Genomic DNA, 72,089 nt, shown 5'->3' on the forward strand with positions numbered 1-72,089 from the left:
GTTAGTATTTGTTTTATACATTTAGGTGTTCCTATATTGGGTGCATATATGTTAATGAGTCTAATATCCTCATCTTGTATTGCTCCTTTGATCATTATATGGTGTCCTTCTTTATCTTTCTTTATGGACTTTGTTTTAAAGTCTATTTTGTCTCATATAAATATTGCTACTCCTGCTTTCTTGTCATTTCTATTTGCATGAAATATCATTTTCCATCCTCTCACTTTCAACTTACATGTGTCCTTCATCCTAAGGTGGATCTCTTTTAGGAAGCATATTGTAAGCTCTTGTTTTATTTTTCAGTCTGCCACTCTATGTCTTTTGACTGGAGTATTTAGTTCATTGACCTTTATGGTAATTTTTGATAGATGTGTGTTTATTGCCATTCTGAACTTTGTTTTCCAGTTGATTTGGTATTTCTTCTTTGTTCCTTGCTTTTTCTTTTTGTGGTTTGATAATTTTCTTTTTTATTAGCTAGCTTTCTTTTTGTTTTTTGTGAGTATAATATGCTTTTGATTTGTGATTTCCTTGTTTTTCTAGTATGTTAATGCATTACTATATCTGTTTGCTTCTAACTGGTAGTCCTATAGGCTCAAACATATCCTAAAATGGACAACAGCAACAACAAAATCTATATTTTCTTGCTGCTCTATCCCACACTTTATGATTTTGATGTCCTCTTTTATATCTTCATGATTTTTCTGTTGCAACTTATTGTAATTATCACATTTCTAACTATGGTTTTCTCCTTTCTATGACTTCCTATTTTTTCTATTTAGAGTGGACATTTCAAAATTTCTCTTAGGACAGTTTTAGTATTACTGAATAATTTTTGCTTATCTGTGAATTTCCCTATCTCTTCTTTTATTCTAAAAGAAGCCTATTCTAAATATTCAAGACTAAATATATCTTGCCACTCTCTTATGGCCATCAAGGTTTGTGTAGAGAAATCAGCTGAAAGCCTTATGGAGGTTCCCTTGTAATTAACTCTTTGCTTTTCTCTGGGTGTCTTCAGAATAATTTCTTTATCTTTAACTTTGTTCATCTTCATTATAATATGTCTTATTGTAGTTTTATTTCATTCTTATTTGGGACCCTCTGTGCTTCCTGTACATGGCTATCTGTTTCCTTATTTAGGTTTGGGATATTTTCTTCCCATGATTTCTTCAAATCCCTTCCAATCCCCTTTTATCTTCCTTTTCCTTCTGGGGCACTTATTATGGTGTAGATTGGCAGTGCTTTATATCATTCCATAGTTCCCTTATATTGTTTTAATTGGTTTTCACTTTCTTTTCTGATTGCTCTTCTTATTGGGTGATTTCTGTTATCCTGTCTTCTAAGTCACTTTTTCATTACCCTGCATTACTTGTTTATTTTTGACTGCCTTTAGCTCAGTTCTTATCTCAGCCATTGAATTTTCTGTTTTTAATTAGCTTCTCTTTGTAGTTTCTATTTCATTTTTATAGAATTCATAGACTCTCTTATTTCCTTTAGTGCTTTTATCATTTCCTTTCTAAAGTCATGATCTAGTAGACTGTCTAGGTCTGTTTAATTTATTGTTCTTTCAGGGGACTTCTCTTGTTTATTTTAAGTGGGAGTGATTCTTCTGCTTCTTCATTTTACTTATATTTCTCTGTCTCTGTGGATTTAGGAGTATCAGTTATCTACTGTGGTCTCAAAGGGCTTTTTCTTTAAGTGGGATCATTCCTCTGTAGATTGTGTATGTCTAATAATTTTGTTGAGAAGGCTGTTCTTAATATGGATGGTTACCACATCTTTCTTCCATGTGTGTTGGTTGTTATCACTTTGATTGTGGGTGTGTTTGGTATTACAGTGATCAAAGCCTGACCTGGATGTTGAGCAAGGCCACCTTTCTGTTCTGTGGTTGTCACTGCCCTGACGGGCTGGATCTCCTCTCCTGTTGTTGAAATTGAGGCTTCCAGACCTGTATCTGAGCTATGGTGTGTGATAAGCATTGTTGGAACACTTCAGCTAGAAGAGTCACTGAGTATTCCTCCGATGGAGTAGTCCACTGGGAAGTGCCCTCTGTGTTGTTGTCTGTCAATTGTTATGTGGGCTTACAAAGTACTCTTTGTTGATGGTGCCTTTGTCCTTGCCTCATCCATGGGAGTGTCAGTAACCCACTCAGGTGACCCCCAATTTCTGTGCCCACAGAGCAACCACTGTCAGGCACTATGAACTGCTACAGGGTCAGTGAAAATCTCAGCTCTGTGTCCATGTATGGTATTCAGGCCCACTGCAAATGCTAGATCCACCCTCACTGTGCCAGAACTCCACTTGTTACCTGTTACTCTTAGAAGCATGAGTCCAAAAAGGCACTGCAGGGCAAATTGGTCTCCACTGCCTGGGGCTGTAAACAAATCTCAGTCCCACTTATGTAGTTGCTGGACAACTAAGTGTGAATTCAAGTTTTAGCACCTCCTCCACCAAAGAGCCATGCACCAGTGATTGTGGTGGCTATAACTGAGACCCACCTCTCTTCTAGTGAGAACATGCCAACAATGGTGCTGAGCAGGCCCTCTGGGCTTAGCAGAGAGTGTCTATGCCCTGGCTGTTTTGCACCCCTACCCCACCAATGCACAGCAGCAGTGTTTTTTTTTTTTAATGGGGTCCCAGGCTGTTCTGTTCTGCACACACTCCCAGCTATAGCTTCCACCACACTCCAGCCCCCTGAGGCTGTCTCTGCACAGTCAACCCCAGCCCTCTCCCAGGGCTTGTCACTGAACTCCAGCAGCCAGTCCCAGCCTACCCATGCTGGCTTGCATTTAGAGCTGGGGATCATAGGGACCCTTTCTGCTGGTTTCTCTCAGTTTCATCTGCCAAGCAGCTGCTATTTTCACCTCTGAGCCTCAAAAGCTCTTTCTGTCCCTGCTGACCTCCCTGCTGAAGAGGGACTGTCCCAGGGTGAGGGAGCTTTTCTTCCTTTGCCACTCCTTCCCAGTCCAATCTCTTTTTTGGTATTTATTTCTCCTAATTTTTTTGTGGGGAATCTTCTTGTATTTCAAAGTAAGAGATATTCTGCCAAAGTTCAGTAGGTGTTCTGTGAAAGTGGATGGGTCTGTAGATGTAATTTTTGGCATATGCATGGTAGGGATGAGCTATATGTCCTTCTAATCCACCATCTTGACACTCCTCTATCCATACCTACTTGATTGTGATTATTATATGGTAGACTTTAGAACAACTAGCTCTGTGTTATGCTAAGATTTATGCAACATAGCTGAATCACTGCCATTAATACTATCATCTTTGGGCCTTCAAAATACATTTTAAAATCTAAAATTATAAAGACAGACCAACAAAGGCCAAAGCCAAATCTAAAAAAGGAAAGAAGATTGCCAATATAGAGCTCACTAAAAACTTCACTAATGCTTGCTGAATCTTAAGCATTCATATATTCAGTCAACATTTAATGGCCACATACTGTGTTCCAGATACCTGAACAAGCTCTAGAGTATAGCAGCTAACAAAACAAGTATGATCTCTGCTTTCATAGAATTCAGAATTTAGAAAACAAAAGAAGAAAGACATTGAACAAATTATTAGATGTTCAGTAATGGTGAGGAAAAAGACAGAGATCTATGTAATGCTATGACAGGGGAACAAAATTAGAGTGAAAATTAGAGAAGACTTTGAGAAAATGATACTTAAACTGAAGAACCATGAGTGAGATTTATAACCACCCAGTAAAACAGTATTATCCACACAAAAACTTCTACCAAAAGGAAAATATCTCATGTTCAAGCTTCTCTCTTTCTGTCTCCCATTTACTAAACCCATCTGACTGTCCCATGCTCCCCAATAGACAAAGCTACATGAACTTATATTTTTAAAAAAAATGACTAATCATTCTTCACTGGAGTATTTGCAAACAGAAGATAAATTAATCCAGTCCATTTTAAATATCTGCCTTATTTCAGATCATGAGTATTGATATTGATTAACTGCCTGCCATTCACCTTTCACTTATGTCATTTTCCCATAAAGATGAGAATTAGTCATGGTAGATTCTGTGATGAGCTTTCATGGTCATGTGATTGATTTTTGTCTGTGTATATTTTGAATCATTTTTGGCACAAATATAGCTGATGGAATACTTCTAAAAACTCGCTGTAATACCTGAAGTTTTAAGCTTGAAATTTCAGTGATAGAATACTCTCAGCTATTTGATTTTTTTAGTTCTTATACTAGCAGAGGTTCTATAGTGAGTATATGTCCAAATTTGATGGATTCAGAGGTAGCATTAGTAAAACACGCATAATGATGCAATATAGCTCAATTTAAGAGACATTATTGAGCTGCCACTAGTATACACAGCACCATTCCAGGTGTAATGAGAGACAGAAAGATAAAAATAACATGGTTTTTACCTGAAAGGATTTTCTTGATTAAGATTTTTGGTCCTCTGTAAATTTTTAGTAAACTGGTGGATTTAAAACCTCAGGTGACTTTCAATGAGTAGGCATTTCTGTACTAATCTTGCAAAGCATTTCATGATCTGTTGATTACTGTACTGTCATTATTTCTTTGCTTTTATTTATTTTGGATTTAATTTGGTCTTTGTCTATACCTTCAGCAGTTGTTAGCCAGGAATGCTGTAGAAATGTGAATTAAAGTAAGTAAATTGAATGTACTGTTTAATATTTTTGTATCCCTATTAATTTTTTATCTCTGTCCTATGAACATCATAAAGGAGTATTTTTTTTTATTGAAGTACAGTCGGTTACAATGTGTCAATTTCTTGTGTACTGCACAATGTCCCAGTCATGTATATACATATGTATATTCATTTTCATATTTTTTTCATTAAAGGTTATTTCAAGATATTGAACATAAGTCCTTGTGCTATACAGAAGAGACTTTTTAAAGCTATTTTTATATATAATGACTAACATTTGTAAATCTCAAACTCTCAAATTTATCCCTTTCCACCCCCTTTCCCTGATAATCATAAGATTGTTTATTATGTCTGTAAGTCTGTTTCTGTTTTGTAGATGAATTCATAGTGTCCTTTTTTTTCTTTTTTTTCCCCAGCTTCCACACATGAGGGGTATCATATTGTATTTTTCTTTCTCTTTCTGGCTTAATTCACTTAGAATGACAATTTCTAAGTCCATCCATGTTGCTGCAAATGGCATTATTTTATTCATTTTTATGGCTTAGTCATATTTCATTGTATAAATATACCACAACTTTTTTATCTAGTCATCTGATGATTGACATTTAGGTTTATTCCATGTCTTGACTATCATATATAGTGCTTCTATGAACATTGTGGTGCATGCAACTTTTTGAATTAGAGTTCCCTCCAAATGTATACCCAGAAGTGGGACTGCTGGTAAACTATTTTTAGTTTTCTGAGGAATCTCCATACTGTTTTCCATAATGGCTTCACCAAACTACATTTCCACCAACAATGTAGGAGGGTTCCCTTTTCTCCACACCCTTTCCAGCTTTTAGAGGAATAATGAAGTGTCCAATTAGATTTGTGGACTTGTCAGTTTCTTCTTTTTAGTTAAGTCAGTTTTGGCTTAATGTAATTTGAAGCATTGTTATGGGATGCACACGTATTTTAGACTTATGTGTTCCTGATGAATTGACTGCTTTATTATTATAAAATGACTCTCTTTATTCCTGGTAATATTCATCTTTCTGACACTTATTTTGTCTGATATTAAACTAGTCATGACAGCTTTAGGATTAATAATTCTATAATATATTTTCCCATCCTGTTTTCTCAGCTATGTATTTATTTGTTTTCTGTCTTTTTTTTTTTTTGTAGAAAGCATATTATTCATTTTTTTTTCTTTTTAATCCAATCTGATAATCTGTTTTTTAATTGGAATGGTTGTATCATTTACATTTAGTGTAATTATTGATATGATTGATTTAAATTTATCATATTGGTCTTTGCTTCCTAGTGATACGGCTTTTTATTCCTTTTTTGTCTTTTATGACATTTTTAGATTAATTGTGAAGTTTTATGACTCTTTATTGTACGTATGCTTGGCATATTAGTTATGTCTATTTGTTACTGAGTTTTCTATGTTTGTAATATCCATTTTTAATTATCACCATCTATTTTCAGTTATACCAATTTATTTATAGTATAAAAAACATATTCTACTTCCATATCCCTCTTTCCATCTTTTGTACTTCTGTTTTGTTTTAGTATATGTTATAAACCCCATAATATATTGTTACAATTTTACTTTAAATGATCAAATGCCTTTGACCAAAATTTAAAAAATGAGACAATTAAAAAAATTATCCACACATTTATCATGTCTAATACTTTTTATTTCTTGGCTTAGATCTAAAATCATTTTCTTTCTCTCATACTTTGTTATCTAAAAAAAATTGTTTTTACTTTAATTTTTGAAAGATAATATCACTAGTATAGAATAGTGTGTTGACAAATTTTTTTTTTTACCACTCAGCATTTTAATGTTATCACTCTTTTATCTTCTAGCTTTTAGTTTCTGATGAAAAGTCTATGGTAATTATCTTTGTAACTGTGCAGCTATTATAACTTTTTATCTGGGTAATTCAAGGCTTTTTTAATTTTTTTTAACAGGTTTTCAGAAATTTCATCATAATGTGTTTGGTGCAGTCTTCTTTTTTTTAATACTGCTTCAGGTTCTTTAAGCCCTTTGTATCTATGGTTTCCAATTTTCCCAAATTTGGAGAAAAAAAAATCTCAACCATTATTTTTCAAATATTTTTCTTCCACTTTCTTTCCTTGGAATTCCAATTATTCATATGTTACATTGTTTGATATGCTCCCACAGATCACTAAGAATTTTTTCTCTGTCTTTCAACCTATATAATTTGGTTGATATTTCTTGTAGTTCACCGACATTTTATTTTTGTTATTCTTACACTTTATTCTTTAATAATGTTTAATCAGCTAGTAAACAAATGCAGTGAAAGTATTATTTCAGAAATTTAATTTTTAGAATTTTCTTCTTTTTTTAAAACAATAAATCCTGGTCATATTGAAAATATTTCAGTAACTCACTTAATGTCTTTGTTTGTTGATTATGTCATCTCTCTCATTTCTGTTTATGCTGACTCACTTTTGTGGGGCCAACTGATGTCATTACAACTCCAATGACCCCCATTCCTGGGGTCTCATATGTCTGCCTGTAATCCCTCAACAGATTAAGTAGATTCTTTGCTGGGTGTGTTTCCCTGCACAAGCTAATAGCCCTAGGTAATGCCTAATCTCACAATTGCTGAAGCTGTCTTGTTTCAGAGTCCACCTTATTAGAGTCATACACTTTACCACCCTTAGTGGACCCTAAACTTCTTACTTCACCTACAGCCAATCAGAGACTTGTATACAAGCCATTCAGTCACCTTGTGACACTACCTTATAAAATACCCCAACAACTGGCCCTCAGTGCTCACACAGGCAGCTCTCATTGCTGTGGCCTGCTGTTGTCTATGGCAGCATGCCCTAATAAACTCATTTTCTATTCTCATATTTTATTTCTGGCAAATTCTTTTACCAACCCACATGCCACCAGCTCACCCACCAGCCCACATTGTCCCACAACATTTGGTGGTACATATATGGCTAGGACTCTGAGAGAGCCCTTTGTGCTTCTATCTCTCTCTCTCTCTCCCTCTCCCTCTCTCTCTCTCTCTTTCTCCTCCTCACTATGAGAGTCTCCTCCTGGCTTAATTGGATGCTTCTAAGAAACCAGTTGGTCAGGGCTGACTCCTCTCTTCCCCTGGCTTGATCAGATGTTCTATTCTGGAAACTAGATCATCAAGGCATGCTTCCTTCTTTCCTATTCTATTGTCCTTTCCTCTCTCATATCTTTCTGCTTCTTCCTAACATTTGGGAGTTCCCTGAAGTCTTACCAAAGATTGAGGAACCTTGGCTGGGCTGCTCTCAGTGGACTCTGAAACTCGGTCTGACAGGCCGAAATGACTCCAAGCCCTTAGTGGTGAAGGCTCATGGGAAAGTCACCTTATCTTTTTCTGAATGTTCTTCTCCTCTATCTCTCCTTTCCTCTATCTCTGGCCCTTGAGGGTCTCTTTGGTTCTTGGGTCCAACCACATGGTGCACCTCTATGCCTTCTCTCCACTTTTTGCAGATCATGCTTCCAGATTGGCTGTGCCTCTGGCCTTCGATTATCACACCAGGTAGAAATCACTGGTGGGTGAGTCCCCCCATTTTTTCTTTGCTTTTTGGCCCCCTTTATCACCTTTTCAGCCCTTGTACTGGTTTTGGCCCTTGTCCTTGTCAGCTTCTCTTTCTTGGGAGATGCCCAGAGTAAGAGGACATCAGAAGTTTAGTCTTTCTCTTTCTAGGGGGACACCCCAGAATAGAGCCTGTTAGCCTCTCTGTCTCTGGGGTAGAACATTCTGGGACAGAGTCTGTGTTGGTTTTCTTCTCTCTTTTGTTCTTCTATTTCCTGGGACTCACCTAAGGGTTACATTTTAAAATATTGGGATAAGTTTGATCCCCAGAACTTAAAGAGACAATGACTTGTCTTTTCTATAACACTGTCTGGCCCCAACACCAATTTCCAAGGAGACTTGGCCCTTTCATGGGACTCTCAGCTCTAATATAATCTTCCAACTTGATTCTTCTGTCACAAATTGGCAAATGGTCCAAAGTCTCATATATCCAAGCCTTTGTGGCTCTCTCTCAAAACTTAGATCTGGTTCTGTAACAGAGTGTTTGATTAGAACTTGTACTGGTCAGTTGGTGACAGCCATGCATGTATGTGTTTTATACTTTGTGTTCTGTCTTATGAAATGGAATATTCTGGTTCTGTTCCACCATGGAGCCCTCTTGGGCAAATTCTATGTGACTGGATAGATTTTAGTTACTAGCCTGTGACTGAGAAAAAGATGGTATTATAATTGTATTTTTTAGACTCCAGAGAAACTTGGTTTAGGGAAGCTGTTTGAAAATTCTAAAACTGGTTCTTTTTGCATATGTGGTTTGGAAAAACTAGCTTAATATCTTTTCAAAATTCTGACCCTGAGAGAACAAAAACATTCCTAGAAGAAAAGAGATAAGAAACAAGACAAAAGTCAAGTGTGATATATCGCCACTGCCACTGCTCATTCTGTGCCAGGATCAGAAGTATGGCTCCAGAAATAATCCAAAGCCCACCAATCCTTTCTTCATTCCCCAAACCTGTCCTATTTATGTTAAGTATCTTAAAAAGAAAAAAACTGCTGTAGGGATGCTGGGGCCCCATAACTCTAGACTGATTGACACTATAGGCAAGGACAGCACACTGCCTGCAGTTCAGCAGGAAGTAGATATGGAAGATGAGACCTTCACCATTGTTCCAAAGGTTTGTCACTGCCAATCTGTCAGGGGGAATGTGGGGCCAACTGATGTTCTTTAATGTTTGCTTGTGATCCCTCAACAGATAAAGCAGATTTTTTCCTGGATGTGTTTCCCCTAACAAACTAATGACCCTAGGTAGTGCCTAATCTCACAATAGCTCAGGCTGGCTTGCTTCAGCCCATGTTATCAGAGTCATAGATCCCACCACCCTTCATGGACTCTAAACTTCTTACCTCACCTACAACCAGAGACCTGTGCACAAGCCAATTATGCATCTTGTGACCCTGTTACTGGGAAAAGGGAAATAAGGATTACCTCAATTCTTAGTCACCCAAAAAAATAGTTTTTGAACAGAGACAGAAAGCATGATGTAAGCAAGATTTTTATTAGTGAATTAAACAAAGTAAAAGATAGTACACTCCCAAGAATTGGGAGTTGGCCAATCCAAGAGAGGAAAAATGGCACCATTCCCTCATTTTTCCTGTTTGTTCATCATGGTTTCATGATTGATTGATTAATCAATTGATTGACAACTCAGGTTCCCTGTACTCTGGTTGACTGACAGCTCAGGTTCCTTGTGTTCTAGATTTTGTTCCTTTCCCCTTCTTCTCCCCCTTCCCAGTGCTCATTTCTATCTAAACTACCTAACAACCCTACTTTATAAAATACCCCAACAACCGGCCCTCAGTGCTCACACAGGCACCTTTCTTCTGTGTGGCCTGCTGCTGTCTATGGCAGCAAACCCTAAAAAAACCTTTTCCATTCTCATACTTTATCTCTGGTAAAATATTTTACCAACCTTTGTGTCACTGGCTCACCAACCAGCCCACATTGTCCATAACAATTTTCCTCCTGGTTATGGATCACAGTTTCCTGCTTTTTCACATATTAATTCTTTAATGGATCTCTAACATTTTAAATTTTATATTGCTGAGTGCTACACATTACTGTATTTTTGTTGATTATTGTAGTTTGTTTTGACAAGCAAATAAGTTACTTATGAATCAATTCAATGCTTTAAAATCTTGACTTTTAGCTTTATATGGTGTTTTGCTGTGAATATCTATAAACCATCCTCAATGGATGTGCTTGTGTCTTTTTTTCTTAACATCTTTATTATAGTATGACTCCTGTACAGTAAAGTACACATATTTCAGATGTATAATTTGATAAATTTTGATAGATGTATACACCAATGAAACCACCACCACAATCAAGATAGCTAACATTTCTATCACTTCTCAAGTGGTGGAAATTTCAAATTCCCAGTTTATCCCTTCTCACCCCCTTTAACCCCTGGTAACCATAAATTTGTTCTCTACGTCTGTGGGCCTGTTTCTCTTCTATAGATTAAGTTCATTTGTGTCCTTTTTTTAGATTCTGGATATAAGCTCTATTATATTTTTTTTTTCTCTTTCTGGAATACTTCATTTAGAATGACAATCTCTAGGTCCACCCATGTTGTTGCAGATGGCATTATTTCATTATGTTTAAGGATGAGTAGTATCCATATATATATCCATATATACATCTCATGTTCTTTATCCGTTTATCTATCAGTGGACATTTAGGTTGTTTCCATGTCTTGGCTATTGTAAATAGTGCTGCTGTGAACATTGAAGTGCATGCATCTTTTCAAACTATAGTTTCCTCTGGATATATGTCCAGAGGTGGAAATGCTGGATCATATGGTAAGTCTATTTTTAGTTTTTTAAGGAACTTCCATACTGTCCTTCACAGAGGCTGAACCAATTTACATTCTCATCAACAATGTTGGAGGGTTCCTTTTTCTCCACATCCTCTCCAGCATTTATTATTTGCAAATGTTTTAATGATGACCATTCTGACTGGTGTGATACCTCATTGCAGTTTTCTTCTTCTTGGATTGGTCCCTTGAACATTAGGTAGTGTCCTTCTTTGTCTCTGGTAACAATCTTTATTTTAAGATCTATTTTTCTGATATAAGTATTCATACTCCAGCTTTCTTTTGGTTTCTTTTTGCATGAAATATTTTTTCCATCCTCTCACTTTCAGCCTGCATGTGTCTCTAGCTCTGAAGTGTGTCTCTTGCGGACAACATATATATGGATCTTGCTTTTGTATCCATTCAGCCAGTCTATGTCTTTTGGTTGGAGCATTTAACCCATTTACATGTAAGGTAATTATCGATATGTATATTCTTATTGCCACTTTGTTAATTGTTTTGGGATTGTTTTGTAGGCCTTTTTTTCTCTTTCTTCTTTTAGTTCTCTTTTCTTGTATGATGACTAGAAATGTCCTTTAACATTTGCTGTAAAGCTGGTTTGGTTGTGCCAATTTCTCTTAGTTTTGTTTACCTGTGAAACTTTTGATTTCTCCTTCAAATCTGAACAAGAACCTTGCTAGATAGAGTATTCTTAGTTGTAAATTTTTTCCTTTCATTACTTTAAATATATCATGTCATTCCCTTCTGGCCTGTAGAGTTTCTGCTGAAAAATCAGCTGATAATCTTATGGGAGTTCCCTTGTATGTTATTTGTTGCTTTTCTTTTACTGATTTTAATGTTTTCTCCTTATCCTTAATTTTTTGTCAATTTGGTTACTATATGCCTTGGTGTGTTCCTCTTTGGGTTAATCCTGTGTGGAACTCTCTGCACTTCCTGGACTTGGGTGATTGTTTTCTTTACCAAGTTGGGGAAGTTTTCAGTTATTATCTCTCCAAATACTTTCTCAGGTTCTTTCTCTCATCTCTTTCTGGGACCCCTATAATGAGAATATTGGTGAGCTTTATGTAATCTCAGAGTTCTCTTAAACTAGTGTCATTCTTTTCATTCTTTTTTTTTTCTTTTTTCTGTTCTGTGGTAGTGATTACCATTAATCTGTCTTCTAGCTCACTGATCTGTTCTTCCATCTCCTAGTTTATTCTTGATTCCTTCTAGTCTGTTATTCTTTTCAGTAATTGCATTCTTAACTTCATTTGGGCATTCTTTATATTTTCTAATTCTTTGCTAATAACTTCCTTCTGTGTATCTATACTCTTCCTGAATTCCCTGAATATCTTTGCCATCATTACTCTAAGCTCTTTCTCAGATAAATTGCCTATCTCCTCATTATTTATTTCTTTTTCTAGAATTTTATCTTGTACCTTGGCCTGGAAGATATTCCCCTACTGCCTCATATTCTCTAACTTTCTATTTGTATTTTTAGGTAGGTTAGTTATATGTTTTCTGACCTTGGAGAAGTGGCCTTCCATGGGAGATGTCCTATGCATCCCAGCAATTCACTTCTCTCTTGTCACCCAAGATCCAGTGACTGGTCAGTTACAGGGTAGAGTCTGGCCTGCTTTTGAATTTATTCCATAAGCTTTGAGATTGCTATTTTCTTATTTCTGATATCTGCTTCCTGGTGGATAAGGCCGGACTAGAGGCTTATGCAGGTTTCCTGGCAGAAGGAGTCAGTGCCTGCCTGCTGCTGGGTGGGCCTTGGTGCTGGCCCTCTGTTTGGTAAGGCCATGCCTATGGGCACACCCAGAGGTGGCTGTGGGCTCAGAAAGTCTGCTGGTGGATGGATCTGTTTTCCTATCCAGTATGTTATTTCACCTGAGGCATCCAAGCACTTAAGCCTACAGGCTGTTCTGTGGGGCTGTGTCTTGGTGCTAAGGATCCAAGCAAGATGTAAGCCTCCAGGAAAGCTCATGTAGATGAACACTCCCTGAATGTCTGATACCCGCTTTTATGTCCCCAGGGTGAGCCAAATCCACCCCCTACCTCCCCCAGACCTTCCAAAACCTGCAGGAAGAAACCCCACAATGGGGAGCCTGACATTGGACTCAGAACTCACTCCTATGGAAGGTCCTATGTAACTTAATTATTCTTCAGTTTGTGGGTCACCCACCTGGAGGGTATGGGACCCAATTATATCATGAGCATACCCCTCCTTCCATCCTGCTGTGGTTTCCTCTTCATATTTCCAGTTAAAGAGGATCTCTTTTGCCAGGTTCCAGGTTTTTATTTTCCAATGGCTATTTAGTAGTCGTGGTTTTGTTGTAGTCATTAAGGGAAGCAAGCTTGTGGTCCCCCTACTCCACCATCTTGATCCAGTCTCTCAGAAAATAATTATTAAATAAATAAATATGCATAAAATATTCTTGGATAGAAAGATTTCTGATATATAGTTGTCAGTGCCCACTCCATATATATTAATTTATAAATGTAGTGATTATAAACAAAAATCACAAAACAATATTATTTAAGCTGAAAAAAGCATTTCTTATTTTTCTGAAAAGATAATTACAGGAAAATAGAAATCAGAAAGAAATTTTATTGATAAATATTAAAGTGTACACTAAAATAAAATATTTGAAACTTATTGCCACAAGAAATTGATGAAAACAGAAAACAGAATAGATAATTCAGAAACATATATACATACATATATCTGTATGTTTTAATGTATTAATTGTGATATTATTACCTAATATAATTAATAACTATTACCTGTATTTATAAATTAATTATGTAGTGGATTAACAAAGCAGTAAGTGGTTATTTTGTCAGCTAACAATTTAGGAACAAAGTAATAAATTACTTCCCTATATAATGCCAATCAACTATTTCAGATAAAGAGCTAAAGAAAAATATAAACATTTACAGTTCTGGATTAAAACTTAGGTGGCTACTTATATAAACTTGTTGGAGAGGCCTTAACACCTCCAGAAGAAATCATAAAGAAAAGGCTGTTGGGTCAAACTACAAAAGTATTTAAACTTCTGTACTTAAATAAAATCATGTCATACACAAACTAAAATGACAAAATAAAAACTGGGAGAAATTACTTTTAACATATTAGACAGAAAATAAATGATAATTTTACTAAATTGTTTCTGCATATCAACAAAGAAATATGAACTCCACTAGAAAAACAAAGAACAAAATTAGACAATTACAAAAGAAGAAAAGCAAATGCTTAACAGACATAATAAATATCCAGTCTCTGTAGTAGAAGAAAGACATAGAAATTTTGTCAATCTGTCAAATATTAAAAGTACTAACCCTCAGTGTTTGAAATAAATATTTCATATGTATCTTTATATTTTGCTATTGGAGATGTTAATTGTGCAAGCTTCTGTATAAATATGGTGATATATATCTAGAACCCTAGGAAAGTTCATATCTTACCACAGAGTAATTGTGAAAATTTATTATAAGACAGTGGCTTTAGAATTCTTTCCAAAGTCAGGGTGGTGGAAACAGTAGGAACAAGATGCAGGCAATAAGGAGGTACATTCTGTGTAGCGAATTTACAGCAATAATAAAATTGACTAAAAGCCAGTTCACTTTTATTATCACCATGCACAGGCAATTTGAAACAATATCAGTGATTTAAATACTCTTCCCCACCAGGTTGGACTGCTTCTATTGCCCAACCTTGGTTCTCTACTGTTCTGAGAAATAAGAAAAGTGTGTAAAAATGTTTGATGAATAATACTCATCATCCTATTTATTTTAATATTAAAAGAACTATCCTAAATGCCTAATGTTATAGGATTAGTAAAATAAACCATGGAGCATTCATATTTCACAACCACAGTGCTATTCTGTGTTTGTTCACCCATGATATGTTGTTAAAATCAAATAAAATACAGAACAAAAATTATACTTACAATCTGGTTTTAAATGTATTTACATTATGTTCAATAAAAAAATTACCAAACAATAGTTTTAGTCACAATCTGATTTTAAATGTATTTTTATGATAGCATAGGAGAGAAATGTCAGGAAAGATAAAACAGGATCTATAACACCTGTTCCTCCCAACACAGACAGACAGACAGATGCGCACACACACACACATACACACACTCACTTTTTTACTAGAATAGTTGTTCTCAAACTTGGCTGCACATTAGAATATCCTGAGGAGTTTTTAAAATCATAATACCTGGGATACAAACATACCAAACCAGAACCCCAGGTTCAGGGGGAGGGATCAGGCATCATTATTTTTTAAAATTCCCAGATGGGCCCAATATTCAGCCAAATTTAGAACCAATCAGCTACAGCCTTGCTACTCACATGTGGTCCATGAACTTGCATACAGCAGTGGCAAGCATCAGGAGCTCATTAGAAAGGCAGAATCCTGGGCCCCACTCCAGATCACAGTAGTCATTTAACAAGATTGTCCAATTATTTCATTAAAGTTCAAGCAGCTCTGATAGAGACATGTTTCCATGTCGCCAAGATAAAATTTCATTGGACTGAAGTGTTCTTAGGTTCAAAATAAGTCTGAAAAACATTAGATTGATAAAGTTCACTCTATCTACAAATCCTGTGACTTACATTAATTTTACCTTCCTTCATATGGAGGTGCAGGTCATTTTCACTAACCCATATTCAATAAGAAAATAAAGTAATTAGGGATTTGTTGAAAAGAAGTTTAGAAAGCAGTTCCTGCTCTTGGGAAGAACAAATTGCATTAGGATTTTTTTTTCTTTTTTGTCTAAGAGAAAAAGAAATTTCCAGACTTTGAGTTTAATATTAACTTTCTTGATTGTTTTCCTTTGCAGAGACATTTTAGTCAAGTAAATTCATAAGCTGAACTTTAATAAATTTGCCAAGTCTCTAGAGGAATTAGATAATATATCTCTTGTCCAAATCAAAAGAACATCTGAGTCACTCATGTCATTCCAATCTCAGTTGTTGTTTAAGTAACAAATTGCAAATGAGCAAAGTTAATAAAAGAAAGAAAGAAAAAAAAAAAAACGGAGCTTGGGGAGGGGTATTAAAATGAGACAAACTTTTAAATTGAAAAAGTAATAGCCATACAAAGTATTTTGTGTATGGAATAAATTTACATAATGGAAATCTAAGGCAACCTGAATCAATGCAAATAACCCAATGCAATAACAACTTTATTAAGACAACAGATATATACATACAGAAAATAAAGACATTTCCCTCAGCCTTGAAATGGTATTCTCCTAAAGGAAACCAGCATTGTAAATTCTCAGTTACAGAAGGAAATTGGCTGATACACTGATGTCTCTTGTGTTAACATATTAGTGCAAACTCAGTTTCTTAGCAGTTTCTGCTATAAAAATCCATGCTGTTCTACATAGTAGATGAAAGTTGAAATTGAATTATCTTCCAGAAAATTCGATTAGTACTTCAATGCTTTTAAAGAATTTTTTCTCTCCTTAATCACTGAATTCTTATCAAAACTGTAATGGACTGATATCTCCATTTTAGAGATAAACTAAAAGTTAAAGGAGTACTATAGCTTATCCAAGAACACATGTCCACAAGTGGTAGAACATACACTCAAACCTAGATCTTTCATGCTAAGTTTCTCCCAAATCACAGTCCCTTCTCAAGTAATTTAATTCTATTTCTTTCAATATTTATTTTGTTCATTATGTTTTTTGAGATACACACACATACCCTTATATACCTATACACACATACACACCACACTTTTAGGAAATTCTGGCTGAAATCTAGGTCACAAGTAACTTGTTAAAAAAAATAGTCATGCAAGTTGACATTTTCAGATTCTGATGCCAGCTGCACATTTCCCAGCAACTAAATATGAAAGAATATAATTTTCTTTGATTTCGCCCATTATTCTGAGAGTCAGCATTAATTCTACCTCTTTTGCATTATTCCCAGTCACACTTGCCCAAATTAGCAAAGAAATGGTTAAGAAAAAAAATATTATTGATCATTACACAAGGTAAAGTTAATTCTTAACTAAATTCTACCCTTTTTCAGAAATGTCATGCCGCATCCCTTTACTTGTGCCTGAACACTCCCTATTGAATACTCTCTTTTATTTTCAATACTACATTTTTAGTTTAAAAGCTATCAAGTGTATTTTCATGGTGCAAACACAATACATGGTAAATTGATATATAAATATCTAGAAGATAGGTTAGGGTTCATTTATTTAAATGAAATAGATAATCACAAAAGTTCTCATTTCTTTTTTCTTTAGCTTATTTGGATTTCCTCTAATTCATGATAGTTCACTTGATTATTTCCTTTTATGTACCTGTAGTATTCCCCTGCATTCCCTTGCATTTTTTTCAAGGTGAAAGAAAAATTTTAGGAATTCTAATCAATCTTGACATGAATATTATATTTAATGAAACCTTCACAGAAATAAGAAAACTCAAAGAGAAAATGGAAATAGATCTAAAATGAATTAATAATACCAAATACAAAATAAACAATCAACACTCAGTTCCAAATAATTCCTGTTCTAAAGAATTCATAATGTTTTCTCCAATCCCATTTTACTTTTCAGTCAGCAGTATAATTTCCAATACAAATAGAGATACCTATGGGATATTTTGGTTATCAGTAGAATACAAAATGTCTTCCCTATTCCTTCATGGTAATTTTAGGCATTGTACAATATAGAACTGAAAGTTAAGAAAACAAATCTTAATTAAAATATCTAGCCCTTTGAATACTCAGATTGTTTTCTTAACTATACATTTTCACTGCTGGTTTGGATATATTTAATTCAATTTCAGACTAAACTGTATTTTCAATCCAGCTTGTACTAAGTGATGTATGTTAGTAAAGATTAAATAAATAATTCTCATGTATATTATTAAAGTTAGAAAATCAAATATTAACCAACTAATTTTTAAATTAAAAAAAACAACAAAGTATTAAATTTAATGAAATGTGCTTATTATAATAGGAATAAATTTTTTGTGGTAGTAGTCTCCAAATGTGGCCCCTCAGTAAGCCATGACTTCCAGTATTTACCTCCTTATATAGATAGCCTTGTCCTCTTGAGCATGGACTGACACAACAATCTGCTTTCGACCTGTCAAAGGCAGTATGTGTGTGTCTCTGTGTTATTTCCAAGGTTGGATCATAAGAAGTTTAGTAGCCTACATGTACATCTCTTAACATGCTTGTTCTAGGGGAAGCCAGCCACTAAGTAAGAAGCCTTACTACCTTGAAGCCACCATGCTGTGAGGAACCAAAAATAACTTACATAGGGAGAGAAACAGAGATGCTTGACTAGCTCCCAGTTATTTAAACCATCCAAGACCAAGCACCAGACATATGAGTGAAATCTGAGTGAAGAAGTGTTCTTGGATATTTCAGTCCCAGGACATCATGTGAGGAAGAACCCAGGAATCAGGCTGACAGCCAGAACTGAGGCTTCAGATATCTGACTGTAATTGACTCATGTAACCATCTCTAACCAGATGAGCACTCCAACAACGAGGAGCAGACACAAGTCATTCTTACTGTATTTTGACATGTCCTGACTCTCAGAATTTTAAGCATAGCTGTTAACATACATGATCCCAAAAGACGACCTCTGTGTTTTGGCCCTAAGTTGTTCTGTTCTTCACTGCAAACTGAGACCTGTTAGCTCAAAATCTCTCCAGTGCCAAACTCAAAATTTTACAAATCCAATTATTTAAAAATAGCTCAAAACCTGCTTTGCATACCCCCAAGAAACCTCACCCATCTGTCAGCCATAGATAAGATAAGCCTGTGGTTAAAAGACTCAAAGATGCAACTGTTCTTCAGAGTTTTCTGACTCAAAGACTGCACTGTGTTGCTTCATCCCCTAGATACTCTTGACACATAACACTCCTCAGTAGCCTCTGGACAGACTGCTGTGAGGGATTTCTCCCACTTGCAAACCTCTCAAAGCACAGTCCAATAAAGCATGTATAGACTACTCTCACCTCTGATACTCTGATCAGTTTCCAAATCCCTTAAACACCTACAAGCATAAAATTATTTTTTGTCTTATCCAACTAAATTTTGGACTCTCTGTTATGCAGCAGCAAAAAAATAATAGAAGCATTTTAACCATTTCCCTAAGGCATCCAAAACCATTTGTAAAACAATTAACTACCCTAAGAAATTTCACCAATGTTGTAAGGTTATTCAAGTTAATGCATAAAAACTATGATCCAAGGCTGAGATGGTAATGTTCCTAAAGTAATATTACTTTTCATGGTCCATTACATCTTTTGGAGAATACTATGAGATGATAAAATATTTTAGTAAAAACAAGGAGCAATTTTCCCAACATTTAACTGTCATTAATGAATAATTTAAATCACAACCATAAGCAATCTTGTCCATGAAAGGAAAAAAAAGAAACAGTTTTGAACTAATCAACTGTTCTTAAATTGTTTATATTAGACATTCTTGCTTATTTGTTTTTATTTAGTTTTTGTCATTAACAGTCATTAACAGATAAGTTGTAGCCAAAAGTTTATAGAAAATACTGAATCAAAAATGAAACTTGGAAAAATCAACAATTTATATCTGTAAATTCTTATAAGTAAGAAGTAACTTCTGTATAACTAAGAAAATTAACCTCAAAAAATTAGAAAGAGACTGCCATTATTGTTTTGTTTTTTTGTTTGTTTTTTGTTTTTTTTTGTTTTGTTTTGTTTTTTCGCAGTGTAGCACTCTGGTCTGCTTGCTGAATGTCAGAGTTCTGTGTCAGCATCATCTGAGAACACTAGCATGGAAGTGTTCTATCACACATTTTTGCCTTGCAAAACAGAGTAAAGGAGAAATAAATAGTAAGCCTTCCATTACTTAATGTATTTGGCTAAATTATGTCTGGAATTAAAGAAAATTTGCAAGCTGGTCTCTGAACCCTTGCCTGGGGACCGAGCACATCTTCCCTGTCACTGGATTAGGAGCAGCCCACAAATTCATAGTGATTGATGTATGCTTCTGACTCCGCGCTACTCAGCCATGTGAAAAAATGTTCCAAAGAGCAGAGAAATTGAACTAAGGAAAACTTGGTTTTATTCCCAATTTTACCACTTGTAGGGTGATTTTGTTCAAATTATATAATAAAACTGAGTCTTTACTTACTCATTTATAAAATCATATAAGTCTCAAATGGTCATTTTGAGAATGAGATGTTATAGGGCATCTGTTTTATATTAAGTGATATATTACTTTCATGGATTATTATAAAAGTCAGAACAGTATTACTTGAAGTTAAGGAGGAACAAGAATTTCCTATTTTACTTACCAAGAAAGTTTGTCACGTGACCTAACACTTTCGGGAAAGTGTTATATTCAGCTTATGCCACTTTTATACCACTTATGGCATAATACAGCAAGATGCATTGGTTGGCAAAGAAACTGTAAACAAAGTAGACTGTAATGTCCATTTAAAAAAAAAAAAAAGCTTTGGAAACAAAGAAAACATAATATCAACATAACATGAATCACTATGCCCAACCAAAAACACCCAATCCCATTCCACTTTCCAATAATAATAATTAATTATGGTTTAGTTATATGACAAGGATACATCATGGTATGAGAAGTAAAGGAATGAATTGAGAGGAACAGAAAGAAGATACCAAAATGCCAGAAGCAAGTGGAAATTGAACAGATTATAGGAAAAGAAGCAACTTGTAAATCTATTTCATAAATTATAAAGCATCATAACATTTTAGTAATTATTACATATTATTGGTCAATTAAATTTTAAATTATGACCCCATATTCATCTCAGCAATTTATAAAAGTTCTTCTTTACTCCATATTTATACTAATTCCTTCCCACTCAAATTCCTTTAAAGATTAGTTAATACTTACTTTGCCAATTTTCTCAATCTCCATTCACTCAACCCACTCAAGTGTGCAACCCCGTGATCCTACTGTGACAATTCTTCATCAGGTCACTGTGACTTCTACATGAATTAAATCAATGGATGTCTTTAGTCCTGATCTTACTTGAGTTTCACCAGTACTAAACCCACTTGACCACTCTAGCTTTGTTTAAAACGTGCTCCTCGCTTACTTCTATAGTATCACATGTTCCTGGGATGTCCCTTACTTTTCTATCTGTTCCTTCTTTTTTCTTTGCTGACTCAGTTTTCTCAACACATTCCTTAAATGTCAAATCCTGTTCTGGGCACTTTCTTCAGTCCTTTCCTCTTGTCACTCTATACTTTTCTTGTGCAGTTCCACTCATCCCACGGTCTTCAGTTACTCAGTCACATCTTTGTGACTTTTATACATAAAACCCTATTCCAGGCCTCTTAGGTCCACGTTGATATATCCAGTTCACATTGTCTTCACTTGCATGTTCCAGAGATACCCTAAACAGCCAGTTCAAAGCTAAACTTCTGAACTAGTCCCCCATTGTCCCTATTGAAGAGCGCTCTGATTCCTCGAATTCTTCAAGCCAGAACCCCAGGGATCAGCCATCCTTAGCTCTCTCCCCACTCCACAGCAAATCCATCACTAAGTTTTGTTGATTTTACCTTATGAGTTTAAATCTGTCTTTTCCTCATTTCTCTCTGTCTATTTCTCTCTAGCTTTACCTAGTCCAAGTTACTACAGTCTCTCATGTGGGCACAATGCTGTAGCTTTCTGACTGAGGCTTCTTAAAATTTACTCTTCAAACTGCAGCAAAAGCATTTTTGAAGAAATCTGTTCAGGTTTTTTGGGGGGTGAATCTCTTGAAAAAATGTTCATCATGTTTAAGCCACTTACAGGGTCCTGGATGAGCTACTCCCTGAGGCCATCTCTGGCCTCTCACATTCCTCTCCTTGCAGCCTTCTCTCCAGCCATGCGGCACTGCTTCCACTGCACAGATACACCATGAACCCTCCTGCCATAGCCTTTATGCCTAGTGCACTCTTCCCCATTCCCTGCCATTGCCTAAATTATCTTCACTTTATCTTTGGCTCACAGCCCAAAGTCACTTCATCAGAAAGCTTTCCTGACCTACTCCTCCCAGTTTTCTCCGAGTCAGGTCCCCTATATACTCTCATTATACCATGAACTTTTCATACACAGCATCTACTGCCGTGTGAAAACATAGTCATTTGTGTGATTATAAACCCTGGGAGTTATGGATGATGCTGGTCTCTGATCACCCCTGCAAGCCCAAGGCCAAATATAGGGGCCATCTCAGAGTAGGGTGCAGCATTATCTGTTGGATAATTAAGTGCATGAACTGAACCACCCAGGTGAATACCTTCTCATCTTTTCAAGGCTCTATGATGTCTTCCTCAAATGAAATATTCCCTCATCTGTGTACATAACTATGTCCATGTTCATATCATATTTATCACATTGATGGTTGTATATGTATCTTTTTTATATGAAGTCTGTGAGTTCTGCAGCAGCATGAGGTTAGAAATCATGTCTTGTTCACTGTTGCATCATGAGATGTCACACAGCACTAGGCACAGCACAGTCTCTCAGAAGTGAGAGGAACTGAAATAGAGGTAAGATAAACTCTGCTGGTTTTAAGATTTCAGTTGGCCTTGCCTCAGGAATAAACCCATTTGTACACAGGAGGTGAAGCCAGGCATTACTGAGGAAAATTGCTGAATTTGTTCTATATATTACAGATAATATCCTGAATCTGCTTCCAGGTCTTGCCACCCTGCTAAGTTGCAAAAAAATTCAAAGCTTTCTTCCTTTTCTTCTCCTCCTCCCTCTCTCTCCTTTTCCTTCTTTTTCCCCTTCTCCTCCTCTTCCTGTTTCTTTTTCTTCATCTTCTCCCTCCTCTTTCATTTATCACTATAATCCACATATTCAAACTTCAGTGCCGTTTCAAAACAAACAAAATGCTTCATGGTGATTTCATATTTTTTTTTGAAAGGATAAATGTTAAACCCAAAATAGCATTTTTTAAGAGAGTTAGCTTTGTTTATTAAAGTACTGTCAGTAACAATGTGTCAATTTCTGGTGTACAGCACAATATCCCAGTCATGCATATATATACTTTTTTTTATATTTTTCATTGAAGGTTATTACAAGATATTGAACACAGTTCCCTATGCTACACAGCAGAAACTTTTTAAAATCTATTTTTATATATAATGGTAAGTATTAGTAAATTTCAAACTCCCAAGTTTATCCCTTCCCACTCCCTTTCCCTAGTAACCATAAGATTATTTACTATATCTGTGAGTCTGTTTCTGTTTTGTAGATGAGTTCATAGTTCCTTTTTTTCTTTTCTTTTCTTTTTTTTCCAGATTCCACATGTGAGGGATATCATACAGTATTTTTCTCCTTCTGGCTTTCTTCACTTAGAATGACGACCTCTAGGTCCATTCATGTTGCTGCAAATGACATTATTTTATTCTTTTTTATGGCTGAGTAGTATTCCATTGTGTAAATATACTACAATTTCTTTATCCAGTCATCTGTCAATAGACATTTAGGTTGCTTCCATGTCTTGGTTATTGTATATAGTGCTGCTATGAACATTGGGATGCATGTGTCTTTTTGAATTAGAGCTCCCCTCAGATAGATACCCAGAAGTGGAAATGCTGGATCATACAGTAAGCCTAGTTTTAGTTTTTGGGGAAATCTCCATACTATTTTCCACAATGGCTGCACCAAACTGCATTCCCATCAACAGTACAGGAGGGTTCCCTTTTCTTCACACCCTCTCCAGCATTTAGCATTCATGGACTTTTGAATGATGCTCCTTCTGACTGGCGTGAGGTGATATCTCATTATAGTTTTGATTTGCATTTTTCTGATAATTAGTGATATTAAGCATTTTTACGTGCCTATTGGCTATTTGTATGTCTTCATCAGAAAATTGCTTTTTTAGGTCTTCTGCCTGTTTTTGTATTGAGTTGTTTGTTTTCTGTTATTAAGTCAGATGAGCTATTTATATATTCTAGAAATTAAGCCCTTGTCAGTCGCATCATTTGCAAATATTTTCTCCCATTCTGTAGTGTGTTGTTTTGCTTTGCTTAAGGTTTCCTTTGCTGTGCAAAAGCTTATAAGTTTAATTAGGGCCCATTTGTTTATTTTTGCTTTTATTTCTATTACCTGGGCAGACTGCCCTAGGAGAACATTGCTAAAATTTATGACAGAGAAGGTTTTGCCTCTGTTTTCTTCTAGGAGGTTTATAGTGCCTTGTCTTATATTTAAGTCTTTAAGCAAATTTGAGTATATTTTTGTGTATGTAGTGGGGGGGGTGTTCTAACTTCATTGATTTACATGCTGCTGTCCAGTTTTCCCAACACCACTTGCTGAAGAGATTTTTTTTCTCCATTGTATATTCTTGCTTTCTTTGTTGATGATTAATTGACCATAGGTCTGTGGGTTAATTTCTGGGCTTTCTATTCTGTTCATTGTTCCACATGTCCATTTTTATGTCAATACCATGTTATTTTGATTACTGTAGCTCCGTAGTATTGTTTGAGATCTGGGAGGGTTATTCCTCCAGCTTCATTCTTTTTCTTCAGTATTGCTTTGGCAATTCTGGGTCTTTTGTGATTCCATATAAATTTAAGATTATTTGTTCTAATTCTGTGAAAAAAGTCCTGGATAATTTGATAGGGTAGGGATCACATTAAATCTGTAGATTGCCTTGGGCAGTATGGTCATTTTAACTATATTGATTCTTCCAATCCAAGAGCATGGGATATCTTTCTATTTCTTTAAGTTATCTTTAAGTTTCTTAATCAATATTTTGTTGCTCTCCATGTATAAGTCTTTCACCTCCTTGGTCAGATTTATTCCTAAGTAGTTTATTATTCTGGATGCGATTTTAGAGGTGATTATTTCTTTACTTTATTTTCCTGATAATTCACTGTTGATGTAAAGAAAAGAAACTAACTGATTCTTGTATGTTAATCTTGTATCCTGCTACCTTGTTGAATTATTTTATCAGCTCTAGGAGTTTTTGTGTGGAGCTGTTAGCGTTTTCTATATGCAGTATCACGTTATCCACAAATAGTGACAATTTTACGTCTACTCTTCCAATTTGGATCACTTTCATTTCTTTTTCTTGCCTGATTGCTGTGAATAGGACTTCTAGGACTATGCTGAACAGAAGCGGTAAGAGTGGGCATCCTTGTCTTGTTCCAGATTTTAGGGGAAAGATTTTCAGTTGTTCAGTATTCAGTATTTTGCTGGCTGTCAGTTTGCCATAAATAGCTTCTATTATGTCAAGATATGTTCCTTCTATATACACTTTGGTTAGAGTTTTTTTCGTAACTGAGTGTTGAATTTTATCACAAGCTTTTTCTGCATCTACTGAGATGATCACGTAGTTTTTGCCCTTTCTTTTGTGAATCTGGTGTATCACATTGATTGATTTGCTTTCATTGAACCATCTTTGTGTCCCTGGGATGAATCCAACTTGATCATGGTGTATGATCTCTTTTATATGCTGTTGGATTCTGTTTGCTAACATTTTGTTGAGGATTTTTGTATCTATGTTCATCAATGATATTGGCCTATAATTTTCCTTTTTGGTAGTGTCTTTGTCTGGTTTTGGTATCAGGGTGATGGTGGCTTGATAGAATGAGTTTGGGGGTACTCTCTACTTTTTAATCTTTTGCAAGATTTAGAGAAGGACTGGTATGAGTTCTTCCTTGTATGTTTGGTAGAATTCCCCAGTGAAGCCATCTGGACCTGGACTTTTGTTTGCAGGGAGGTTTTTTTTTTACTGTTAATTCTATCTCATTCATAGTGATTGTTCTGTTCAAGTGATCTATTTCTTCTTGATTCACTCTTGGTGGACTGTATGTTTCCAGAAACTTGTCCATTTCTTCTAGGTTGTCCATTTTGTTTTCATATAGTTGTTCATAATATTCTATTATGATATTTTGTGTTTCTGTGCTATTGGTTGTACTTTCTCCATTTTCCTTCCTTATTTTATTTGTGTTCTCTCTCTTTTCTTCTTGGTGAGCCTGGCCAGAGGTTTGTCAATTTTGTTTACTCTTTCAAAAAAACTAGCTCTTGGTTTGATTGTTTTATTCTATTATTTTTTATCTCTACTTTTTAAAGTTCCTCCCTGATCTTTATTATTTCCTTCCTTCTGCTCACTTTTGGTTTTCTTTGCTCTTCTTTTTCTAATTCTTTAAGGTGATAGGTTAGGTTGTTTATTTGAGATTGTTCTTTTTTTGAGGAAGGCCTGTATCACTATGAACTTCCCTCTGATGACTTCTTTTGCTGCATTCCATAGATATTGTTTGGTTGTGTTTTCATTGTCCTTTTTCTCAAGGTATTTTTTAATTTCTTCTTTGATTTCATCCTTGACACACTGGTTTCTTAGTAGTAGCATGTTGCTTAGTCTCCATGCTGTCGTTTTGTTCTCATTCATTTTTCTGTGGTTAATTTCTCATTTCATGGCATTGTGGTCAGAAAACATGCTTGAAATAATTTCTATTCCTTTAAATTTGTTGAGACTTCTTTTGTGCCCAAGTATGTGGTCTGTCCTAGAAAATGTTCCATAAGCATTGAAAAGAATGTGTATTTTGGGGAGGGGGTGCTATGTAATGTCCTAAAGATATCAACCACATCCAACTGTTTTATTGTGTCATTTAATTTCTCCATTGCCTTACTGATTTTCTGTCTGGAAGCTCTGTCCAGTGATGTTAACAGGATGTTAAAGTCTTTCACTATTATTGTATTCCCATCAATTTCTCTCTTTATGTCTGTTAGTATTTCCTGTATGTATTTAGATGCTCCTGTATTAGGTGCATATATGTTAAGGAATGTAATATCTTCATCTTATTTTGCTTCTTTAATCATTTTATAGTGTCCTTTATCTTTTTTATGCCCTTTGTTTTAAAGTCTATTTTGTCTGAAATCAGTATTGCTCCTCCTGCTTCCTTGTTGTTTCCATTTGCTTTGAATATCTTTTTCCATTCTCTCACTTTTAATCTATGTGTTTCCTTCTCCTTGAAGTATGTCTCTTGTATTCAGCATATTGTAGGTTCTTGTTTTATTATCCAATTTGCTGCTCTATGTCTTTTGATTGGAGTATTTAGTCCATTGACATTTATGGTAATTATTCATAGATGCGTTTATTGCCATTTTGAACTTAGTTTTGCAGTCGATTTGGTATTTCCTCTTTGTTCCTTTCTTTTCCTTTTTCTTTTTGTGGTTTGATAATTTTTTTTGTATTATCTTGGTTTATTTTTTGGTTTTTATGACTCTATTGTATGCTTTTGGTTTATGGTTACCCTGTTTTTCAAGTATATTACACCATTACTGTATCTGTTTGCTTTAAACTGACAGTCATATAAGTTCAAACACCTCCTAGAAAGAATAGAAAAAAGAAAAAATATATATATTCTTGCTCTCCTCTCCCACCTTTAATGATTTTGATGTCCTCTTTTACCTCTTCATGTTTATTCTGTTGCAACTCATTGTAGTTATTGCCATTCCAATTATGGTTTTCTCCTTTCTGTAGCATCCTGCTTCTTTTCTATTTAGAGTATACCTTTCAATATTTCTTTTAGCATAGGTTTAGTATTGCTGAAACCTTACTTTTTGCTTGTCTGTGAAATATTTTCTCTTTCCTTCTGTTCTAAAAGATAGCCTTATGGGATAAAGTATCCTAAGTTACAGCTTTTTCTCATTCAGAACTTTGAATATGCCTTTCCTTTCCTTTCTGGACTGCAATATTTGTGTAGAGAAATCAACTGAATGCCTTATGGAGGTTATCTTGTGACTACCTCTTTGTTTTTCTCTTGCTGCCTTTAGAATCCTTTATATTTAATCTTGGCCATCTTACTTATGATATGTCTTGTGGTAGGTCTATTTGGGTTTTTCTTGTTGAAGACGCTCTGTGCTTCCTGTACTTGGATATCTGAGTCCTTTAGGTTTGGGGAATTTTTAATCATGATTACTTCAAATACCTTTTCAATCCCCTTTGCTTTTTCTTCTCCTTCTGGGGCCCCTATTATGCTTAGGTTGGCATGTTTTATATTATCCCATTGGTCCTTTATATTGCTTCCGTTGTTTTTTATTTGCTTTTCTTTCTGCTGTTCTGATTGTGTGATTTCTGTTAACTTTTCTTCTAAGTCACTTATTCATTTCTCTGCATTGTCTAGCCTGCTTTTGACTGCCTTTAGCTTGGCTCTTATCTAAGCCATTGAGTTTTCTGTTTTTGATTGGCTCCTCTTTATTGTTTCAATTTCCTTTTTATAGTGTTTTCTTTCTCTATTGGTAGTCTCTTTTACTTCCTTCATTGCTTTGATCACTCCCTTTTTGAAGTTATGATCTAGTAGGCTATTGAGGTCTATTTCATTGATCACTTTCAGGGGATTTCTCTTTTCTTTTAATTGGGAGTAGTTCCTCTGCTTCTTCATTTTATGTATATCCCTCTGGCACTATGGATTATGGAGTATCAGTTATCTACTGTTGTCTTGAAAGGACTTTTTTTTATTTTAAAGAGGATGTGATCCTGTGTAGACTGTACACCCCTGATAATTTTGTCACAAGGTCTGTTTTTAGTATGGGTAGTTGCCATGACTTTATTCCATGTATGTTGGCTGTTATCCCTTTGATTGGAAGTGTGGCCAGTGTTGTGGTGACCAGAGCATGCCCCTGTTGTTTAGTGGGGTCTCCTTTTTGTTTTGTGGTTGTTACAGCCCTGACAGAGGCCGGGTCTGTTACCCTTTTGTTGTAAAGGAGGTTTCCAGACCCATTTCTGAGCTGCAGTGCATAGTAGGCAGGGTTGGAGCACTTTAATTACTCTTTGTTGAATATGCCCTTGTCCTCACTTTAGTCGCAGGAATGTCAGTGCACTTCTCTGGTACCCCCCAGGTTCTCTGTCCTCAGAGCTACCAGTGCAGTTCCACTGACTTCTGGGCCACACACTTGTATCATGGTTCACTATCGGGTCAGTGTTGTCCCCAGCACCAAATGCTGCTCCTGCACTTGCTCTATTGCATAAACTCCATTTGCTCATCTTAGAGTCTGCATCAATAGGACCACCAGCCCTCAGTGACTGTGAGTTCATGCTACAAAGGCAGTGCCATCCCCAGGGCCAAATGTTGCCCCTGCCCTCGCCCCTGCTACACCACCTCCATTCACTCATTACAGAGGCCGGCAGGTGGCACCACTGGATCAGTGCTGCTCCCAGCACAGCATCTGTGCATAGTAGGTAGGCTGGCAGAAAAGAGCCACACTACCTCTCACTCCTGCTGCGCACCTTAACTCCACTCCTTGCTTGCTTCTTAGAGGTATGGGTCCACAAAGGCACCCACAAAGCAAAATGTTCCCCTCTGCCTGGGGCTGTAAACAAATCTCAGTCCGCCTGTGAAGTTGCGAAGCCCCTGGGTAGGGATTTAGGTTTCAACCCCACCTCCTCCTGGGAGCTGCACACCAGCGAATATGGTGGCTATGGTTGAGTTTTGCCTCTCTTCTCCTGAGAATGTGCCATCAATGGTGCTGAGGGTCTGTGGAGACAAAGGCTACAGCCCAGTCACATTGTGCCCCTTCCCCAACATGCACCAGTAGTCTTTCTTTCTTTCTTTCTTTTTTCATGGAGGACCCAGGCTATTCTGTTATGTGTACACTCCCAGCCACAGTGCCTGAAGCTGCCTCTGTGCAGTTGGCCCCAGTCCTCCTCCTGGCTTGGGCAGTCTGTTCTGTCCCACCCCTGCTGGCTCACATCTAGGGCTGAGGATCGCAGGGACCCTTTGTGCCCATATCACTTAGTTCTGTTGGCCAAGCCTGTTGTGCACAGATCAGAGCCTTGGAGGCACCCCTCTATCCCCACTGAGCTCTCCATTAGAGAGGCGAGTTCCAGCATAGGACCACTATTCCTCCTTTGCTTTTTCCTTCCCATGGGACAGGTCCTGTGTTAATTTCCTTCTGCTTCTTTTTTTCCCTCCTACCAGAGTTGTGACACATTTTGTCTTCTGAAGAATGTGATGTTCTGTCAAAGTTCAGCAGGTGTTCTGAGTGAATGGGTGGGTCCATGGATGTCTCTCTTTGTGTATTCATGGGAGAGGGTGAGCTAAGAGTGTTCTACTCCACCATCTTAGCTCCTCCTTGGGTTGTTTTTTTTTTAACAATTAAAATAAAACACTAGTTTACAAAGCAGGTGATCAAGTTTTAAAGCTTATTACCCAGAGATAAGATGACAGAGACAGGAAGTAAGAATAGATTTTACTCATAAAAGTTTCATTATACTTATGAGTTATTTTTACTAAGACAAACTGGATATAGTTTAACCTTTAAAATTCACATTAAAAAGAAAAATTGTGTCCTCTCATGACCTGTCTGTTGAGACCTTTGTTAACACATCTTCTCGAAGTGGGTCATTGCTTCTCATCCAGGTTGTCAATTCCTAGTTTATTTGCTTTTATGTGCTCTGTCACATATAACTGGTGGATACATACTGAATTTTGCTTCTAATAACTAGCAATCTCTCACACAGTTTAGAATATATATATATATAATTAATTTATTCATTGAAAGGTTAACATTATCTAAGTTATAAGTGTTGTATTCCCTATGTAGGGAAATTTGGGGCACTACACATGACATAGATAATGAGTCTGCGCTGAAAACGATAAGAATAGGAAGCTTTGAAGTTTTAAGATAATAATCTCTTAGTAAGGAAAGTCTGACTGTCTTTACCTGTATTTAATAACTAAGCAAGTCATTAAAGCAAGAACACAGTAGAAGGAGTGCCATGTATATGATTTAATGAGTAATATTTTAAAATAAACATTACACTGGTTTCTCATTTGTATGTGTCATACAATATGCTTATTCGGTGAAATTAAGCTTATGGTAAAGAATATTTCCAAAAGATCTTGTCTTCATTGGCTGGTGTTAACAGATTTCACACACTTAACTGAAGATTAAGATATAAATAGAAGATATAAATATATTGTTATCAATTATTTCCTGGAATTCTGCATTTGTTAAAAAAAGATATAGAAAATTACATTTATAATTTTTAATTCAACCCTATTGAGATTCAATATGCATATAATAAAACATCTTTATTTTTTCAATGTACAGCTCAATGAGTTTTAGCAAGTTTGCACAACATGAAACAACTGCTTTAATGCAGATACAGCATATATGAATGCACAATTTGTATATCCTTTCATGTAGATAAACATTTGAGTTATTTTCAGTTTGGGGCTGTTATAATTAAAGCTATGAAAAATGTTCATGTACAAGCTTTCTGTGGACCTTTTGTTCTATTTCTTTTTGATAAATACATAAGAGGAATTACTGAATCACATGGAAGGTATATATGAAACTTTATAAAAAAAAAGAGGAATTACTGAAACACATAGTAGGTATATATGAAACTTTATAAGAATCTGCCAATCTAAAAAACATATTTTAATTAATAACTTCATAAGTATCAAGAGTGCATGAATAAATATTAAGTAATTATCTGTTAAATGGCAAGCACAACTTTGTGCACTGGGTGTATATAATTTAATAAGACACAGTCCCTGCCTAAGGACATTCAGAGAATATGGGGAATAGCTCTCCTTTATGCATGTACAAAAAGATATCACTCCATAAACAATCTATTTTTCTATAATCGGATATAAGCCTTAGGTCTGGCTCTGCTATCAACTAGTTATTTAACTTGAGATTCTTAATTTCTCTGAGCTTATTATCCATGGAAAGACAAGATTTAAATAATCAGTATCATTTTTAAACCCTAAAATAAATCTACGATTTATAATGAAAGTAAAACAGCAACAACTTTCCAAATTTAACTCCATTTGATAATTTTAAGTTTCAAATTTTGAAATAGTTGATAGTTTTGCTAGAGATTGAGTAATAGGGTAATTTCTAATAAACGTGAGCAATATGAATTATTTCTTAAAATATAATAGTTCATTGACCCAGCATTAGAACATCAATAGTATGAGAAATCATATTGTAAGAAGCCTGAAAATCTACTGCCCATTAAATCTCAACTAACCTGAAATTTAGAAATAAATACAAATTGTAACCAAACAGAACAGAACACTAAATTGAAAAAGAAAAGCTTCTACTGGACCCCAACATCATAATTTCCAGTTGTCACATTTTAATGTTCTAGATACCAAATAAGCTGAAAACTGTTTTATCCAGCATCTGTTAGTTATATCTCCTCAAATAGTTCAAAAAGTGATTTCTATGGAAAATCAAAAGAGAACAAGTAGTCAACCTTATGTAAGAAATAGAAATATGACAGTCATTGTCCACCATTAAGAAAAATTTTCACTTTATACTTCCAGATTTACAGGGAAGAAATTTTTATTTCCTTTTATGACAATTTAAATATCTTGAATGAAGAAAACAGTTTGGTCTTATTTTGTTTTGCTTTGTTGTGCTGATAACATTTTCATCTGTCATCAGTCACTGCCACCATGTTCACACTAAGACTAATTCCTAAAGGGCACTCAGTAATTGCCCCCCTCTCTCATCCCAAACAACAAAGACACCAATTCTTTAAGAAAGCTGACAATTCAGTCAAGATCAAAAAGCACTGGATGGAAAAGATTCCTTAGAAGGGAAAAATGAAGAATGGAAACTATCTTCTCCTAGAATGTGAATAAGCATGCAAGTCAACACATTAGTCAGAAGACTATGAAATAATGAATAGTAAAATGACGACTGTCTGCCTTGGAGGTCTTAGAGTGGTAGTTAGGATCATGAAATCAGAGCAATACCCAGAGTCAGAACCAAATGAATTAAGGGTCTGCCATGACCAGAGGCAAGTCAATTATCATTATTTTATGCCTTATCCCTAGCAGAATAATTGTGCTTATTTTTTGTACACAGTTTTATAATAGTTAACTGAAAAGTCATGAAGAAATATTCATCTCTATGTAACACAGAATTTACAAAATAATAAAACATAGAGGTATTTTGTATATTATAATGTTCTGTGTAAATGTAGAGTAATCATCACTGTCATAATTTTAAATATAGATGTTATTTAAGGTTTCTAGACAGGATCAGTGAATATTTCTTAGAGTAATGGAAGTTTCTCAAGAATTCTTGAACTTCAAATTAGCCTAAAAGTGAGGCTAATTTTCCATCAGGGCTGGGCCTCATAAAATGATCCCAAACTTTATTACTTTGTGAACAAAGAAGAGCAAAGATCATTGTTCATCACCCAGTTCTACAAGGGTTAAGTCATAACCCACTGAGATTGCCCACTAACAGTGCACTCTGAGAGGAATTCAGGACGTAAAACAGGATGAGGTCTTCTGTACTTTGGATAAACAGGCTGCTAGATTGTTACATGCATATCTCAGGGAGAATTTCAATGATCCCAGATTCTTGCATCTTCCCATGCATAGGAAAGCACTAAAATCTTTAACTTGACATACCTGTTCTTTGTAATTAGTGGTAATCTTTTACCAAGCTGTATGCTTGACTGCATGTACTTCCTAGCCAAAAATCACATATAAACTTGCTTCTCCCCTAACTCTGTGGAGCAGTTTTCTCAGAGCTTACTGAGTGGCTGTGTTACAGGCTACAGTCCTCAGTAAGATCCTGAATAAAACTTAAACTCACAATTCTCATGTTGTGTATATTTCTTTAAGTGGAAAACCTACAAACCAACCATAAAAAACATAAGAGATGATCATCACATGCAAATCATGAAAACAAATATACTCTTGGATATAGCCCTGGATCCATTATGCTACATCTATTTTCCCTGTGATCAACAAAGTGTTGGTCTCTATCAGGAAAACCTTCATCCACCCAAGATGTTAAATGAACCTTGTTTTCATACACTAATTGGTCAAGAATCATAACAGAATGCCTAGGAAATTGAAGAGGAAGCTGAGTTTCCTTCTGGCTCTCAGTTCTGTGTTGAAGTACTGAAGAATTTGGGTGAGTTTTTATTTTTTTCCTTGATGTTCAATTTTACTTTAGCTTATTTAAGTTCATCCTCTGTCATCAATCTCATAGTTCTCTGGTGTGGAAACCAAGAGAAAGGGGAGGTAATACTAGAATAAATGTGCAATGACTATTGGTCTTAAGGCTACCAAAAACATTTAGCATTGTCCAATTTGAAAACAAAAACCATGAATCTGTGTGCCATCTGGTCTCTCCTTACATTTAAGGCTAACATTAAGCCCATGGCTCACTGGAGTTAGCTGAGGCCAAGTAGAGACACATAATCTTTCCTTTATTCACTAGACTCTCTTAGATAATAAATACCCAATGATGCTAGAAGCCTTCTCTTTCACATATGATTTTTTTCTCTTTTACTTCAATTTTCTTGACTTTTTCTTTTTAGTGAAAAATAAATCATATATAATTCTTTAATAGTAATCTATGCTAGGTAGTTATTGAATTAAGTAAATTGCTTGACCCTTTCTATGTTTGCTTAGAAAACTTTGAACATCAAGTTGAACCTTGCAGTAAAGGAGAGTGTAGCAGGGACATCACTAGCATTGAAATGTCAAAATTATGAACGATAAAAAGAATAAATGAGGCTAAAAATGTATTCCTGTAGTCTCTTCAAACAGCATGGAGCCAAATGGTTTCATGGTTTCAAAAAGATTTCTTATTTATTTAGCAGAGATGCCAATGAATAATGGTTAGTTAAGGTTTGGAAGATTTTTTTTTAAAGGGAAGTAACATTTTACTTTTTATCTTTTTCTGCAAGAACACTGCATCAATTAGCTGATTTGGGATATTTCGGAAGTAAATTTTGTCTTCTTTGTGATAATGGATCATTTCCTTGAAGTACTATACAGACATCACAGATCCTAGTGAAATTTAAACAGTAACACTACATAAAAGTAGAGATCTTTAAAAACATGATTTATCTCTTTGCATTTAAATGTATATATAAATGGAAATGAAAATACATAGAATATACATGTAATTTTAGATGAAACATCCTATTTAAATATATAGTTGAACAATATTCTTTAGAAAAATTTTACAAATAGAAACGTGGTCCTTTACTTACACAACTACTTTCTTTTGGAGGAGGGCATGATCTATTTTTACTCTCTCCAGAGCTTTCTAGCAGCCACTACCAAACCTGCATCTACTTCATTTGATAAGGATTTTGTTAAAAGGTGCATTATTAAGAAACAGTGAGTCACAAGTGGATGACTTTACCTTTAAGGGACAGAAAATTTATTCAAAATGACTGCAAGAACATTGGACTCTGGTTTCTTTTATTACAGTGCTGAGTCTCTTACAGCAAGAAATAGCTTGACCTCAGGATAAGCTGCCTAAAAAAAAAGTGGAGGAAAAATACAGTAGTGGATACTAGATATCAAGGAGAAATATGAAAGAGCTATTTGGAACTATGCTCTATAAATATTCTGTATATTTCTAAAATATAATTTTTCTTAATACACTAGAGGAAAAATTTAGGAAATTAAAGTGCCACAATTTATAGAATTAAGGTTATTTCCCTATTTTTATATAGGTTGCAAATCTACAGTATAATTTCAGTTCAACATGCCAATTTTATGCCTGAGTTTCTAAAAATTTCCTAAAATAAGTGCAAAAGAAGTAAACAAGTAAATGGTTGTGATGAGTTTGGTAATTACTGGCACCTTTGCTACTCAAGTATTCAAATAAAATAGAATTCTAAGTTTTAGAAAGCAGAGCTTCATCTGGTTTTAGATTAAAAATTTAGAAATGCATGGACCAAAAATTGCAGGAATCTTTCCAACTTACCATTGTTTCCTAGAATAAAATAACCCCCAAAGAACTGTTAAGAGACAACAGTGTGCTCGACTGATAGAGTCAAAGCAAAAGGCTGGGCTTCCACTTAAATCACACCCACAGTCAGACTCAAATCCAAGTGCTGAGACTAGCAGGCAATGTATTGAAATTATCTACATTCTACTACAAATCTGTTTTCAACCTTATGCCTCTTTTGTAACATCCTATATAAATAAGTTTGAATATTTTAAAGACCCAAGAGAGATATAGAAAGACAGAATCTTGTGAAGGGATAAGGAGAAAATCATGAAATGAGACATTTTTCTGGAGGAAACGAGACAACATGACACTTTCTGGAGGAGCCTAATCCATCACACCATAGTTCAGTGTCCAAAAGATCATATTCATCCCTGTATCCCTTTATCTTCTTCTTTTTTCTATTGCCTTTCTCATCTTCTTTCCTTGTCTTCTCTGTCTCAACATTACTGTTATTGGCAGCAAAGGGGGTCTTCAGAGTGCTGAAGTTTTAGAAGTAAATTGTAATCCGGGAAATTAAAATTTCTGTTGAACTAGCAGCAACAACATCATCATATCATATCATAATACCTGTATCTTCATCATAATACTTTACAAGAAGCAATAATTTAATATTTTGGAGTACTTACAGACTCCTATCTGTACAGGGTCTGAGTATCAGAGTAGTATTGTACTGAATGACATAAATAATGAATAAATATCAGAAGCCACCCCTTTGGATATTTCATATGATATATGGGAAGAGGTTCAACTGAGAGAAAATTGGGAAAGCTATTACTATTATTGGCTTTATAAAATACTTTGAATTTTGCCATCTTGATTTAGACTTGGTACAACGCATTGCCTGCTTTACTCTCACAGAAATTGTGATACTTCTCCCATTTGTTGCTTCTTCATCTCAGTAAATGGCATCATTATCCATCAAATAAGAAAAAGGTCACAATTGATTTCTGACTTTACATTGACCCTCATAGCTAATCCGTTAACAAAGTCTTGTCACCTCTACTTTAAAATATATCTCAGATTTATTTTCTTTTCTTCATTTCCATCAACCTTAAACCAGGCTCTCAGTGCCTCAGAAGGAGTTCAACATTAGCAGGTCTTACACACTCTACTCTTGTCCACAATGAAATCATTCTCATCACAGCAGGAAAATTTACTTTTAAGAAATAATTCAGAACTCATCAGTCCTCTGGCTGAAATCCTCCAAAGTCCTTCTAATGCAACCTGAATAAAAACATTTTCTGAACTATGACTTTCAATGCCCTGAATGATATCAGTTCTACTTATTTCTCCTATCTCTTCTGATACCTCAATCTGAGACCACTTGTTTAATTACTTATTTTTGTCCTCTTGCTTGAATGTATATTTTAAGTTCCTAGTAATTGATGCATGTTATGTGATATATATATAGTTCATCATATATTATATACATGTAAGTGATAAATGAGCAAAAGAATGCATGCATGTCAGTTCTTTGCCTTCTCTACAGACCCTTATAACACTAAAAGACCAGCCACAGAGACTTCAAGGGAAGTGCTCTAAAACCACACTTCAGTGACAATCACTTGTTAAGCTGAGACTCAGACCCACAACTCTCCAGGCAACATTGGACTGAGCTCTACACTAATTCCACTCTTGTACTTAAGAATCTTGTTGTCATAATTGGCCTGCAATATGATAGAGACTAAATACCATTCTCTTATTTTAACAGATGAGGCAACAAATCTAAAAGCTATATTAGCATAAAGTTACGCACTTTAGAAATATGGAGATAATGTATTGTTGAAGGTATATTTATTCATTCATTCTACAGACATTTGTTGAGTGTCTTACTAGGGTGTTCCAGTTGTGGGGCCTAAGATATTCCTCAGGGGTGAGGAATTCCTTTAAAAATGCAAAAATTGCTTACTGTTTTCAAGTTTTACTAAAGTGTATGACCATAAGATCATATGTCTAGGGCTTCTCCCTAGAGCCTGTGCAAATGAGGAACCTGATGTTTATGTGTAACGTGCTTGATGATAAATGGTGCTCTGAGAACCACAGAACATTGTCCTGGCCTCCAGAATCAGTCATGAAGGATGCTGTCCCAGCTCCAGAGGAGATGGTCAAAGATGCAGAATTATAATAAATATAACAATTGCTGAAATCAAGTTGAGCCCAGGGTGTTTGGGAAGCACTAGGAAAGTGGAAGACAACTTGAGGAAGGCATTGTGGAAGAAGTAACATTGTGACTGAGTGTTGAAATTTGGGTAAGACTTATCCTGGTCCAGAAAATGGCCCTGGGAGGGGAGGAGAGAGGATGATGTTGATGAAAATGAGGTATGGTGGTAATCTGACAGGGACAATAGTCTTTGCAAAAGCACTGAAATGTAGAAGAGGTTATTAGAGTCATGAACTGTAAGTACTTGGGTCTGCATGGTATATAAAGAGAAAGCACCACGCAGTGATGAAATGGTGGCAGAAGGCAGACACTAGTTCAAAAGAACCTCTGGTGTCACAATAAGGAGACTGTTTTCTCCTGAAAGCCGTTGAAGATGTTTAAATAGGGAAATGGTGTATGAAATACATGTCTTAATGAGATTATTATTTTGGAAATGTAGAAAATGAAGTAAGGCAAGATTGGAAACAGGGGGAATAGATAGAATGTTATTGTTGTAACCAATGATGAGAAAAAGGATAAAGGCCTAGAAATAAGGTTTTGGACGAATACATGCTTCCAGATCATGTTTCTCATTCAAAAAGGAACCATTTAAAGAAAGCAAAATGTAACGGGGATTTTATTCTAATTCACAGCAGGAACACTGGGAAATTGAGTATCCTGGGTAGTTGGCCCTGATCTGCTCCTACTGTGCCAGACTTGACAGATAATTAAACCTCAATTTTCTAGTCTGAGAAATGGTAGACCCGACCTGGGTTATCTTTTCAACCTTTGGAAGTTGTCTTGCAATTCTAAAATTCTATAGACGATGCAGTTTCCCCCATTTCTATTATAGAGCTGTTATTTATTGCTCTTTTCTGCAAGTTAGGAAAAGAAAATGAGCTCATTAACTTGGAATTAATCCTCCAATTGTGCTGTCTTATATCGAGAATGCCAGGCATTGGGATGGACTTTTTACAAATAGTAATTAAAACTCAGTTATCTTTATTGGAAAAGGTTCTTCAAAAGAAGAGTATAATTTAAATATAAATTCTAAATTAAAGAGTTAGTTGTATTTTCTCCTAAGCCATAACAACAGAAAATGTCTCTCTCTCTCTCTTTCAACATATCATATATTATTTATCTTAAAATAGCATAAATTAATAGTTATGTACAACTAAGCTCCTCAACATCCCATGCTTATAGTCATAAACTAAGTTTAGGCTGTTTTAAAGAATTCTGTTAATTAATTTGCACTGCAGTTTTGCTGAGGTGCTCCTATTCAGCACTGAATCAGAAACCTGGTATCAAGCAAGGGTTTATGCATCATTTACTAAGCGGACACAGGTAAGTAAGCCTTTCAAGCCCTCAAACCCACATATACTCAAATATAATGCATGTTATTTTGCATATAAGTTGGAAACATGAAATTGCTTATATTTGAACACATTTGACTCCAAAGCAGAAATTTCCTATAATTCATCTAATATGTGGGATGATATATGAGATATTTCATATGGCTTATACTAATATATAAGAGTCATTAAAAATAATTTCTATTTTCAAGAATTTTAATTCAACATAGACATTTTATGGAACATTAAGATATAAAGTACAGGATTATAAAACCCAAAGCAAAGCAATCTGTATTGTGAAAAGATCACATTTTCAGATATACTAGAAGCAAACTCTAAAAAAAACTGAAATTCTGGACTAGTTTGTCCCTCAGCTGAAGCATCACAAAAATCAGCAGTTCTGTATTGAGTTTTTGCAAGTTATCTATGGAAGGAAAGGACAAGCTGCACATGTCAAAGCTTCTTGGAGGTGACCCGGAACTCCAGCTGCAAAGTGCATGCCCTTAAAGCAGTTACATTAGAATTATATACTTCACAGTTGGCAGCAAAGCCAGATGGAGGGGAATCATAGTATCATAGGTAGTAAACTAAAAACTAGGGGGACTCTCATTCAAGTGCATTAGCAAGAATGGAGGATGAGAATTGACATGGTAGAGTTGTAGGACACATTTTTTTTCTAGCAAAGTATTGGGGAAAGTAAAATAAGATAAGGATTTTGGAGCAAAGTGGATCCTCCTTTTTCATATCTTCTCTTTGGATTAATGCTTTTGTAAAGGATTATTTCAAAAATAAAAACACTCAAAGGTTAGGGTTTTGGTGATAAGTTTAGAGTGATTGTACCCCTAAAAAAATCTGTCCCATGGCATATCTGGGAAAAGTTAACTATGATAAAGTAAACTTTATTACAGACTAGTGTGAGCCAAAGGGAAACTTTAGAAAATATACTGAGAAATAAAATGCTCAATAGTATTATTATATTATAACCAAACAAAGTTAGGTAGCAACTCATGTCACTTCGAGTTTATCTGGAAGAGAGGTTTGGAAGCTCATCATTAATTTTATATCCCTGAATAATATCTAAAATCACAAGGAATTTGTGGCAATCAACAGGAAAACAGGCAAACAACCCAGTAGAATAATGAATAAAAGACAACACAACAATAAATATTTAACCTCACTAGTAGTTAAGAAATATCAACTAAAACAACATACTACTTTACAGCCACCAGACTGAAAACATTAGAAATTCAGATAGCTTCAAGAGCTGGTAAGGAAGTGGGAAAACTGTACCTCTCATGAGGTGAGAGTGGGAGAATATACCATTGTAGCCATTGTAGAGAGAAATCTGAAAGTGTTTAGTGAAATTCAGTATGTGTATACAATGTGACCTATGATCAGTTCCAGTTCTGAATATAAATGTGCAGATACACCTCAAAACATTCAGGAACTGTCCAAGAAAAAGTTAGTGGTGGAAAAGCAACCTCAATATCCATCATTGTCAAATGGAGACAAAAATCTGGTGGAGGTTTAAACTACCATGCAGCAGTCAGAAGGACTGAATGAGATCTTTCCAGAGCCGTGTGGATAGAGCTCCAAAATTACTCTTAAAAACAGCAAGAAACAATGAGATTTATAATGCAATGCCGTTATTTATTTTTACGTATTTTAAAAAATTTTATTAAAGTATGGTATATATACAATATTATATGTTTCAGGTGTACAACATACTGATTCAACATTTATATACATTACAAACTATCACATAATCTAATAACCATCTATCATTGTACAAAGTTATTGCAATATTAATGACTATATTCCAAATGCTACACATTACATCCTTGTGATTTATTTATTTTATAACAGGAAGTATGTTACCTCTTAATTGCTTTTGCATATTTTGTCCAGTCCTCCACCCTCATCCCCTCTAGTAACCACCAGTTTGTTCTCGGTATCTATAGTCTATTTCTGCTTTGTTTTGTTTATTATTTGTCTTGATTTTTAAATTTTATGTATAAGTGAAATCATATGGTTTTTCTCTTTCTCTGTCTTATTGACTTAGCATAGGACCCTCTAGGTCCCTTCATGTTAGTACAAATGGCAAGATTTCACTCTTTATGGCTGAGTAGTAGTTCATTGTATATATACCAGATCTTCTGTATGTATTCATGAACACTTAGGTTGCTTTCAGATCACTTTCTGCCTGTGTGCATCTTTAGATCTGAAGTGAGTCTCTTGTAGGCAGCAGGTGTGTAGGTCCTGTTTTTTTTTGTTTGTTTGTTTGTTTATATACATTCAGCCACTCCATGTCTTTTGACTGGAATATTTAGTCCATGTACATTTAAAGTAATTATTCAGAAGTATATACCTATTCCCATTTTATTGTTTTCTCCTTGTTCTTGTAGTTCTTCTCAGTTCATTTCTTCTCTTGTTCTCTTCCCTTGTGATTTGATGATGTTCCTTAATGTTATGTTTGTATTCTTTTATCTTTATTTTTGTGTATCTATTACAGGTTTTTGGTTTGTGGTTACCATGAGGTTCATGTATAACAACTTACGTATATAGCAGTCTGTTTTAAGTTGATGGTCATTTAAGCCCAAGTGCATTCTAAAAGCACTACATCTTTACTCTGTGTTCTTCATGTTTTATTTTTTATGTCATATTTTACATTCTTTTATTTTGTGTATTGGTTAATCAATTATTTTAGATAAAGATGATTTTTACTACTTTTGTACATTTACCTTTATACTAGCTTTACAGATGTTTGGTCCACTATATGTTTGCTTTTACCAGTGAGATTTTTTTTCATAGTTGCCTTGTTTCTAGTTATGGCCTTTTCTTTTTCTATTTAAAGAAGTCTAACATTTCTTGTAAGGCTAATTTAGTGGTAATGAGCTCTTTTGTTTGTCTGGGAAACCCTTTATCTCTCCTTAAATTCTGAACAGTAACTTTACCAGAAAGAGTATTCATGGTTGTAAGTTTTTACTTTTTAGATATTTGGAAGTATTGCTCCAGTTCACTCTGAACTACACAGTTTCTGCCAGAAAATCAGCACATAGTCTTATCAGGAGTCTCTAGGTCATAGCTGGTTGTTTTCTCTTGCTGCTTTCAAGACCTCTCTATATCTTTAAATTTGACATTCTAATTATAATGTGTCTTGTGGGTTTCTTTTGGTTCTTTTCATTTGAGACACTCTATGCTTCCTGGACATGAATTTCTGTTTCTTTCATGGGGTTAGGGAAGTTTTCAGCCATTATGTCTTCAAATAGGTTTTATGCCCCTTTCTTTTTCTCTTCTGCTTCTGGGATCCTTATAATATAAATGTTAGTATGCTTGATAATTTTCTAAAGATCCCTTAAATTATCCTCAGTTTTTAAATCTCTTTGCTTTCTGCTGTTCTGATTGGTATATTTTTACTACCCTATCTTCCAGATTGCTGATCCATTCTTCTGAATCCTCTGATCTGCTTTTGATTCCCTCTATTGTACTTTTCATTTCTGTTACTATGTTCTTTAGTTCTGATTGGCTCCTTTTCATATTTTCTTTCTTTATTTTTGACATTCTCATTGAATTCATCCATTATCTCTTTTGTTTTTTCACCTGTGACATTTATTTTGGAACTAAAGCTGTTAATTTCCTTCACTATTTCATTCATCTCCCCAAAACCCTCTCTGGCAAGCACTTGCTTGTTCTCTGTATCTATGACTCTTTTTCTGTTTGTTTTGTTTGTTCATTTTTTTGGTTTTTTAGATTCCACATATAAGTGAGCTCATACAGTATTTGTCTTTCTCTGACTTATTTCACTTAGCATAATATGCTCTAGGTCCATCCATGTTATTGCAAATGGTGAGATTTTACATTTTTATGACTGAGAAATATTCCACTGTATATGTAAATCACATCTTCTTTATCCATTCATCTATCAGTGGGCACTTAGATTGTTTCCATGTCTTGATTATTGTAAATAATACTGCAATGAACATGAAAATTCATATATCTTTTTGAATTGGTGTTTTCATTTTCTTTGGATAAATATCCAGTAGTGGAATTGCTGGATCATATGATAGTTCTATTTTTAATATTTTTTTATCTCCATATTTTTTCCATAGTGGGGGCATCAAACTTACATTCCCACCAACAGTGCCCAAGGGTTCTATTTTCTCCACATGCCCACCAACACCTGTTATTTGTTGTCTTTTTGATAACAACCATAGAGACAGGTGTGAGGTGATTTGTCATTGTGGCTTTAATTTGCATTACCATTGTGACTAGTGTTATTGAACATCTTTTCAGATGTCTGTTGTCCATCTGTATGTGTCTTTTCGAAAAATTTCTACTTAGATCTCCTGCCCATGTTAATTGGATAGGTTTTTTTTTTTAATGTTGAGTGTATGAGTTCTTTGTATGCTCTGAATATTAACCCCATATTGATATATTGTTTGCAGATATTTTTTCCCATTCAGTATGTAATATTTTCATTTGTTGACAGTCCCTTCATTATGCCAAAGTTTATTTAGTCTGATGTAGTTTCATTTGTCTATTTTGCTCTTATTTTCCTTTCCTGAAGAGACAGATCCAAAAAAAACATTTGCTAAAACCAATGTCAAAAAGTGTACTGCCTATGTTTTCTTCAAGAAGTTTTAAGTTTCAGGGCTTACATTTAAATCTTTAATCAATTCTGAGTTTATTTTTATATGAATAAAAAAGTAGTCCAGTTTGATTCTTTTGATTCTGTCCAATTTTCCCAAACAATGTATTGAGGAGGCAATCTTTTCTCCACAGTATATTCTTGTTTTGTTTGTCACAGATTAATTAATGATGAAAGTGTGAATTCATTTTTGAGCTCCCTGTTTTGTTCCATTGATCTGTCTGTTTTTGTGCACAGTATCATAGTGTTTTTGATGACTATTGCTTCATAGTATAGTTTGAAATCAGGGAGGGTATTACCTCCAGCTTTGTTCTTTCTCAGGATTGTTTTGGCTTTTTAGGATCTTTCATGTTTCCATGAAATTTTAGAATGATTGCCCAAATTCTGTGAAAAACTCATTGTGTTTTAATAGGCATAGCATCAAATCTGGATATAGCCTTGATAGTATAGTCATTTTAAGAATATTAATTATTCCAATCCATGAACACTGTATGTCTCTGCATTGTCTTCAGTATCTTTCATAGATATCTCACATTTTTCTGAGTACAAGTCTTTTATCTCCTTAGATTTATTCTTAGTTATTTTATTTCTGATTCAATTGTAAATGGGATTGTTTTAAAATTTTCTCTGTCTGATAGTTTATTAGTGTATAGAAATATTACAGATTTCTTATGTTAATTGTGTACCTGCAACTTTACCAAATTCATTAATGAGTTCGAATAGTTTTTTGGAGATGTCTTTAGTATTTTGTATATATAGTACCATGTCATTTGCAAACAGTGACAATTTTACTTCTTCCTTTCCAATTTGGATACATTTTATTTCTCTTTCTGTCTTACTGCTATAGGTAAGACTTCTAATTGTATGTTGAATAAAAGTGGCAAGAGTGGGCATCTTCCCTTATTCTTGATCTTAGAGAAAATGCTTTCAGCTTTTCACCATTAAGTATGATGTTAGCTGTGTGCTTGTCATACATGGCCTTTATTATATTTAGATACGTTCCCTTGATATCCAGTTTGTGGAGAATTTTTATTATTAAAGATGTTGAATTTTGTCAAAAGCTATTTTCATCTATTGAGATGATTATATTATTTTATTCTTCAGTTTGTTACTGTGAATGTCACATTTTTTGATTTGCAGATATTGAGCCATCATTGTTTTCCTAGGATAAATCTCACTTGACCATGGTGTATAATTCTTTTAATAAATTATTGAATTTGACTTGCTAATATTTTATTTATAGTTTGAGGACGCTTACACCTATGTTCATCAGTGATATTAATCTATAATTTCCTTTTTTAATAGTGTTTTGTTTGGTTTTGGATTCAGGGTGATACCAACTTCTAGAATAAGTTCAGAAGCACTTCTTTCTTTTCAATTTTATGGAATAGTTTGAGAAAGATAGATATTATTTCTTCTTAATGTTTCTAGTAGAATTACCTGTGAAGCCATCTGGCCCTGGACTTTTGTATGTTGGACATTTCTTTATAAGTAATTTAAATTCATCAGTAGTATTTGTTCTGTTCCTATTTTTTAATCCTTCCCATTTCATTCCTGGGAGAATGTACATTTCTAGAATTTTTTTTTATTTCTACTAGCTTGTCCATTTTATTGTCATATAGGTGTTCATAGGAATCTCTTGTGATCCTTTGTATTTTTGTGGTGTTGGTTGTAATTTCTCCTTTTTCATTTCTGATTTTATTGATTTGGTTTCTCTCTCTTTCTTTCTTGATGAATCTGGCTAAAGGTTTATCAGTTTTCTTTATGTTTTCAAAAAATAGCTCTTAGTTTCATAGATCTATTTTTTTAGTCTCTATTTCATCTCTTTCTGCTCTGATCTTTATTAAAATGATAAATATAATTATTTTTCTTTGTACTAACTTTGGGTTTTATTTGTTCCTCTTCTAGTTTCTTTAGATGTAATGAAAAATTGTTTATTTGAGATTTTTCTTGTTTCCTGAGATAGGTTGTGTAGCTATGAACTTCCCTCTTAAGACTACTTTTCTTGTTTTAAAGTACACTTTCCATAATATTATTGCTACTCTGGCTTTCTCTCCATTTCCATTTGCATGGAATAACTTTTCCTATACCCTCACTTTCAGTTTGTATGTCTCTTTAGATCTGAAGTGAGTCTCTTGTAGGAAGCATATAGATGGGTCTCGTTTTTATACAATTCAGCCACTCTATGTCTTTTCATTGGAACATTTAGTCCATTTAGTTATATTGGAAGTAATTATTCATGGGTATCTACTTATTGCCATTTTGTTAATTGTTTTGTTTTTTTAGTTATTTCTTCTTCTTCTTTTGCTCTTTCCCCTTGTAATTTGAAAATGATCATTACTGTTATGTTTGAAATATTTTCTCTTTCATGTGTGTGTATCTATTACAGATTTTTGGTTTGTGGTTTTCATAAATTTGGCATATAGTAATCTGTATATATGTATGATTATTTTAAGTCACTGTTGTCTTAAGTTCAAGCACATTTTAACAAACCTAATTTTTACTCCCCATTGACATTTACAGTTTTTGACATCATATTTTACATCTTTTTGTTTTATATATTTTTTAGCTATGTTAGATATAGATAATTTTACTACTTTGATTTGTATCCTTCCTGCTATCTTTATAAGTGATTGATCTCTTACCTTCACTGCATACTTGCCTTTACCAATGAGATATTTTCTTTTGTAATTTTCATATTTCTAGTTTTGGTCTTTTCTTTTCCACTTAGAGGTGTCCCTTTAACATTTCCTGTAAAGCCATTTTAGTAGTGCTAAATTCTTTTAGTTTTGCTTGTCTGTAAAACTCTTTTTGTCTCTCCTTCAAATATGAATGATAGCGTTGCTGGGTAGAGTATTCTTTGTTGGAAGTTCTCCCTCATCATCACTTTAAATATATTGTGCCACTCCCTTCTGTCCTGCAGAGTTTCTCCAGAAAAGTCAGCTCAGAATCTTATGGGAGTTCTCTTGGCATAACTACTTACTTTTCCTTTTTGAATTTTTAATATTCTGTCTTAATCTATAATTTTGCTATTTTACTTGCAATGTGTCTAGATGTGGACTTCTTTGGATTCATCTTGTTTCAGCAATTCTGTGCTTAATGGACCTGGATGTCTGTTTCCTTTCCCAAGTTTGGGAAGTTTCCAACTTTATGTCTTTAAGTTTTCTGTAGATTTAATTCTCTCTTCTCCTTTTAGAATCCCCTATAATGTGAATGTGACCCTTGATGTAGCACTTGATGTCGTCCCAGTTTTCTCTTAAACTGTCTTTACTTTTTTTTAATTCATTTTTTGCTGTTGTTCAGCTTGAGTTATTTCCACTACTATGTCTACCAGTTCACTGATCCATTCTTCTGTATTATCTAACCACTGCTGATTTCTTCTACTGTATGTTCTTCCTGTATGCAGCTCTGTTTGTTTGTTTTTTTTCACTTGTTTGTTGTTTGAGTTTTTTTTTTTATTTTATTTTGCTCTGCTTGATTTCTGTTTATATTTTCTAAATTTTGCTAAATATTTTATTGTGTTCATTCATTCTTCTCCTGATTTCATTGAGCACCTTTATGGTCATTACCTTGAACTTTTTATTGAATAGATTTCTTATCTCCGTTTCCCTTACATTTTTTCTGGGGTTTTATCTTATTCCTTTATCTCAAAATATTCCTTTGTGGCCTTATTTTTTGCCTGATTCTCTGTTTTCATTTCTGTATTAGTTAGGTTTGTTATGTTTCTCAATCTATAAAAGAGGTCTTATGTGGCTCAGCAACACACTCCTTGATGTTCACCAGAGCTCCATGCGCTAGATGTAGTACCCCTATGTAGGCTGCATGGGCCCTTCTGTTGTGGAGAAGCTGACTACTATGGGTGTGCTAATAGGCATTGCTGGCCCCTGTCTGGTTTGTTGCCAAAGCCTGCCTAATTCAGAGGCCACTGATGACTGGAAGGTAGATCTAGGTCCTGGCACAGCTAGCTGTAGGGCTCAAGGAACACCGAGGCTGATACCTGTATTATGCTTACAAAATTCTTCTCACTTTTGTGACCATCTTTATGACCATTTCTTTGAATATTTAATCTAGCAATTTGCTTATTTGTGTTGTGCCTTAGTTATTTTCCTGAAGTTTTGTCTTAGTTATTTTCCTGAAGTTTTGTCTTGTTCTTTCATTTGGAAGGTGTTCTTATTTCTCCTCATTTTGCCTAATTCTCTGTGTTTATTTCTATGTATATTAGCTATGTCTCAAGGTCTTGAAAGAGTAGTCTTTCATGGGATGCAATCATCCCACTCACCAGAATCAAGTGCTCCAAGGTATTCCTTATGTGAGCTGTATGTGTCCTCTTGTTGTGATTGGACTACAATTGATTTGGCACACTGATGGGCAGGGTTGGCCCCTAGGCCAGTTGGTTGTGACTACTATGGACACCATGGTGGGCGAGGTGGGTCCTTCAAACCTGGAGCTTCTTTGGAGGGCCACCAGTGACAGAATCATTAACGTATTTTTAAAATGCACTTAATACTATTAAATTTTCACAGATTGACACAAATACAAATCATTGTGTGAAAGGGGGACTGGAAAGACTAACTTAAAACCTAACAGTTATGCCTGTGGAATGGGGAGAAGTGAGGGAGTTGGGCATGAGAGATGAATAGCTAAATATTAAAACTTTCACTAATTAAAAAAATATTTTGAAATATATATGAGAATATTTATAAAAATAGTTCATGTGTTAATTAGGCTACAGAGGTCTCAAAAAATTTCACATTCTCTGATCACATTGTGATATAATTAAGTCAATAACAATCTGAAATGTTGACGAATATAGTACAATACAAATCACCAGGGAAATACAAATCAAAACCACAATGAGATATCACCTCACACATGTCAGAATGGCTATTATCAAAAGACAACAAATAACAAGTACTGGCAAGGATGTGGAGAAAATGGAACCCTTGTGCACTGCTGGTGGAAACATAAATTGGTGCAGCCACTATGGAGAAAAGTAAAGAGGTTCATCAAAAAAATTTACAACAAAGCTACTTTCTTTTTCTGTTGATTCATCGTTTGTGTAAAGAAACGCAACCAATTTTTGAACATTAATCTTGTAACCTGCTACATTGCTGAATTCTTCGATCAGCTCTAGTAGTTTTTGTGTGGACCTTTTAGGGTTTTCTATATATAGTAACTGGTCATTGACATATAGTAACACTTTTACCTCTTCTTTTCTAATTTGGATCCCTTTTATTTCTCTCTCTTGCCTGATTGCTGTGGCTAGGACTTCCAAGACTGTGTTGAATAGGAGTGGTGATAGTGGGCATCCTTGTCTTGTCCCAGATTTTAGTGGGAAGCTTTTGAATTTTTCACTGTTGAGTGCTATGCTGTGGAGAAAAGGGAATCCTCCTACACTGCTGATAGGAATGCAGTTTAGTGCAGCCACTGTGGAAAACAGTATGGAGATTCCTCAAAAGACTAGGAATAGACTTACCATATGGCCCAGGAATCCCGCTCCTGGGCATATATCCAGAAGGAACCCTACTTCAGAATGACACCTGAACCCCAGTGTTCATAGCAGCACTATTTACAATAGCCAAGACATGGAAACAGCCTAAATGTCCATCAACAGATGACTGGATAAAGAAGAGGTGGTATATTTATACAATGGAATACTACTCAGCCATAAAAACCAACAACATAATGCCTTTTGCAGCAACATGGATGCTCATGGAGAATGTCATTCTAAGTGAAATAAGCCAGAAAGAGAAAGAAAAATACCATATGAGATCGATCATAAGTGGAATCTAAACAAAACAAAACAAAACAAACAAAGCATAAATACAAAACAGAAATAGACTCATAGACATAGAATACAAACTTGTGGTTGCCAAGGGGGTGGAGGGTGGGAAGGGATAGATGGGATTTCAAAATTGTAGAGTAGATAAACAAGATTATACTGTATAGCACAGGGAAATATATGCAAGATCTTATGGTAGCTCACAGAGAAAAAAATGTGACAATGAATATATATATGTTCATGTATAACTGAAAAATTGTGTTCTACACTGGAATTTGACACAACATCGTAAAATGATTATAAATCAATAAAAAATGTTAAAACAAAACAAAACAAAACAAAACAAAGATAACGTCTCTAAGGATTTGATATTGGAAATAAGACCTGAAGGGTAAGAAGCTGATTCTACAAAGACTAGGGGTATGTGTGTGTGAGTGCATGTGCTTGTGGGAGTCTGTAAGTGTCTTCATGTGCCTGTGTGCATGTCTGCATCTATGTAGTAGCTGTATATGTATGCCTCTTTATCCATATGTACCGTTAGACATGTACACACATACGTATCAACCTACATATGTGACTGTGGTTTGTGTGTGTGTGTTGATATGAAACATTCCCTGCAAGAAGAAAGAAGAAACTCAAGGTCTTGGGACATGTGGTGTTCCTGGAGAACAGAGAGGGCTCTGGGGAGTTGGAGGTTGTTGATCCAGAGAGATTGGTAGAACATGATGTCTGAGTGGCAGGCAGGCCAGGTCAGGTAGACTCTTGTAAGGCATTAAGAGAATCTGGATTTGTTCAAAGTGCAGCCTCTGATAAATTATTAGCAGGAGAATGACATAACCAATTTATATTTTCAGAATGGAGCTTTTTACCATGACTACTGGACAGGTAATAAATGACTGTTCTGGAATCAGGGAAACTGCTTAGGAAGTGCCTGTAGTTGCTCACCTGAGAGCTATGGTGGACTTGTATGGTAGCTGAGATAATGGAGAAAAATAACAGAACTGAGATATATTTTGGAAGTGTAACTGACTAAATGCGTTAGTAAAATGAATGTGGGGGGTCAGGTAAAGGGAGTTTCAATGACAATGGCAACTAACTGATGGAGGATATTGTTGCCACTAAGAATGTGGCTAAACAGCTAAAATAATGTAGATGGGGATGATGAGAGGGGCGATTTTAAGATTCATTTTGGTTGAAATAAAGATGCTGATTAGAAATCCAAGTGGAGATGTCAGGATTGACAGTTTAAGTAAATTGCAGTTCAGAGACAGGTGTAGGCAAGAGATATGAATTCAGAAAAATAAATATTTAAGTGGTTTATAAAGCTAGATAGCAAAATGAAATCATCCTGAGAGTTATAGAGGGAAAATAGAGGAGGATCTAAGACTAATCCCAGAGATACTGCAACATTTATATACCTTGCAGACAAAAAGGTGACAAAAAGGGAGACAAAAAAGCAGAAGGAAAAGCAGACAAATGAACCATCACAAAAAGTAAGAGAAGAAAATGATTCAAAATGGAAAGTCACACAATTCGGTCAAATTATGCTAACAATTTGAGCTACATGACTTTGTGGGAAAAAAATTTTAAAAAAAACTGAGGCCAGATTGTAATGAGCAGGAATGGAAATGGAAGATAAGTGGTTAGACATTGATAGCATAACAATACTACCAAAAAGTTTTGCTACTAAAAAAGGGACAATAGCAAGAGGGTGAATTCACTGTGCCAGTGCTTCTTATTCTTTATTATGCATACACTCACCTGGGACTCTGGTTATAATTCAATTTATGATTATGTAGCTTTGAAACTCTGCATATCTGAGAAGTTCCCCTTTGAGACTCATGATACAGGTCAACACATCTAGGTACCAAGACTATATACTATTTAGTAAAAAATGAAAATTGCAGAGTATATGTCCAGGTGGATACACAGAATCAGGTTGCCAAATCAGACTGACAGGAATTAGAGATATACTCTAGTGTCAAGCTTTGATAAAAATTCTAAAAACACACAAGTAAAGAAAGGATATTGAGGTCTAGGACATGAATCATGACTCCTTAGAACCTTCCTCACCACATGGAAAACATGCTCTCTGGACCAGAATAATAAATGAGTCCTGAAAGAGAGAACAAATGGGTTATTACCTCTCTGTTGAGAATATTTAAGTTATGAAACATCTCTTATCTTATACTCAGAGAGTTATGTAGCTTACATGATATTTTCCAGGGAACTATGTCTCATAAACCTAAATAGATATGTTAGCTATAAGAAATCCTTAAGCCAGGAACATCCTGTTGAGAACATTCTGTAGATAAGGTCTTCTAGCAAAAATCATCAGCCTATTTTCCTGGAAATGTAGCTGACAAGTTGATTTAGGCCATCACTTGCTTTCTTTTTCTTCCCTTAGGGTCGTTACTCCCCAAGGGAAGGGAATAAATTGTTCTCAGTTCAAGTGCCTTCACTTATCTTCTCTAGCAGGGTTATGATGAAACTCTCATCCTCCACCTTCATTCTCCATCCTACATGGAAGACAGGAAACCTCTTTACTCTCTAGGGAGAAATATGGGGATAGACACTTCCTTCGCTCTCTCCCCTCTGTCCTTGCTACATTCTCTAGAAAATGTGTGACTGTCTGGTGAGACAGGGGGAGAGCCTTCTATTTACCAGAACTCATCACCACCTAGTGTGCTCAGTTGTCAACTGAGCCTGAAAAGCTCTTTACTTCTTCAGTGTGTCTGGCTCAATATTAGCCAGGTTTCCTTCTCCTGGTTTTCTGCCTAAGCCAGTTCTGCCCTTAGAGCAGAATCTCCTCAGAGCAAGAAGGTGGCCCACACTAGTTGGATGAATTTAGTTAAGGTAAAAAATTGGAGGCCCTGAGAGAGTTGGGTTCAAGAAGAAACAAGGCCTCTGGATAAACATTGTACTCATAATTTGTCTCCTTGAACTCTCGGATAGAACTGGACTGAAGAATGGATGAGGATAAAATGTCCCCTCTTAACCTCAAGCATGTTGTTTCTAGACAGTATGGTATGTGTGTGTGTCTATTTGGTGAGAGAGAGAGGGTGGGGGGAGGAGAGGGAGATGGGCAGAAGGCTTGGGGAAGCGTCTTCATCTTTAATACACATCTGAAAATTTTGGAAGACTATACTCTCAGCTGTTAATAGTTTTCTTAGGAAAGTGCAGGGTGAATGTAATTTTCCCATTTTATTATATATACTTCTTTGTTATTTATTTTTTAAATGTGAAAGTATTATCTTTAGGAGTTTCAAAGTATATAGATACCAAAAAAGAAAGGGGTTTTAGTAAATTCCATTCCAGAAACATGATTTTCACCTCAGGAAGCTGATCCAGCCTTCAAGCCCAATACCAGTCCTACTTCCTCTAAAAACGATGTTCTGTTCACCACCCTTAGAGACCCTGAGCACACATCTAAAAACTTGTGTGGACCTTCTCATTTTTACTTGCAGCCTGCATGCTCTGTTTCTTCATGTTTGTGCCTTATGCTTCTACAGGCCACTGAGGGTAGGGACAGAGGGCATCTTGGACGTCTTCTGTTTACCTGATTGAAACTACCCCTTGCATGTGATAGGCACTCTAAAAATAGTGGTTTATTAACTGATGGAAATGTGTCCTCTACAAACGGATAAGAGTCATGGGAAGACCTTTGTTCCATCTTTGTGATTCTTCAGAAGACACAGCCCAGGTGCAGAGGGCCATGTTGGCAGCATCACTGAGAGCTGAGGGGAAGGCAGCTACATCGCCTAGACATAAGACCCTCATTTATCTCAGGTGTATTCCTTGGGATCACAGGAATTAACAAAATAATAAAGAAAGCAAGTGCCAAATCACTTTCCCCTGTGTATTACAAGAAACAAATGACCAGCTCCAAGTACCTGAAAATCCTAATCTAGCCTAATTACAGGCCCATCTCCTTGAACTTTTATTACCAGCATGAACTTTATTATGGACAATAATATACCAATCCAATAACATGTTTATATATTTTCTATGCTGTTCTTCCTGGGCAGCATGTATCAAGCCCAAGGACTGGACAATTCCTCTTTTCCAGGATTCAATGATGACAACCCCAACTCCCATCTTTAGTGCTAATCAGAAGAAAGTAATATTGGCACCTCAAAGCATTTATCATCCTAATTTTTCCTGTACCACTCTGCTTGAGGGTGACAATGAAAAAAATACTCCCAGTTGAGAAGGCAGTCTTGCTAGTCTTCACCTTCATTTTTCTCTCCCTGAGTGAACTACTTTGTTCTGAGTCTCCTACAACTCTACTTTCTTCCAATGGGAGGATCTCTGTTTACTATATTTCATGTACTCATGTCAGGAAATTCAATCTGAGGTTCACAAAAATATAACAGTAGGAAAGTAATCCCATTAAAGAGCCAAATTGGGTAAAGATGGTAGAATAAATTGAAGTCACTTGTTCACAGGAAATAATGAGCTAGAGGATTTGGCACACTATCAAACCTATCAGTAATTCTACAGCAGAAGAGAAGAGAAAACTTTCAAAATTCAAAGCTACTAAAATATTGTTCTCATGTATGCAGCTCACAATTACCTTGATTTTGGAATTGAGAAATAGTGTTACAAAAAAAAATGAACAATGGGAAAAAATACTTAAATCAGTAAAAAGCACTGGTTCAAAAGTATGAATAATGTATCCTCAAGTGAATACTTACAAAGAATGTGCATAATATGGAAAACTAGTCCATTATTTTTTAAATGTCAGATTTATATGTATTAATGTGGAAAGATGCTCACAGTAGAAGTGAAAATTCAGGCTATAGAACACAATGTATTAAAGACTAGGGTTATTTTTTAATTCCATGGGAGAGGGTACATAAGAATATCAATAAAATAAATGTTTATATGCATAGAAAAAACAAAGAAGAACACAATAAATTGTCAATGGCAGTTATCTTTGAAAAGTAATATTGAGTATTTGGAAAAGTCAGACTTACCCTTTTTTTCCTTTACATGCTTTTGTTTTAGAAAAGATAGTTGGGAAAACACATACCCACGCATGGATATATTTTCCTTAAATTAAACTGAGTTAGAAATATTTTTCCTAGTCTTATTTCAGTATAGTTGATTTACAACATTATATTAGTTTCAGGTATATATCACAGTGATTCATTATTTTTACAGGTTATAATCCATTAAAAGTTATTAAAATCAACGACTATAATGCCCTGTGCAACACAATATATCCATGTTGCTTGTCTATCTTATACATAGTAGTTTGTACCTCTTAGTTCCATAACCCTATCTTACCCCATCCTCCCTTCTATCTCCCCACTGGTAACCACTAGTTCTCTATATCTGTCAGTCTGTTTCTGTTTCAATGTATACATTCATTGTATAATTTTTTAGATTCCACATATAAATGATATAAAATATTCGTCTTTCTCTGACTTATTTCACTAAGCAAAATATTCTCTGGGTCTTTCCACATTGCTATAAATGGCAGAACTTCATTCTTTTTGTGGCTGAGTAATATTCCAATATCTCACACCTTCTTTACCCATTTGTCTGTTGATGGACATTTGGGTTGCTTCCATATCTTAGCTATTATAAATAGTGCTGCTATGAACATTCAGGTGCATGTATCTTTTTGAATTAGTGTTTTTATTTTTCTGGATATATACCCAGGAAACTACTGGATATTATTGTTGTTCTATTTTTAGTTTTTTGATGAATCTCTATACTGTATTCCATATTTCTACATTCTGTATTGGCTACACCAGTGTACATTTCCACCAGTAATATATAAAGATTTATTTTCTCCATATCTCCAACACTTGTTGTTTGTAGACTTTTTGATAATAGCTATTTTGACAGGTGTAAGGTAATATCTCATTGTTGCTTTGATTTGCATTTCTCTAATGATTAGCAACATTGAGCATCTTTTCATGTGCCTGTAACCATCTGTATGTCTTCTTTGGACACAAGTCTATTCAGTTTTTCTCCCTACTTTTTAATTGGGTTTTTTTTTTTTTTTTTGCTTTTTTGTTAATACTGAGTTGTGTGAGCTATTTATATACTTTTTATTACAAATTCTATTTCACTATTAGTGATCAGTCTGCTCAGATTTAATATTTCTTTCTGATTCAGTCTTGGAAGGTAGCATGTTTTTAGAAATTAGTATCTTTCTTCTGGGTTGTCCAGTTTGTTGGCATATAACTGATCATAGTATTCTCTTATGATTTTTTGTATCTCTGTGATACCAATTGTTCCTTCTCCTTGTTTATTTTTTATTTTGTTTACTTGGGTCCTCTCTCTTTTCTTCTTGGTGAGCCTGGTTAAAGGTTTATCAATTTTGTTTATCTTTGCAAGAAAGAAACCCTTAGTTTCATTTATCTTTTCTATTTTTTCATCTCTATTTTATTTATTTTCTCTCTGATTTATATTATTTCCTTTCTTCTGCTGACTTTGGACATTATTTGATCTTCTTTTTCTAACTCCTTTGGGTGATAGGTTAGATTGTTTACTTAAGTTTTTTCTTCTTTCTTGAGGAAGGCCTGTATCACTGTAAACTTAGAACTGCTTTTGTTGTACCTCATAGATTTTGGAGTGCTAGCTTTCCATTTTCATTTGTCTCAAGGTATTTCCTCTTTAGTTTCTTCATTGACATATTTGTTATTTTAGTAGTGTGTTGTTTAGATTCCACATGCTTGTGTTTTTCCCATTTTTCTTTCTGTAATTGATCTCTAGTTTCATACTGCTGTGGTCAGAAAAAAATGTTTGGTATAGTTTTTATGCTTTTACATTTGCTGAGACTTATTTTGTGGCTTAGCGTTTAATCTATTATGAAAAAATTTCCATGTGCACTTGAAAGAATGTGTATTCTGCTATTTTTGAATGTGATTCCTATGACATCCAATTGGTCTATTGTGTCACTTAAAATCATTGTTGCCTTAAAAATTTTCTGTGTGGGTTATCTATCTAATGACATAAGTGGAGTTTTAAAGTCTCCTACTATTATTGTATTATTGTCAATTTCTCCATTTATGTCTGTTACTATTTGCTTTATATATTTGAGTGCTCCTATATTGGGTGCATGTATGTTAATGAGCGTTATACCCTTTTCGTGTATTGATCCCTTTATTATTCTATAATGCCCTCCTTTATCTTTTTGTAGCCTTTGTTTTATAGTCTATTTTGTCTGATATGAACATTATGACTCCCGTTTTCTTTTCATTTCTGTTTGCATGAAATATCTTCTTCCATCCCCTCACTTTCAATCTGTGTGTGTCTTTAGCCCCAAAGTGAGTCTCATGCAGGCAACATATTAAAGGTTCTTGTTTTATTATCCATAATCATCTTATTTTTGTTCTGATTAGAGCATTTAATCTATTGACATTTAAACTAATTATTGATAAGTATGTACATATTGCCATTTTATTACTTGTTTTCTAGTTGTTTTTAGAGTTCTTCTCTGTTCATTTCTTCTTCTTTTTGTTTCTTCCCTTGTGGTTTGATGATTTTCTCTAGTAGTATACTTCTGTTCCTTTTTTAAAAAAGTTTTTGTGTAGGTTTTATTTGTAATTACCATGGGGTTCGTATATGTTGATCCATCATTATATCTACTTGTTTAAAACTGGTATTCATTTAAGTTCAAATGCATTCTAAAAGATCTACATTTTTCACTCCTCTCTTACACATTTTGTGTTATTGATGTCATATTTTACATCTTCTTGCTTATCTCTTATCTGTTTATTGTAGTTTAGTTGCTTTAATAATTTTTATCTTTTAATCTACACACTGGCTTATTTAAGTGGTTGATCATCAGTCCTTACTCTATATTTGTCTCTCTTAGTTGGATTTTTTCTTTCTTATGCATTACTCCTTTTCCAGTTAGAAAAGACACTTCAGCATTTCTTTTAGGGGAGGCTTATCATTGATGAATTCTAGTTTTTCCTTGTCTGAGAAGTTCTTTATCTCCTTTTTATTCTAAATGAAATTATTGCTTGGTTGAGTATCCTAGATTGAAGGTTTTTTCCTTTCAGCACTTTAACTATCATGCTAGTCCCTTCAGGCCTACAAAGCTTCTGCAGAGAAATCAGCTGATAGCATTTTGGGGGCTCCCTTGTAGATTACTGTTTGTGTTTCTCTTGCTGCCTTTTGAATTCTCTCTTTAACTTTAATTTTTGCATTTTAATTATGATATTTCTTAGTGTGAGTCTGTTTGGGTTTATCTCGCTTAAGACCTTGTACCTGGTACCTGGATATATTTCCTTCTTCAGGTTTCCAAATTTTTCAGCCGTAATTTCCTCAAATACATCTTTGATCCCCTACTCTGTCTCTTCTTCTGGGATCCCAATAATGCAAAAGTTGATATTCTTAATGTTATCCCAGAGATCTCTTAAATTACTTTTTTTTTTAGTTTGTTTTTCTCTGCTGTACTGATTGGATGATTTACATTATCCCATCTTCCAGGTCACTTATGTATTCTTCTATAGCACTTAGTCTACTATTTATTTCTTCTACTGTGTTTTTTTTTTTTTTAATTTCAGCTATTGAGTTATTTATTTCTGAATGGGCCTTTTTTATATTTTATTTCCTTGTTAAAATGTTCATTGTTTACATTAATTATTTCCTTAAGGCAGTTAACATTGTTTTGAATTCTTCATCTGATAAATTTTTATTTAATATCATTGTTTGTTTTTCAGAAGTTCTCCTTGCTCTTTCAAATAAGAGTAGTTTCTATGCCTTTTCTTTTTGCTCAACTTTCTCTGTGTCTGTGAATTTAGGTGAAATAGTTACATACTGTGTTCATGAAGGGAAATTCCTATGTCCCTATCCAGACTGCATGTGTCCAATGCCTTTGGTTAGAAAACTGGATTTGACATGATACAAGTCATGTTTTTCCTTAGGATGTGCTTACAGCTATCACCTTTGTATGAGGTGAGGCTACCTGAGCTCGATCTTCTCCTTTTAAGTGCGTGTTTTTCCTTTTCCCTAACTGGAACCCTTGCCTCAGTAGAGGGGAGTGCTGGAGCAAGTGGGATCCTTGCACAGATGGACCCCTGATGTGCTGCCCATTTAAGTGCCGGTGTCTCCACTTAGACCCAGCCTCGGGTGCAAGTCCCCTTTATCCTCCAGTTGATCACTACCCCCAGCCTCTGTTTCAGCCTCCTTGTTGTAGAACAGCTCCATAGGGCTGGCTGGTTCTACATAGAATCTTGGTGTTGTAGGGAATTGAGCTGTGGTGGAACAGCAGTGGTCAGAAATCTGGGCGGCTTCTGGGACACTGCTTAAGTGAGCACCAACAATGGCTGTCTCACTCATCCAAGGCCCTGTGCTGGGACCAGGTTGCCTCTGCATCCCAAGGTCAAGTGTCTTCTGCAGTAGTGGCTGCCCCAGTTCCAATGCTACAATATGGCATGGAGTGAGCAGAACCAGAGTGTTCTCTCAGCTTGGGATGGAGCACACAGCTAGGTGGTTGTGGGAAACCCAGCAGCCTCCAAAGCAGACCTCTCTCTGCCCTGTCTCAGGAGCTAGACACTGTGCAAACTCTTCACAAGTGAATTCCAGGCTTCCCACAGAGCTCCTATTTATCCCAGCAGTCCTCCAACCAACCAATGGGGCTTTTCTCCTCTGCATATGACCCCAGGACTAAAGCTCAAACCACTCACTTCCCAGGGTAGGTGTCTGCTTGTGTAATCTCCTTATTTCTCACTTTCTCAGGGGCACAGGTCCCAACCCTTTCACTTTTCTTCCCTTAGTAACTTATTTTGTATATCTTTCTTACAGCTTCAGATTTATAGGGGTCCTTCCGCATCCTCTTATTCCACTATCTTGATGCTTCTCCTCAGGAATATCAATAAATGCTATCTAATGCTTCCCCTTTCAAAAGGAACTATATGACTTCAGAGCAGTGTAGCCTCTACTAGATGAGAAATACTTTGGTCCTCTTTTTTTTGCATCACTTTTTCCTCTCTCTAACATATTATTTCCATTGGCATCCAACATGATAAATTATAAACTATGTATATAAAAACTTCCTTGTGCTCACATCTCTCCAACAATCAATCCATTTCTCTGCTATTTTTTTCCTCCTTCCTTACTTTTTTTTTTCTTTAGTCCATTTCAGTGAAGTTTTTAATTCTCATCATTTCTCTTATTTAGGTCATCAGTGAACACCATCTTGCCAAATCTAATGGACATTTGCCTGCAGTTTCTCATTCTTGCCTACTCAGCATAACTTAATAGAGCCAACTGTTTCCTTCATCCTTGGAACATTTTCTTCACTTGACTTCCATGCCACCTGAGGCACTCATTTTCAGGTACTGGCAGCTACTTCTTGGCCTCCTTTATTAGATCTTCTTCTTTCTCCCCATTTCCTAATGCTGGAGTTCCCCAGACTCAATTCTTAGTCCTCTCTCTTTTTCTATCTATACTCATTGTGTACATTTTAAAATCAGAAATATCAGAAAAAGACAGTAAATAAACATCCCCTTTAAAATCATATCCAAAACAATAAAATACTTCAGAATAAATCAGACCAAGGAGGTGAAAGACTATACATGGAGAACTGCAAAACATTGATTAAGGAAATTAAAGATGACTTAAAGAAATGGGAACATATTCCATGCTCTTAGATTGGAAAAATTAATATTGTGAAAATGACTACACTGCCCAAGACAATCTACAGATTTAATGTGTTCCCTATCAAATTACTCATGACATTTTTCACAGAAATAGAACAAATAATCCTATAATTTATATGGAATCACAGAAGATCCAGAATGCCAAAGCAATACTGAATAAAAAGAATGAAGCTGGAGGAATAACCTTTCTAGACTTCAGATAATACTACAGAGTTACAGTAATAAAAAAAAGTGTGGCATTGGCACAAAAACAGCCATATGGATTAATGCAACAGAATATAGACTGAGAAATAAATCCATAGACTTACTGTCAATTCATCTTCAACAAAGGAGGCAAGAATATACAATGGAGAAAAGAAGTCTCTTCAGCAAGTCCTGCTGGGAAAACTAGACAGCTGCAAGTAAATCAAAGAAGTTAGAACAATCCCTAACAACATACACAGAAATCAACTCAAAATGGCTGAAAGACTTAAATATAAGACAAGACACTATAAACCTCTGAGAAGAAAGCGTAGGCAAAACATTTTCTGACATAAATCTTATCAATGTTCTCCTAGGACAGTCTATCCAGGCAATAGAAATAAAAGCAAAAAATAAACAAATGGGACCTAATTATACTTATAAGCTTTTGCACAGCAAAGGAAACCATAAGCAAAATAAAAAGACAACCTACAGAATGGGAGAAAATATTTGCAAATGATGTGATAAAGGCTTAGTTTCAAGAATATATAAACAGCTCATACAACTTAATAAACAAACAACCCAATCCAAAAATGGGCTGAAGACCTAAACAAGCAGTTCTGTAGTGAAGACATACAAATGACCATATGCACATGAAAAAAATGTTCAATATCACTAATTATCAGAGAATTGTAAATCAAAGTTATAATGAGGTATCACCTCACACCAGTAAGAATGGCCATGATTCAAAAGTCCACAAATGATAAATGCTGGAGAGGGTGTGGGGAAAAGTGAACCCTCCTACACTGCTCTTGGGAATATAGTTTCATGCAACCATTATAGAAAACAGTATGGAGATTCCTCAAAAAACTAAAAATAGACTTACCATATGATCCAGCAATCCCACTCCTGGTCATATATCTGGAAGGAACTCTAATTCAAAAAGAAACATGTACCCCAATGTTCATAGCAGCATTATATACAATAGCCAAGACATGGAAGAAACCTAAAGGTCCATCAACAGATGGCTGGATAAAGAAGTTGTGATGTATTTATACAATGAATACTACTCAGCCACAAAAAAATAATAAAACAATGCCATTTGCAGCAACATGGACAGAACTGGAGTTCATCATTCTAAGTGAAATAAGCCAGAAAAAGAAAGAAAAATACCATATGATAGCCCTCATATGTGTAATCTAAAAAAAAAAAAGAAAAAGAAAAAGAAAGAAGAAAAAAGAGGACACAAATGAACTCATCTTACCAGAGAAGAGGGGGTGGGAAGCAATAAATTTGTGAGTCTGAGATTTATAAATGTTAACCACTAGGTATTAAAATAGATAAAAAACAAATTTATTCTGTATAGTACAGGGAGCTATATCTTATAGTCACCTTTAATGAAAAAGACTATGAAAATAAATATATGTATACATATGCGTGACTGGGACATTATGCTGTACACGAGAAATTGACACATTGTAACTGACTATACTTCAAATAAAAAAAAAATCCAATCCCATTGTTACTTTAAACTAAGAATCCTGTGGTTCTTAGTTTAAAGTAATGCCAGCAGTTTTAACAAACAAACCAAACTACAGTAATTAAACAAAATAAAAGTTTACTTGTTATGTAATGCCTCAATACAGTTTCCTGATAAGTGCACTGTTATTTAATAGAGAATCAGTAATCTTATGATCAAAAGAGTTTTGAATTGACTTCTTTCTCTGTCTCTCTGCAATTCTTAATTCCACTCCAGGGACTTGACTTTTTTCTAGTTCTTCTGTGCTAATTGAAGTATTATTACTGGCATTAATCATATGATTAATAGAGGCATATGGTCTCACCTGAGCATGTGATTATAAGGATGCAGTGTCTACCATGCACCACAAAAAGAACTGGATAGAGCACACACAAGCATGTAGATCCACTGGGAAGGATGTAGTTTGTTCAGGGACAGCCAAATTAGAAGCTCAACACAGAGAAGCTACTTTAATTCAAGGCAAGGCCAAAGCTGTTGTTAATGAATATTCAAATCCATCTGATACTTTCATGATTTTTTCCAGTTACACAGGTAAAAGTGGAATAGAATGAGCACATGAAATTCAAATACATTTGTCGGGAAAGCAGAGAAAGTATATTAATTGGAAAAAAATCTCCAAAGTTCAGATGATACAAATTTTAAAATTAGCTTAGTAACACAAACAATGACTTCATTAACTTATTTCACTGCATAATGACAACTACACTAATGATAGTTAGCATTAATATATGTTAGTTTTCATAGCCCTTTATAGCTTAATGTATATAATCTTATAACAATTTTACAATACAAAGAACTAAACTCCCTTTATACAGAAACTGGAGGACAGAGCTGATTAAGTGGCCCGTTTAAGTTCCACAGTAATCTCCTGGTAGCGTCTGCATTCAAATCCAGGCAATCCAGCTCCAAAATGTTTGATCTCAAACAATATGCAATACTGTGTCTAAAATATTAGAGCCATGAATTCTCAAAAGATGAAACAGAAGGATTAACATTTATAGTAGTTACAGTATTACTATTTCTAAGCTTTAAAAAATTAGTAACTGATACTTATGGCCAATACACATTGGGTTGTAGAAATCTTAGAAAAATCTTTAAAAGAAAAATATGTAAATAAACAGAAGAAGAAAAAGAAAAATTTGGCCACTTTCTCAATAATGGCAGTATTTTCAGTCACCACATTAACAAACATCAGCAAGATCACTTTGAAGCTCTTGAAGCTCTTGACTCTGTGGAATGTTTAGTTACAGATTAATTACTGAATCTTTTTTACTTTAATTCCTTAGTAGTATCATTATCAAAACAGCAAAGCATAGGATACCATATTTTTTTCTAGCTCAAGTGCACACCTCTTAACAGAGAAAATGCATGTAAATTCACATTGCTAGCACAGAGTGAAAACATAACTATGAAGCAACATAGTAAAATAGTCCAGAGAATTGGCAGAAATTAGACAATGACTATGTTTCATTTGCTAATGACATTGTCACCACCATAAATTCTATCGCCCGTGTTGTCAGGGAATTTATCCTGTCAACTTGATCTTCCTGCTCCATGATGATTAAAGAAAAAAATTAAAGTTTGCTTAATTTTTTTCATTTTAATTGTAGATTCCTCATTACAGGACTACGCTACCCAGTTCAGCAGAGAAGACAGTAGTAGAATATGGGGTATTCTATCCGGACATAGCATTTTCCCCTATTGTTTTAAAACTATTTGCCCCGCTTCTTCTCCAGAAGTTCTGGTGTCAGGTGGATTGCTTGTGGGCCCTTCCCATTTCTTCTGCAGACAAGACTCTATGATGGCACTCATGGTCTGACCACTGCTCAGATTCAGCCTCGATCACTGCTTCTGGTTTCATTGTCACTGGATCTGATATATTAAACACATGGCATTTAATTGTTTCTTTACCACTGTTAGTAATTACATATCCCCTAGCATGTTCACTTGTTTATTATGTCTCCCGTACTATGTTATTAGCTCTATAAGGATTGCAATCAGGATGCCTGCTTTGCTCATCATGGATTCCCAGAACCTAACTATGTTTTTGTTTCATTTTTTTGTTTTTGCTTTTTCAAATGAAAAAAGGAAGGGAAATGTCCAAGGAGAGGTCACAGGGTGAAGACAGGAAAGGTAGAGAAAATGCCATGATTAACAATAAATATACCCAAGAGACTGCTGTGAGGAAAAATTCAATGTCAGTCTTAAGTGAGAGATCTTGGTATTGCCTGTCTTCTGCTTGGTTTGGACAAGCTAAGGGAAGAAGGCAGAGAGTTGGAGCATCTTTATACTGACTTCCTAAGGGAGTGTGCTATTTCATTTCAAAGGGCAAGTTGTGCATAGATCATGGAGTGATTTTTTTGTTTGTTTGCCTCAGTCTGTGTGTGTGTTGATGACGATGATGTTTTGTTTTGTTGCTGTTTACATTCTGTAGTTTACAAACCTTCCAAGACTGGCAATCGATGTTATTGTTGCAGAGTTTTAATCTTTTTTTTTTAAGTTTTCATTAGTTTTCTGGGGATCAATAAAAAATCTGGAAAAACTACATTCAGAATTCCTAATCTAACCCTCTTTTAACCTGAGATCTGGATGTTAATTCTTATGCTTGGAATTGTTCTGTTGATGTAAGATTTCCATTGATGCCGTTATTCTCTCCTAAACACACATGTCAGAGCATCATGTAGTCTTTCTATTTAACAGCTTCCACAAGCACATTATTATCCACACAAACTGTAAAACTCATTCAAACTTAAACTGTGAAAAAGAATTCTACAGTGGGTGAGATATCATTGCTTGTTACCATCCTTTATTTGTGAAGTGTAACTGGGAACGAGTTGACCTAGGAATGGAATTTCCAAAACTCTCTTTAAGGAATTACTGTAATTACTAATGATACTGACAAAATAAGGTTTTTAATAATAGGCTTGTTTTCTGATTACACATCTTTCTTCTTAGTGCAGATTCATATTATCATCTTTCTACTCCTAAAGAATTATCACTGAGCTTCATGACACATCATACGCATCATCCCTCTGGTTTACATCTTCTCAAAGTAGATTAGGTGTCTCCTTCTCTCACAGAAAACTATTCATGTATTTTCATATCACTATCACTTACTTTTCTCATTATACATTATAATTATCTACTCACCTGTCAGTCTCCCCAAAGGGATTTTGAAGTCTTTGACAGCAAAGAGCATTATTATTCATTTATGTAGCCCCAATACCTACCACAGTGCATAGAAAATGTTAACAATCAATAAATATTAGTAAAGTGAGAGAAGGGAGACAAGCAGGCACAGAGGGATAAAGAAGGATATAGGAAGAAAAGGATGATACAAAAACAGCCTGAATCAGAACTGATATTGTAAGCATGGGCATTTATCTGTATGTGATTGTATGTTCTGACAGGAAGAAATAAACTCATATTGAACAAATTAAGATCATGAAAAGATTGATGACTACTCAAATTCTGTTCTGGAGTTAATAATCCCCATAAAAGTATTCTAGTTCTTTCCAGAGAAGCAATTTTTACTATGTCATCCTCACTATTGTACCTTATTTGCTTCCTTTTTCTGTCTAATCAACATCTGAAGAAATGAGTAGCAGACTGAACTCATGTTTAGTAAGCACACAATAATATCAGCTGCATAAATCAGTGAATATTTGAATACCAACAATAAATGGACACCTAAGGCAGAAAGTTAAAAAAAAAAAACTTTGTTTACCTACTCAGAACTTTTTAAATGTGCTTGAAATACTTTATTTAGTGAAGTGATTGTTGATGCCACAAAATGAGAGGGATGTATTCTGTAAAACTTTGTTAATTAGATAGGGACAAATTCACCATAACTGTCCTTTGTGTTCAAAGTAGAGGCTGTTGACAGCCTTATCCAGGCCTATTCTAGACCAATAACTTTCTAGTCACTGATTTGGATCTGCTGTCTAAAAAGCAAAGAAGTCGTTAATTAGCAAGTGAGAACAATACTTGATTGACTCTACTAAATTAGATTTTGTTGACCTGTCAAAGTGAATTTGTCATTAACATTTATTAGAAACACACACACACACACACACACACACACACACACAGTCTCTCTAAAGGGCTTAAGCATCCTAGATTGTTAGTGGTATTTTCTTTTCACTCCCTAATACTATAACTGAAAAGACAGAGCTTTGAAGTCCAAGGTCTGTGAAAGCTGTCACCTTTTCTACTTCAGCTGTTGTCCCTGGACATACTGTTTAACCTCTCTGAACCTCAATGTTCCAATATACAAAATAGTGAAAATAGTGCTTTCATTGTGGGATTATTATGAGTTTCAAAGGACTTAATAAATAGAAGAGCCTATTTGTACCTAATATCAAATAAGGTACCTAATTAGTGTTTTTAAATGGAACCCTTTAGAATTAATCCCCTCATTACAACAGCTTTGAAGTTGAAGAAGGTTTTCTGTCCTGATTCATTAATTCATTTTTTCAATCCACATGTATTGGGGGAATATTGTGTGAAAGACATATATTTGATAAACACTGAGATATCATAATTCCTGTCTTCAAGGAGATTATGATTCACTTAGGGAGATAAAATACATGTAAATATAACTAAAATACTATGTAAGATAGAATATGACTAGATTTTTTTATCCTTCTTTCTAAAGCAGATCTAAATGTCTTTCCAAAATTTGTTGATCAGTTGAATGCAAGTACTTATGTTATTTTTTAATAAAATATTGTTACTCTAATCTCTTACTATCAAAATTGACTAGCCAAGTCACTCTTACAGGTAATATATTAGTTCTCCATAGTAAGAACAAACTTCCAATCCCCTCTTTTTCCAATTATTAAAAAAGCTAAACTTTGTAAGAGTATTTTCAGTAGTTCTATTTATTTTATTGGTAAAGATGTCTTCCAGTTCATAAAACAAACATCATTGGAATACATATGTTCAAAAAAAAAGTTTCTTCTCCCCTAGTCAAAATTGTTCCATGATGCATAAAGGAAAGAAATGCAATGTTAGAGCTGGGACATCAAGTAGTATATTGTGAACTGGTTATTTTGCTACCAAAGTAAATGAAGGGAAAATAAAGATGAAGTGAAGGATAAGGATGAATTGAAATATAAGGGGATAGATAAGCTAACAATGAAGAGAAAATGGTGCAGGCTGAAAACATACATGTGAGGGTTGAACATACTAATTCACATCTGAGTGCTAAGGCAAACTGAAAGATGCTATGAGATTTCTATAGGAATGCCAGGAAGTCACATTAAAATTTTGAACTTTTATAACATTTAAATAGTTGCAACTCTCCCCATCAAAAAAAGTAGAAAGAAAGTTCCATGCTTTAGTTATGTCACTATCATCAAAGATATGTTGCTAAATTTAGTACTAATTACAATTGGTCATGTTTACCTCCATTAACTAGTAATTGAAAATGTCGCTGTTACAGATTTTATTTTCCTAAAAGGAATTGTAAGTAATTTCTGCTTCCTGGAAAGAAAACAGACTACTATTAAACTGTGGGCAAGCTCTCATGCTTTACTGAGGAGTATTATATATTAGCTATTCTATTCACCATCCTTCATAGCACCACTCACTAGCTCTGTGTACTTATGAAAGTTATTTAACTCACTGAACCTGAGTGTCTTTGTTTATAATTTAGAGACTTGTCTTTTAAAGTTTGAGACAATATATGGAACCCAGGGAATATTATATGCATAAACATTGCTATACTTGTTTGCTGTTTCTTCACTCTTCACTTGCCATTAGAAACAGCTGTCTGACTACTCTACTACTATGAAGGATGTTATGCTGGATACATATAATTATGAGCCACAGTTGTAAAGGCAAGTTCCTTATGAAGTTTGAAGTTCAATAAAATGCAGAGAAAAAAACAAAATAAGAAAGAAATTGCTTCTAAATAAACATTGGTCCTCTCTAGTCCTTTGAAAATAAATAAAAATTTAAGTTGACATCTTCCCATGAAAACAATCTACAGAAGTGATTTCTGTAGAAAATGGAGAAGTGGAGCTTTGGAAAGATAAAATCAGTCCTTTGTGCTAGTCTAATCCAGATTCCAAGGTCAAAATATACAATCTTTAATCTGGAAGGAAAATGCCAAGTTTTCAAGCTACAAAGTTAGCTTAAAGCCAAGAACAAGATAGCTCCAAATATAAATAAATAAATAAATAAATAAATAAATAAATAAATAAATAAATAAATAAATAAATAAATAAATTTATTTAAAAAATTAATGAATAAAGTTTTTCATATAAATATAATTTTTATACTAAAAGGAGCAAGAATTATTCTAGGAATGAAGGAAAGTAATTTTATTTATGCACTGTCTATTAAGTTTAATGATATAAACTATACTTGTGATAGTGCCCTCAAAGTAGCAAAAAGGTTTTTTTTTGCAAACATATTATCAAAAGACATTTTAGTCTTTTAGTAGAAGTTAAATATTTTTAATAGCAGGTGTCTTCCTCTAAGAATATTATAAGAACATTTTTGGCTTTCTTTGCCTTTTAACATTAGGTAAGCCTGAGCTCTGAGGGGTGGCTTTAGGCAAGATACAGCAACATTGTTAAGAAGCTAAAAATAAAGTTGGGAGGCAATAATAGCATATATATTTTTCAGAGCTTGAACCAAGCACAGTTCCAGAGCAATAGTAATCATATGTAACAAGCACTACTCCTGTCCCTAAAAGAGAAAGCACAGCATGTGCTGTGGAATAGCACCAAACAAATAAACAAATCCTCTGAAACTGCCAGGCACCCTTCGCAAGAAATACACAACACTCAAATACACACATCCACAAGAAAATATGAGAAAGAGATCATATGCATTCTAATCACTGAGGCTACTGAAAGGCTCACTTAATTGGTATAATCTCAAAGGGTTTCTCCTCCAGAGTGCCATGGACAGAATGATAACCTGTAGTATCAGTACTTCTTTACCTGTAGAGCAGTTTCTAATGAGCTGAAGAGCTGCGTCTAAGGGAAGCATCTTCCCTCCCGCCCCCAGTGGTTCTTGCTGTCTCACTGCCTCCCCTCCACTGTGCTAAACAACCACAGTTGCTCTCTATCAGTGAGAAAGAATAAGCTGTATTAGTTCGTTTCAACCAAGGCTTGCTGCTCCTCTCCCCTCCTCATAAGAAAGCTGCAAGAGCAACAGTCATCAGAGACAGAAGGCAGCAGCAGCCTGTAAAATAAGATCCCTGCCTCCTCTGACTTATACTCCACTCTCTGAGGAATTGAAGGTATATTCAAAGCAGAAAAGGCAGCTTCTGTTCAGGCATGCACCTGCTCTAGCAGAACCTCACCCTGAAGAAATGAATCCTGATTAAGTACAGTGCACAAATATCCTCAAAGAGAAAATAGTTACACATTTTCAGCACTGCATACAATGGATAATATCCACTTATCCACCCGTGAGGTCCCCGATTCTGTCACTGGCATTGTACAGCTCCAAGAAGAGCTGTGAGAAAATGGCCTTCACTGTTGTATGTGTGTAATTCCTCTTCTGGGAATGCTATCATTATTGCATTATGTAAAAAATACAATTGGATCTGTCATGAAAAAGACATAATTCTCTGTGACAAGAGCTAGCTCTTACTTTCATTCATTCATTAATAATTATAATATTTATTGAGAGACTTCCACATGCCAGAAGGCCAGAGTATATTACTGGTATTATTCAGCTCTGAGTAAAACACATACACCTACAAACATAAAATCATGCTAAAATGTCCTCCATTATCATATGTGTGTAATTCCTGTTATATGAATGGTATCATTATTCTATTATATTAAAAACAGAGATACCTGGGCCTGCCAAGATAAAGATATAATTCACTGTGAAAAGAGCTAAATCTTACTTTCATTTAATCATGCATTCAAAAATATTTATTGAGAAGCTTCACTCAGCCCAGAGTAGTATGCGGTCCTAGAGAATATAATATACAAGACAAAAAAGTCCCTACTTTCATGGAGCTAACAGAGCAGAAGGATAGTTAGAATTTAAACCCACAACTGCTCTTTATGGGAAAGAGTGCTTGGGGACAGGAGGTTAAGGGGACTATGGGAGCACCTTAGGACAGGAAAGATGAATCTGAAAAATAACCTCCCTGTGGACTTGATATCTGGTTCAATAGGCAAATGGGATAGTTTCCAACATGTATCAAAGTTCTTAGGTAAAAGAGAGAAATGACGTCTATGGAAAGAGAGAGAATGTAGACGTGGCTGGACTGAAAACATGGTCAGAAATGAGGCAGAACAGATCAGCAGGGCCAAATTTGAAAGCCTTTTATCCCATGATGTGGAGTTAGAATTTTATCGCAAGGGATAGTGGACTCAAGAAAATGTTCTATTCAGGTGAATGACAAGATCAGATTGGCATTTTACTCCTCTAGTTGTCGTTATAGAATAAATTTGATTAAGGTGACCCTAGAGTCAGAGATCAGGTGTGAAGAATCTTAACACACTTAGCACTAGTATATGAGGGTGGCTTGAGCTAACGTAGTTATGGCAAGGATGACAGAAATATCTGGGGAGGGAAGTGGACGGCAAAATCAACAGTGCATAGATAAATATGCACGCATAGTATACAGGAGAAGCAGAGTCATAGATGGCACCCACATAAATCGGAAAAGAATAACATGGTGGTACCAGCTGATGAGACAGTAGCAGAAGAGAAGATGGAGGTTTAGGGGACCAAGAAAGGTGGTGAGCTATGTGTTAAACTTGGTGAATGAAGTTGCCAGTAAGACATCTAAACAGAGATGTCCCAAAAGCAAGTTGTAATATGGGTCTGGAGTTCAGAACTGGGTCTAGGTTTGAGAGAAATCAGCACCATCAATGTGTGATATCACATACAGAGAGTATGTAAACAAAAGAACAAAATCACAAAGGACATGGATGATTTTAAGGGAAGAGATAACGAACTCTGAGAGCAAACTGAGAGGTGATGATGGAAGGGGAGGTATAGTTTTACAGAAGCTGAGAAAAGACTTTGTTTCAAAAAGGAAGAAATGATTTTTATTATCATTTGCTACTGTGAGACCAAGAAAAATAAGGACTGGTAGGTTCATCCTCAAAGATGTTCCAGAGAGAAATGGGTTAAGAAGTAAGCTGGAGATGGGAAAATGAGAGCAAGTTATTTTACCAAGTGTTGTATAGAGGAAGAGATATTTTTCTCAGACAAGAAACTGAAACTGATAGATAAACCTAGGCAAGAAGTAGACACTCTTCTAGACAAGGAATCTTTGAAAGTGTCAGTTCTCCATGGACCTTTTGCATTTCTGCATGTCATAAAAGTATAGACTTTCTGCTAACTTCTATAATACAGACTTTTTTCAAGGCTGTTTGTGTAGGAAACAGCCTTGAATAATAGAATAAGTATCTCTCTGTACAGCAAATGGTGGGCATGCTTACTGACCATTATAAGATATAAGTTCCCTAAGTTTGGGGTTTCTCTCCTATAACACAATACTCTGCGTAAGCAGTTGTCACCTGGCCCACTTCATATTTCCCTGTGGAAATTGGATCTTAAGGAACTGGAAAAAAAAAGTTACTGACACTCTGTCTGCTGCTTTACTGTGAGTAATAAAGCCCTTTGTGTCTGGCTGAGGACTCTCTTGTCTTCTGCCAATATCTATAAAACCATGGTAGGCTCACTTGTTAGCTTACAGGTATGGTGAAATCTCAGATACTTCACAATTCTTGACAGTGTGATTACTTGTACATTTGTTCTGGTTCTGCTCAGAACTTTGACTTTTCAGAATTTATGCTATCTAAAAAGTCAAAGTAAAATTGTTACTGTAAAGAGAAAGAACTTACCATTTTATGTTGTATTCTCCTAAATATATAGTATCGACTCCAATGCAAGCTAAAGAACAGCAGCATAAATTAGGAAAAAAACAAGACTGCATCCTGCACACCACTGACAAGCTTGCGAGACAATATTTCTTAGTTCTGCATTTAAGCACATCACTTAGAGTGCATATTTCCTGGTTATGTTCAGTCTGCACACATATACA

Source organism: Camelus ferus, chromosome 14 (genome assembly GCF_009834535.1).
Source record: "Camelus ferus isolate YT-003-E chromosome 14, BCGSAC_Cfer_1.0, whole genome shotgun sequence".
Classification (NCBI taxonomy): domain Eukaryota; kingdom Metazoa; phylum Chordata; class Mammalia; order Artiodactyla; family Camelidae; genus Camelus; species Camelus ferus.